A 69,558-nucleotide genomic window follows, 5' to 3' on the forward strand; every position below is an offset into this window, starting at 1 on the left:
TGCAGGGGGGTGTGAGGTTCTCAGAAGAAATGGGGACGCACTGCCTGCGACCTCCACCCCAGCAGCCACTGCCAGAGGGTTTCGAGATGCTCATTCCAGGTGTGTGGAGGAATGTTAGACTCCTAACAGCTATGAAACACTGTAAATGTGGTGTGAACACGGCCGTGTCGCAATGGGAAAGTATCTCTCTTTGGGATAGTTTGCCAAGGAGGAAAGCAGTGTACAGCATTGCCAGAGCTGGCATCCACAAGAAATGTCGCTTTGAGGTATGCCATGAAAACCTGAACTGAGCAGCTAGCCTGTCTGCCTATCAAAGAATAAGCATTTAAGGTGCATTTTGTTTTGATTTATCTTTTTTCTGGATATTCTGTTTGGGTTCTTTTACACAATCGGTGCATCTACAAGGGATTGTATGCTGATGGTCAATAAAGCCGTATTTACATGATTACTGAAATTACTTTTTCAACAGGAAGGCGACCTAACCAATTCATCATTGTGTAAATTTTAATTCAGTGAAAATGTAACCTCTGGAAAACACTGTTCGCATCTATAATTAATAGGTTGTTATGCAGTGTAGTTTACAACTTGATATATTTTCCTCAGACTCTGTGAAGAAGTGTTTCATGTGATCTCTTTCTGAATTCATAACAGATGAAAATGGCCTGGCTGGTTTCGTACAAGGAGGTTCATTTGCAGGGAGATGGAGATCCAGTTTGCTGTTTGCTATCTAACACGATTTAGGCAGAGCAGCGCAGCGCTCTCTTTTTCTCCTGACAGTGATTCCCTCCAAAATGAGGTTCTGGCACTCTGTTTTCATACAAAGTAGACTCAAATGTAATTATGCTGCTATGACAACTTAGTCTTATAGCACTCACAGTCCTTTTTCTTCTCATCTTTGTAGTGCTGCTACGAGTAGAAACTGATTCTGTTTTTTCTTCTTCCAGTATAAATAGAAATGCACATCAATGAAGTCTAAGACTGGTATAAGGTCGCAGTCAGTCCCAGTATATTAAACACTTCTCTCTTAAAAATGGGGGAGTGAAAAGAAGGAAAAAATGTAAGATGCTCGGTCCCCCAGCCCTCACTTAATGCAAGCCATGTTAACCACCCCTATCCACACATCTGCATGGGGAAGGAAATCTCCTCTGTTTGAATCTCCACACTCACACGGGAAGAGAGCAGCCATGGCCACACCTCTCCCCTCCTCACCTTCCCTCAGGAATAAGCCACATCATTTCTTCAGAGCCCCTCCATGCAGTGTTTAGTCCTTGCAAAGGGGTCCTGTGCATGCTGTCACCCAGGCTGCTCCTGTGGCTGGGGTGGCTTACGGCATGAGAGTGACTTACTGCCATGCAGGGAGGTCTGCGTTGAAAGAAGAAAAACCCAAACAAACTTTTCTGGCCACTGCACAGTGCTTCTGAAGGAAGGCAGACCAAGGGGCTGGGCTACGTAAGGGAAGAGCCAGTGAGGGGAAGCCGGCTGGAAGGACCGTGCTGGTCACCCAGGTTGCCGGAGGGATTAGCTGCTCTGGTGGGAGAATGTAACGGGAAATGTTCGATAGCTGAGTGTTTTATAGAGAATGGGCACCCGCTTTCTGTTCCCTACTGCCTGTGCCTAGTCCTTGTATGAGGTCTGAGCCTGCTATCTCCTGCTATGAAAGCAGAACCTCTGTTGCAACAGGTTTTAGCTTCCCCTTAGATCTTCTCGTCCAGCCTTTGAGGCAGGCAGTAGAAAGTGTCTTTCGAGGGTCACTTCAAAAATCGGAGCCTGGTGCAGACACGCTAATGCAGAACGCCTAGGGCCAGCCCTGAGGGAACATGTGGTTTCGTCATCAAGACGTCTCCGTTAATTGCTACCAAAGCCAGAGGTTTTCCATGTGTTTACCTTTGATGAGTTATGTTCAGCAAAACATTCTAAGTGTAGCCGACATAACTTAATTTGCAGTGACACCCAGGGAGCTGTGGAGAGGTGCCAGAGGTGTGATAGAGAGCATTTGAGTTTCATGTGGCTTCCTGAAACTCCCCGGAGCACACTGAAAAGAGTCTAGCCATTTTTTTCTTTTTATTTAAGGCAAAAAATATTCCCTTTCCAGCTGTGAAAGCAACTGCATAGGCCAGAACAGAAGGTGTTTGCGGTAAAAAGACACACAGGCTTAGCCAGACTATTTTGATCTTTTTTTTCCTCCCTGAATTCTCCAGGGAGGAGAGGAGCTGGCATCAGATGGCAGGAGAGAGACCCAGGGCTTCTACTTAATTTCTTCCTTCTGACCCGTGCCCTGGAAGAAGTAGGTACTTCTGTCGCCTGATGTCCTCTCTGTCACTCAGGCTGAGACCTGAGGTCAGAAAAAGGCCGTTCCTAGTCAGTGTGGCTGAGACAGCTGCCAGACCCAGTGAGGGGCAGGAGGGAGTTCGTGGGTCACTGCTTCTGAAACAGGCTCTTGTCTAGAAGTGATGACCCACACCTTACCTGCTCCAGAGCCCATGACGCCCCATGGCCCTCTCCCCGGTGTGCTCCCTCCTCGCCACCATGCAGTCACCTTGCAGTGGAGATGTAATTCCCCAGCTCCTCCTTCCCCGCTGCACCCACCCAACAGCTGCCATTTTCAGAGCTGGGGGTAAACAAGGTGAGCAGACAGGGCCTGACAGAGTCGGAGGAAGGCACCTCTACAGCCGCCTGGGGTGCTGCAATACAGCCTCAAAAACAAGCTAAGGAATAGCAAGCGTTAACGGTGAAGAAGTTATGGGCCTGTGCAAACTGTGTGGATTGCCACCTTGCCTGTGCAAGGCTGTTTCTAGGTTTAACCCTCCGAAGCCCTGGAGCAGAGGTGGAACCTGGTTCCCCAGACAAGAGAACCGTGACAGCTACAGTGGGTCTGGACCTCTTCTGACATGCTCCCCCACCCCGAGTGCTTGATTCTGGGTGATCCTGGGTGCTGCAGCACCTGTGCCTCCTTCCCTGGCTTCACCCTTCAGCAAGGTCTGTCAGCATGGGCATCACCTACATCCGAGGGTGGCCTGGCGCCCTGTATGTCTGGTAACACGAGACACAGAAAAGCTGCTTTCAAAATGGCATCTGGCAACCCTTTCTCTTCCCCTCTGCCCCTGCTTCAGAAACAGAGAACAGACACCACCGCAGGTGTTTTCCCCATGTCACTTCGACGTCTTTGAAGTGGCAGCCTCAGAGAGATGTCTTTTCTGTGAAGAAACACCTCCTTTTCCGCTTGCTCCTTGATATTTCCGTGGACGAACTAAGAAGGTTCTGGCCTCTATTCTAATCATGTAATGCAGATTTCATGTACAGGCTGGTTGCCCTCAAGCTCACTACAGCATATGAGAGATTTCTTGTCTGAAACAGAGACCTAAACCCAGCACTGACTTCAGAAACACTGTTTCTGTCTCAAGCCCCACGTTTGCTTGTGCACGTGTTTCTGGCCAGCCGTGATGCTGACTGATAAGCACCTCCTGGCCGAGACCTCACGGTTTCTCTGGTGAGTGGCTCTTTCGCTGTCTTGCTGTCTAGACTTCTTGTGTCTTGCAGACTAAGCTTGTCTGAGACTCTCACAAAAGCTGAGGGAGATCCCTGTCAAAGTAACGTTGGCTGTGGGACTTGTCTGTAGCTGAGTGAGATGAAACTGGAAGGTGAACTTTCCATGTTTCCATTGACCTAGTGGTAATACGGTTGCCAGCTACAGCCTTCCTGCTGTAGAGGTTCCTGGGGAACCTTTCCTGGGGGGAAGTCTTAATGCATCTCCATGTGCAGGGCAGCTGTTCTCCTCTAGGCAATCACAGTGTTCCCGAGCTGATTTTATATCATGTCTGTATTCCACCCAGCCTCTCTCCCCTCTTGCACATACTGCTCCCTACACCTCCCTATTCCCAAAGGATGTCCTGCTGAACACCAGCCTGCTTTACTTCTCATCCAGTTTGTCCTCAGCTCTGAGGGTGCTTGTCCTGTTGCGCACAAGGTCTCCCAACTCGGGATCTGTGTACGCCTCCACTCTTGGTAGCAGGTCACTGTCTGCTGTACTGCAGCTGCCGGCGGTCCTGCACATCAGCCCCAGGCATTGGCTGCTTCAGCCAGTTCAGAATGGTTCCTTCCCCAGGAGTAAAAATCTTGCTCCTGCTTCTGTCTGAGATCAAAATACCTGAGCACGTTCATTACTAAAAGCAAGCCGTGTTCACAAGAAAAAAGGGGTATGAAAGCTTTATGTTCGCACAGTCTTGATTCTTCCACAGTAAACTGTCATGTACCATCAATCATATCCCTGCAGAGAATGCAAAATAATGCCCAATGCTGTCTCTTGTATTTACTTTGTGAAGATGCTAATGACTGTGGGACCAAAATGAAGTGGGTCTTCCCTGAGGAAATAATACCATTTTGTTCTGAGAGGCAGCTCGTAACAGATGGGATGTATGTGCACTTACTTTCTTGTGTGCGCTTCTCATTTCTTCTTTCCTGTTTTCTTACAGAAGTGCGGTTAAGAGTCACTCATACCAATTGATTGTTGTCGGCAAGACAAATATTCCCTGTTTTGAGGGTTTCATAAGAGAAGAAATGGGAATCACACTCTTCCCTCCTTCTCTGTAGCTCACATCACAGTCTCTCGAGAAGTGGTGGCTTTCTTCCAGGTGATGCTCATACTTAATTGTAACAATAGCAATTTGTGATTGATAAATTAGAAGTCAAGTGATTCAGCATCATAAAAAGAGCTTGGAGCTCATTAGGATTCTTATTTTGTTTCCTTTGTTGGCTTATATAGTAGTTGGACAAACAATGTTTCCTGGTTCTGATTCCATATTAGATTCTATAGCTCTGTATTTCACAGCTACCATAAAAGCAGGTACAGCAGTGATGGGAGCCATATAAGCACCTAGATAGATGATAAAAATATTGTTGCTGAGCCCTTCAGGGTGTGCTTTGTGAGAGAAGACACTTAATCTAAAGAATAAGGGATTGTTAAGTTTTACTATATAGCATATGCAATACTAGAATTTATTAGTCTATTGTTCAATACAGTAACTGATGTGCTGTTTAAGTATTTTTTTTTAAATCTGTGAGACAGAAGTAGTTCCCAAACTTCCTGCCTCAGTTTTCCTGTTTGCAATATGTGAATGCTGGTGACACTAAGTGAAAGTGCAGTAAATTGAACACCAGTATATGTATATAGCACACAGGTGGAACATGATTCACGTGTGTCCTTGAAAAGATTAGGGTTTTCCCCAGATCAATAAAGGATTGATTTCTAGTTTAGCTACAGTAATGTAACTGCGTACGGTGGACACCACTTACAACACACCGCACTTGCTGCATTTGAGAGCGTGCAGGAGAGCTGGTCAGGGTTATATGCACTGTGGCACTCTTCAAGCTGTCTGTAACAAATAGTTAATAAAACAGTGTTGTGTGGATGTCCAAAGTTGTCCCCAACAAAATAACCTGCATGAAGGATTAACACAATCCCTTGTTGTGTTTACACAGGCCCTCAAGCGGGCCAGACTTCATGCACTGCCAGGTGTGGCCGCTGCTGTGGGGAGCTCACTGCTGCGTGTACAGTGCAATGATGAGGGGCAACAAATAGAAAGAAAAGAAACATAAAGGCAAGAAGGTGGTGTTAGCGCTAAGACGATTCAGCAATGCAGCCTGAGAGAGCTGTGCATTCACTGCTTGCCATATATAATAGTAATTAGTAGACAGTATTGCCAACCTTTCTTTTGTGTATGTTATCCGACACATTTTTGTATTTTTGCATTTACATTCAGTTTCTTTGTTAAACTGAGTATGAATTGACAGGTTTAGCCCATAGCTGCTTTCAGCGCGCTGGGAGAGTGCCATTTCTTTACCTTTCTGCCGTTTGAGGGAAAAGCAGTCGTTCTTTACACAAAATCTGCATCAGTGGCAGCTTTTAAAGACTTCCTTCCTTGATGTCTGAATTTAGTTTTAAAAATTTTGAAGTGCCAGCTTTTTCTGCATAAAAGCTGCTTATCCCTCAATTGCAGGAACTTCAAACAGTTTGCTGACAGCATCTAGACAGCCCCAACTGAAATAACTTGAGATGGTTATAGCTTCTCATGGCAAGTGAGGGAGATTAAGAGCAAAATCCTACGGTGATGAACATCGTTACACTGAAGTCCCTCTCTGCTGTTGATCTCTACATATCTTCAGGCATGATCGCCACTTTCCACATTTCCCCGCCTTGCAGTGAGCGTACATTGCCGCTGTGCAGGTCCATCTGCAGGAGCAGCCTGTCCCTCTGTGCTCTCTTGATGTTGGACCTCGGCTCAGCCAAGAGGCAGCCTGTGCTCCACAGTGGTGCTTACATGTGGCTGGTGGTTGTCTCACACTGCTTCATGCTAGTTTGCAAAGCCAAAGTGGCTACTTCACCCATTTCAGTGTCTGACATTAATTTGTCCCTCCTCCATGAGTAGTAGAGGAGCACAGTGCATTTATGCTTTGTTAAATCTGCACAACAGGCAGTGAGATGCATTTTAATTATTTTCATCTGGATATGTGCAGCATAGAGGGACAGCGTATCGATTTTTCTGTTTATTTTCCCATCTCTGAATGAATAAATGTTTTTCACTCAGCAGCTGTAGGCTCATAACCTCAGGCTCACTGATATTTGTCTTTTCAGTTGACTCTTCCTTCCAGCTTTCACTTACCTGTTGCATACCTTGGGGATCTCCCTTTACTCTATATGGTACTCAGAGATATAAAATTAAGATATACATTAATACCAGCCCCCCCCGCCCCGTTTGCTGGGATCTGAAAGGAGAAAGCTACTACAGGAATAGGGGCCCGCAGCAGTTACAAAGCTGACCCCTGTGACTGCAGCGTGTACAAAACGCCTGAGTACCTTGGGGAATACAAACCCTGGTGTCTGTGTAAACGGTCTGCTGCAATACCAGTACTGGGGTCCGTGGCATCTCTGTCTATCCATCTGTGCCCAATTTCTACTGGAATAAGCAGAGGCTACATAGGTCAGTGGATCTGGGCAAGGAATTTTTTACTGAGGGCTTTTGGCGGCAGCTTTTGGATGCAGAGCTCCACATATTAGAAGAGAACAGGGCCTGAACTGACATAACACAATTTCAAGCAGCAGGTGCTGTGATCCTTCTGTGTCTTACCATCCTTTCAGCAGCTCAACTCCGCATGCATGCACAGGCAGCGGGTATCAAACAAGCATTGCGGGCTCATGGCAAGATGTTTGTCTCCTTTTTAACACAGTGCAAGCACTGTATGTCTAAGGAAATGGAAACTCCTTTCTAATAACTGGCTCAGTCTCAAAATGCTGTTTTTAATGGATCCCCATTTTAGTAACGACATTTTCACCTGGCTCACGGGGAAGGCTTCTTTACCACTGCAGGTGGAATCAAGATAGGCAGCTTCACAAATCTCATGAAAGTTTTACTTAGCAGGCAGACCAAGGCTATCACTGAACACGGCAAATATTTTTTGAAAGGAGTAAAAACATATCTTCTGGTTTTTGTGCTCAAGCTGATAGGCTAGACTGAGACTAGCTGATGATCCCTCCCTGGCTCCAAGGCCCCCTGCAAACTCCAGCAGCCTTGCTGCAAGCTGTTGCTTTAAACCTGGAGGAAACGAGCACCTGCAGCCTTTTGGGGCTTATGTTGTAACAGCTGCTGTTTCCTGGGGCTCTCTCTCTTCCAACTTGCAGGTACTCCTTTCCTTTTTTCCCCCCTTGAGGTTACTTTGGACTCCTCCCTTCTTCCCTTTTCATGCTCTCTGTGATTTAAAATAATTGGTCATGAGAAAAGTTGGGTGGAGGACTCCAGCAACTTTCTTCCCAGCATCCCTTTGCATGGCAGTGTGCTGGGAAACCTTTATGAAGCCCTTTAGCCCTGTCAGAAGGTAAAGATTTGCAAAGCACCAAGTCACACCATGCTCCTCTACTTTATCTTCCTCCACCCTATGCATGCCATGGAGTCATTGGTACGAAGGTGGGCCCACGAGGAAAACCTCCTTCCCTTTCCCCCCTCTTTGCCGGCAGCCCCATGTGCAGACGTCCCCAAGCACAGCTGTGCCAGTGCCACCACAGGGGAAATCTCTGCGCTGGCAGAAGATGGTTCAGCAGTGTCTTTCCTTGCCAAGCCCCCAAGCGTGCCAGTCACTGGTGGAAGCTAGATTTTGATTTGCTTTTCCTCTCTTTCTGCCAACTCAACATATGAGATGGCGGTACTTTTTGTGATATTTTAGTAGTTAACAAACATTACGTGCATGCTGTGAGAAAAATCCTACACTGAAATGAGATAGTGTGTAATGTATGCCTTCCTTTACAGCACCTTTTAAATTATTTTTCTTTTTTTAAGAAGCCTGCGGAACTGGAGCATAGCAGAGGAAGACGGGACAAGCTGAGAAGAAACAACAGAGAGGAAAATCTTCAAGTTTGTGGCTATCAGAGCAAAAGGCAAAAAGGTAGGATTGCATCTATGTGGTTGTCAATCTTTCACCCACTCGCACTGGCTGTAAGGTAGCTGTTGGCTCCGTTTGGGCCACTGCCCTTATACTGTCATTGGACCCTCACTTTCTAAAGGTGGAAGGGGACATTAGAAAGCTCCAGAAGATCAGGGAGACGGCAGCCAGATTAAGGCAGACTTTAGCAGGCTTGTACAATCCAAATGGCTTGGCTCCAGGCAAGCAAGTGAGGAGTTGTAGCGCTCTGCACGTGAGTTGGCCCTCACAACCCCTTTCCCCCACCCCAAAGTGTCACTGCCTCTTTGAGACCAGCCCAATTTCACCACCACCTCACATACAAATACATGAAAAAGAGCGAACCCTGGGTTTATTTGCTGAAGCAGCTACCTGCTTAGTGTTTAAAACTGTGGTTTCATTTCCATAATATTATATGGCAGCATCATAACCTTTAACAGCCCATGAATCAAAAGTTGTCAGCTTTTCCCCTTCTGCCATAAGCCTTGTGATTCTTACCGTGTGCTTTAGTCTCTTGTGGTTAGCTGAAGCTTGCTTGCAAATTTTTCCGGTTTAGAAATGTCCATCATTTCCTGTGCTCTTTAACAACAGAGGAATGCCAGCCAAGGCAGGCAGCCTTTCCATGCAGCTCCTCGCTCATATGCACCGAGGGTTCTCTCGGTAAACAGGGTCACTGCCTCTCCCTGTCTTGAAGCAGACTGCAGCGAGACTCTGCTTTATACCTTTCTACTGGCAGGAGTGGGGGATTGGGAGGCTAGAGGGGAAAACTGGCCTGAAAATGTCAAAAACCAAACCAAACCCCAAACAACTGAAGAGAACCCCACAACTTTTTCACCAGCTGTTGAAAAAAAGTCTTATATACTTATGTGGAAATTTTCCTATTATTGTTATTAATTCAGCTTGTAGTTGGCCATGGGAATGTTTCCAAAGAAACCAGTGCTCTGGGAAACCTTTTGTTTCCCAGAAAGGCTGTTATTCAAAAGCAATTAACATAAAAACATTAAAATTGTCTAACTTCAGAGACAGAAGAATGGAGGAAGGAAACGTGAGAGTGTGTGTGTGCACGCAGGAGGGCATACAGCAGTCTGGGGTAATGTAAGAGGCAGAAGGGGGAGACCAGGGGGCTCAGGTCAGCACGTGGATGGGCACGAGTGCCGAGGAGGGTTGGGATGGGGAGACCACACGCATGGGGGATGCAGGAGCAGGGAGGACAGCTGGAGGCTGCTGTGACCTTGGAGGGTAGGACAAGCCAAGGAGAGGTATGGGGCCCGGGGCAGCGGGAGTCCCAGGAGCGAGGGTGGAGATGCCCAAATGTCTCTCCGTTCTTCAGGCCAGGTATGAAATTTGTGTTATGTGTTTTGGCAGCTCTGAGTGCCTGTTGTGATCAGCTGCAGTTGTGGTTTCAAGACCAGGCTTGTGCTCTGGGAGCCTGGGGCAATGCTCCTGAATCGCCTCGCTTCCCACCATCAACGCCGGGTGAGGGCACCGGCAGCTACAGTGTTGGTGGTTTTATTTTACATAGGTACGGTGCAAGTTTTCTCCACCATTTCTCCAGTGGGTTTTGAACCAGCTGGCTGATTTCAGTCTCACGTGAGAGGGCAGAGGGTCGCTAGATATTAAGGTGCTGTCTAGTTGTGTGGAAATGGAGGTCGACCAGAGGGAGTTTCCAGCTCTCACGAGGCAGATCTCTCTGCCTTTCTCAAAAGAGCACAACTATTTTAAAGTCTGAACTGCACAATATGCAGCCTGAGTAAGGCACTTTGTTTTGCAAGGGGGGTGCAACAACTATAAATTTACAGATTATCTCTTTAGGCCTTTCGACCTTTCTGTGTTTCCTCCCCGATTTTTCTCTTACCCTGCTCATGTCCACACGCGTCGCTCTCAGCCAGCCAGAAATGTGGAAGAGAGCTCAGTCCTTCTCAGGGGGGACCTAGGGGACTTGGGAGGCAGCCAGAGGTAATGTTGCAGGCAGGAGACCTGGGGAAAGGAGAAGTGGCAGTAAATACTGTGAAGGCTGAGATCACCGGGGATGGGAGAGATGAACTAGAGTCACTGGGGTGGAAGGGAGGGATGCAGAAGTTGATTAAATATCCCAAACCAGCCAGGTTTCCTGAGATCAGCGATGCTCAGAAGAACCTACCTGTGTCCCAGAAGCACGTTTGAAACAGAAATCCACAAAGACCTTGCCTAAATAAAAGTCTGAAATGCGAAAGTTTGTTCTAAACTAGACAGCGATCTCACACTCTGAAAAAACCCAGAGAAACGGGGCAAGCAGCATTGCATAAAAAGGCAAAAGGCATGCGAACGGCAGGGCCGGCAGAGCTGAAAGCGACTCCAAAAAGGCTCAGGGGGGGCATGGGAGGAGATGTTTGGGACTCCACTGCAAGGACTCCTCTCCTGCCGCAGAAGGAGGCTTTGCAGGTTTTTGGGGCAGTGTTTCTGTGCTGGTGTTTTCCTGCAAGCCTTCCCTTCCATTCAAAGTGCAGCATAAACTTTTAATAGATCATCAGTAGCCAGTACCACAGGGTGCCCCCACTTCCATCCTTCTGTCTTGTTTCAAGATCAAATTTTAATTGAAACAAGATGTGGCAGACAGGATGAGTTTCTATAAATAGGTTCTAAAATGTCATCTTAAGAGGAATGTATGTGACCCAGTTCAAATACCGATACGAAGAAAAAAAGTGTTAAACACATAGCCCCATTAGACACAGGAAGGTCTCCTTGTAAATTGTTTTATTCCTTGGCAGATATTTATTTAGACTGGTTCCAGCAGATGATAACATATTTTCTGCTTTGATGCCCAGTAAATGTATTTTGCTAATAGTTTCCATTCATGTTACACTTAGTATTGTCATTGAATTTGTTGCACAGACAGTGTGCGCTCTTACTAGTTCCTTCTTCTTTCACAATTTTTAAAGAGTTTAACTTATGTAATCTATTACCTGATATGCAGAAGATATTTTGTTTGGGTTTTTAACCAAATCCTCATTTACAATGTGTAATTTTTCATTATATAATATTCTAGGATGACCATAGGATTTATCTGAGAAACCATTTAGAACATTGTAGAGGTTGTGATGGAGGGTTTGAAACGCACGTAGGGTGTTTAAACTTCCAGTTGCATTTATGTAACACAGTATTTAAGTCCTCTGAGCCCCCCCAGAAGATTACCTGTATAAGTAGCAGAGGCAGCCAGGATTCAGCTTTTGTTATTCAATCTCTTTTCAACATATGAAGTGCTCTCAAACAGCTGGTTACGTAAGTCGAGGTTTGGCAAGGTTATGTTTTTCAGTACTTGACTCTCTGCACTGCATATTTTCTCATTTCTTTTTCATTTGCCTTGCTTTCTGAGGGGTTGCATGTATCATCCTTATTGCTGAAGTTCTGCAGCAGCATGTACATTTTTAAGAAAATATATATTAGAAGTGTAAATATGCTTTCACTGTAAAAAAAATATAAAGCTAAGAGTGGCTAAAATAAGGGCCCAATATACATTTTTAAGTATGCTTATGCAAGTTTAAGTAAATGAAACAGACTTTTAAACATTATCTGTACTCACTGAGCTTGACACAGTATTACTATAGATAGTCAGCACTCAGAGCCAACTGCCATTTAAAGACCAGTAACAACAGTACTGTGTTTCTAGGGCTTATATTAAAATGAACCGCTCCTTATCTGTTCCATGAAGTTAAAGAAAACTTTGCCCCATACAGCAGTGCTAGCTGTTTACGTACATGCTGCAGAACTTTTTGAGTATTTTGAAACCTGTGTTATATCTGCGTGAAAGCCAAGTAGTTATATTACATCAAGGTTAAGAAACAACACATTCACCAGTCATAAATGCAGAGTGCAGGCCTTAACATTCAAAATATAGGTGCCTTTTTTTCTTTTTTTAAGTTGACTGGTGGATTTAGACACAACACTTACACTAATGGAAGCTGTGAGTTTAAATATCCTAGGCAGTCTCTAGCATGAGAAGTCACAGAGCTTGTATTACAAAATGAAATATAAAGTTGCCTCAAGCCACAGACAGCAAGCAGTTTGTTTTGATAAGGTTTTTGGGACAGGCTGACAGTTCAGTTCATTGACATTGTTATTGCTTGAGTTTGGGCAATAGTCTTGCTATCTAGTGGATACATCTTAAAACATGTTTTAAAACTTGTTAGCCTGAGTACCAGGGTGTACAAAAGCAGGATAAGGGATTGTGGTGGTGGAGGAGAAAAAGAGAGGTCCTCTGCCTAAAAGCACACGGTATGTCTCCTCTCCCTCGAGCATTAAACACACGTTCTTCAGTAGCAAAACACCGAGGACAGAAACCTCAGGAGAAAACAGCGTGCCTGGCACAGGCCCCCTGTTTGGCTTTCTCACCAGTTTGGAGACTTCTCTCTGGGCACAACATCAAAGGGCCTCAGTTGCTTCCATCTCATCGTGGTTCTTTGTGGTGGCAAAAAGTGGGCGACAGAGGAGGACTTTTAGCTAGGTGAAGCCTGAAGTTCCCAGGAACCTAGAAGATCCACGGGCTCCTGGACCATCTTGTGCCCTTTACACACCTGGAGTGCTGTACTTTGCCAGCCACGCCACGATATAAAGCAGACATGACCCATTCACAGAGCCAGTAAATACGTGAAATAATATGAGGTACGTGCCATGTGAAAGTAAGCATCTCTGTGAACCTTCGAGTTGCATTTAGATTTGAAAGCAGTGAACTGAGCCAAACTGAGACCTGTCCGCACCTTTTCCAATAAAAAACTCAAAGCATACATGCACAAGGCAGGACTTGGAGTAGATGTGCTGAGTAAAACACCATCTAGACAGGTGTATCTGCAAGTGAAGAAAGAACATGGGTATTTTGAAGTCTGAACTGCACATGTACAGCCTTATATAAGGTACTTTCTTTTGCAAGAGGACAGAAGATTGCTGAATTTTCTAAATTTGCCTCTCTCCCTATATCCCCTTTCAATGCCTTTTTGATTTTTTCCAGATAGTCCTGGCCTTTATAAGAATCTGGATAGGGAATAAAAACCATATGGTTTAACATGGGTGACCACTCACACAGCATATTTGAATCCTGAACAAAAATGCTTGGAGATATTGGTACCATTCAGCAGCTCATAGGCAAAAATTGCTTTTATTGAACCTCCTCACTACGTGGTTATAAGAAAAGACTGTAAAAATGTTATCCGTTTGTGCTCAGAAGCAGTATCAAGTACAACAAATTGCTCTTACTGAATACCTCAGTTACTGTACTTGGCAGTGATATTGCTTTGACTCCAGAAGAGCATTGCAAATGACATCTTTAGCAGAGATGCAAACCAATTGTGCAATACTGGGCTTTCTGTTCCTCACACCATAGTCCTGCTCCCAGTCCCAGGTTGACTATGCCCACCAAGAAATATATTCTATTGAGGCAGCAGAAAATTTAAGCAGCTCCTAACTGCAGAAGCCAGCATAGCAGCTGAGTTATTTGGGATGAAAGCACCATGAGACAACTGCGGTTCCAGCAGGATTTGGCTCGGGGATTGCGTGGGAAGCCTTTCCACTGCCAGACCAGTGATGAAAAAGAGAGAGGGAATGAGGGGGACACGAGCTCCAAGTTGTGAATCACCACTCGTGTAGGCCAAGGAGTCCGTGGACAGAAAGGGGAGGGAAGCGACTACTGAAGCCGAGCTCTGCAGCCTCACCTCCCCGCTCCCCACTAGGAAGAACTACGCTTTTTGTTTCCCTCTCTGAGATATGCCTTCTCATACAGCATTCGCCATCATTAATTAGAGCATCTCCCTCCTGCGTCCTAATCAAACAGTGCTGTCACTGCAGAGTCAGTGTTAAGAGCAATGTCTGACATGCTGGACAAGTCAGCCAGTGGATTGCTTGCCTCAGGCCTGGCGGGTAGAGGTCTCCATCTAATTTTATTCAGGATGAAATGATTAACGGCAATGAAGCATGTGTAGACTGTCCAGAAAAGGAAGGAGCCCCTATCGTTGCGGGAGAGCTTGACTCTTGGTTTTTCTTTCTCCATCAAATACATTTAAAACGTTAACTCTTTCTCCCACTGGAGCAAAACACCACCAGGTAAAAGATGGCAGCAAACACATTAAAATGGGTATTATACCAAAAATCAACAAGAGGTGAAAAAAACAGCTGAGGAAGAGGAATTTAAAATCAAAACTGCATGCATTCTGAGATGTCCCTCATCCTAGCAAGTACGTCTTTCAGCCAGCTACTTTGGAAGTGACTTCCTACTGCAGAGGACAGGTACCCATCCAGCTCTGCACCAGACCCAAATGTCCTGCAACTGGAGTCGGCCAGGAGTGGGATTTTGGCCAAGTCTGCAGTGGAAACGCATGTCAGCCACAAAGTGGCTTCCAAGTCTGGGACGTAATTTTCCTCAAATGTGGTACAGAAGTGAGATTTTGCCTCTCCCTGTTGTTGGGGCCTGGGCTGATTTATCAAGAAATGCCAGGGAGCTGCACAGGTACTCACGGAGTGAACTTTAATATAATTTAATTCCAGCGAGGGGCCAGCTTTTCGCCCTGTTTCCTGGTCCCTAGGGAAACAACCGGGCAAAGCAGGACCCTTTGCAGCAGGCTTGACCCCGTGTCGCAATAGATGGAGCCACCTGTGTCTGTGTCACTGTGCCTGCGTCCAAGTCAAACAGCTCGCTTCCTGGAGTCCCCGGCCGGAGGGGAATGTCGCGGTGCGTCACGGCTTGGAGCGGAAAGCGGATAGTGCTGTGGAGAGCACACGCTGTGACCGGCTCGGATGTAGGCACTGCTCCTGTGAGCTAATGGCTGCAGATGGCTCGTTCTGTACTTGATGGCAGGAGAGAGGCACGGAAGTGGGGGGGGGGGACGACACATACACGACACGACAGTTTTTCTCCGGAAACCTATCTGTCTGGCAGATATCAAGCCCAGCATCTGTGTGTCCTGGGAAGTTCAGATAGACATGTTACAGCTCTCATTCAGCCCCTGGGCTCCCCAGCTGCTTGGCTTGGGGTGGGTTTGGCGGACAGTCCTGCGTGAGCCTATTGCAAAAGTTAAAAATTTATTTTCTCAGCTCTTTCCCACCTCCTGCCGATGCACCAAACCTCTGGTTCCTTTCTCAGAAACTAACTAAAGCTTTGCTCCACTGAAGCTTGGCCACCACAGGAAAAAAGGTATAAAAATATAATGGTTAATATAATAAAATGGATTTTCTCTATAGAAATATGTTGCAGATTGGATGACAGTCACGTTTCTTTCCTTTTTCTGTATTTCTCCCTCTTAGCAGTGCACGCACATTTCCTCTGTGGTGGGGTTCCCTCCCATCACTGCAGTTTTAGGCAACCTCCGTCACGCAGCGCTGTGCTGGGGCTGGGGACAGCCGGCAGCAGATGAGCTGTCTGGGGCAGGAGCTGGCCTTTGCATTCCCCCTGTATGGAGAGGGAGGGAAGAGGGATGACATGCCTCTCTACTTGTCTAAAACAGCATATAGGTGGTGACAGATAATGAGAAGGCACACTGAAGAAGTGTCTAAGTCTTTTCATCCAAGATCACCGCTGTGGCACGTGCAAAATAGTGGCTTTAATGAGCTACGCTGGCTCTGGGTGGAAGGGAGAAGGTTTTGCAGTGCTTCTGCCTACCCCCTGTTCACCCAGCCTGGCTCCCTGCAGAATAACTTGTTTTCAAGGTGTGTGAATGGAGATGCCACCTCCTTCCTCCAAAGCTCAGTAGCTGGCTGATTGCTTTTTTAGTGTGAGTATTCAGAAAAGCATTTGTAAACCATGGTGTCTCCAGAGATTTATGGTAAGAAAACAATGTTAATTTGCCCCGTCTAGAAGCAGAAAGATGAAAAAAGAGTAAAATACACTGTGTTCTTTGTTCTAAATACCTGGAATTAGTGTCCTTGTTGGAGACAAGTGCCATAAATGGCTTTAATGTTTTTTTTCTCTCGTTTATGAAGCACTGTACAGCACAATCCACCTATTTTCACTTTTTAATGAGCAGTGACTCTAATTACTGTAGATACTGCATTGGGTGTGCACCCATGCTTTATTGCATTTTCCAAAGGGGACTGTGTCATATCAGCTTCTAGAAAAGTTCAGGATAGCTGCCTGTGTCATGGAAAAATAAGTCTTCATTAACAGAGGATGTAGGAAGCCAAAGTAAATACTAGAAATGTGTAAAGCAGTTAAGATGGTGTAGATTAATACATATGAAAGGATGTGTAAATCTGAGCACTTGACATGACTGATTTTACATTGAAAGGGAAGTCATTGTGTTACTACGTTTTTAGTTGGAGGTCCCTGCTGACGGCATTGGAGCTATTTCAATGTCCCACTCAACTCAAAATCTCAACTATCGTGAAGAGTTGGGCCTGCATTCAGATCTTTCCTGACTTGCAAATATGGAAGGATGAGTAACGAGAGAGGAAGAGTCAAACTTTAAAAAGCATGCCTGTCAGCAAAAAATGCCAGTGTGCACACACGGCACCTCTTGGTCGAACCACGTACCCTGTGTTTAAAAAAAATGCCTCCACATGAAAGGTAGAGGTGATGGTAGCTGGGTAACAGGACCATCTAAGAGGCAGAAGGAGCGCTTTGCAAGCCTTTGAGTCTTGCCTCGGAGCTGCTCTTACCCCTTTTTGTGTTGCTGACACACACAGCTGCAATAAACATATTGCAGACAAAGAAGCAGGTGAAAAGCTGCAGTTATTTAAATCAGTCACTGAGACACATCCAGTTAACTTGGTTATGCAGAAAGCATGAATTATCATATTCTTACCCTGTCATTTAAAGACAAATATTTTACAGCACAAACCCCATCATTATGTGTACATATTAAAAAAAAGGATTTTGTTCTTTTTTTTTTTTTTTTACAGCAATCATAAGACATTTAGACTTGCTAAGAGGTGGGTCCAACTTGTGGTTAAATCCTGCAGACGATAGTCTTGCTGATCTCAGGATTTTCCAAAGATTAAAATGCAGATGTCTGGATTTCTCAAAACCCCACAAAACTTCAAAAACATTAGACCCATTTCACTCTTCCCCCGATATCCGAGATGGCCATAAACCGCTTGAGCGTCCTGGCAAGATTTCCAGTAATAGCCAATCTGTTGAATAGCTCTTAGTGGCTTATTAGCAATTTTAGGTTTTATATTTTACCAAACAAAATCAAAGTTTATCCCTTGGTTTTTGCTTAACTACGATAAATTATTTATAAGGTGCACCCCCATGTGTATGCAGGTGCAATAGTTTTTCTAGTCGTGCTGTTTTTATAACAGAGTATCATTCAAAATGCGCACGTGTGGGGGGTGTTCTGTATAGAGATGTATATAAAGTCTGAGCCAAGAAAAATAATCTCCCAGTAAACCCTGGCACTCCTGTGACGGTGATCACCGTGCCATCCCCAGCGCTGCTTCCTACAGGAGCCTGGGGCCAAGGCGTGGAGGTCGGTACCTGCCCACCGCGCGGCCCTGGATGCGGGCTCGTCTAGATGAGAATTTGTGTTAGCTGAAACAAATGGAAGTCATTACCCAGAGATAAGCCTGAAGTGCTCACGCACTCAAAGTTCCTGGCAAAATCTTTCCAATGCATATATTTACGTTAAGAGTTTGTACATATATTTACACTTAGGGTTTGTAGATAGAGTTACAGTGTGACAAATATCTCTGATCTAGACAAGTTGGCAGGAAAGAGAGAGCATTAAGAACAGAAGAAGTGCCTGTGTGCCTGCTTGAGTGAAATCTGGAAGGTCTCAGTGTGCGCGTGTGTCTTTTCATTTACTTAAGTTTCTCAAGTGGTAACTGCGAGCCTTGGGTAGCCATACACTTCAAGAAACAGAAATACGCTTGCTGGTGGAAAACGCTTTGTATATTAGGATAGCTGGCTGGCTCCATGGCAAGCCATTTTTTATTTTCTGGTGAACTCATTCCATTTTAAGCTTTGCTTCAATGGCCCTTTTGACAGAACGACTGCTGTAGAGGATGCTTCTGGCTTTGGCCCACCCAGGCATTTTGAGTATCCTTTGCAGAAGGCTGCCTTTTTGGCAACATGGGCCATTAGCTTTCCTCTTGTGGTTTCAGCTTCTCTTCTTGCTTTTCCACTTGGGATTTTTCTTCTTCTAGTGCTTCTTTTCTGTTTTCAGTAAGCAGTTTCTGCAGGTCTGCAGGTGAATTCTACTGATTTTATATGAACACCTTCCTTTGATTAACTTGATCATTTATTTTTGAGTCCTCATTTTTAAGATTAATATCACAGGGCTGTGGTGGTTTGAGGGGTTTTGGTTGGTTGGTTGGTTGTTGGGTTTTTTGGAGCAGGGAGGGGAAGTGGGAGGTGGAGGGAATCACATCTCCCAGGGAAGGTGCTGTTACTAATTATGCCGTAGAGATTATTTCTTAGTGGCTCAGATATAATTACTACTTGATCAAACTTGTATGTGCTATTTAGGACAAAATAAACCTTCTCCTTCTGTATGACCCAAAAAACATGCTGTTACTTCAAATACTCATTTTTAGGGGGTCAGGAAACTGCATCTGTAATTCTTACACATCCTACAACCCCTGAACCTCTTCCCACAGAGGCCACCCCTGCAGCCCCCCTCCTACCAAAATTTTGCCACCTATAGTGATACAGAGGTGCAACGGAGGACTTTTAGGACACCTGTTACTGCTGGATTCTGGTTAAGTCTTTTGAGAACTGCTTAGAAATGTATGTTGTAGGACAGGATTTTTAACCATATCCAGTGTCTTTTCCAAGTTTGGAAAAGCTGGAGGTAGAGGGTAGTGCTAAATAGGTCATGAAGGTAATAGAGACGTGGCCCGAAAGGCAGAGAAGTTCTGGGAGAATGATGAGAGGGCCCGTCTGCCCTTGATTTTTTTTTTTCCTCCTCTAATGCTCATGCTTTTACCACTTCAGATCCAGTACTGGGAGCAATACCAGGTACCTTCTGGTGACAAGAAGCGCGTGCTATGTGAGCTGGTCAGATGATATGGGTGTTGAGTCAAAATCCACCAAGTTGGTGAGACTCATTCCCAAGTCTTCAGAGAGGAGCAGACGCCCAAAAGGGATCTGGACTGAGTTTAGACAGTCTATGCCCAAACCTGCAGTCCTCTGTATCCTCACACAGCTGCTGACTGGATCCTGGATGGTTACCCAGACATCTGAAGCTCTGCCTTTGAGAGTGCCCAGAGACATGTCAGCCTCAACAGAGCTGAGCAGCTCGGTGCCAGCCTCCTGCCCACGTTCTGTCCTGCAGCAGCAGATGCAGCGCTCTTCCAGATCACACTCTGCAAAAAGGCTATTGTAGGATATTGCCTTCATTTGAAATACAGCCGGTACAGGGATGCTGCTGCAGTTCTTGCTCTCCTTATCCAGCTGCCCAGGGTGAGGATGCTTCCCCCCGGCCCTTTGATATGGGCTCAGTCTCCTCTTTCACCTAACAGATTCACAGCCCCTCTCCCATTCTCTGGAGAGTGTCCGAGCTATCAGGGCTGTATAACTGTTTTGCAGTGGGTGCAATCCCATGAGTCGCAGAGTTGGAGGGCTTAATCGAGAGACTGTTAAGTGCAGTGAGCAGAGCATGTGTGTGAAAGGTGGAAGAGCAGGATTCCGCTGCTTTTTCCGAAAATCATCCATGTGGCTTATGCGTATTTTTTATAAAAGATATAAACAGACCTGGGGGTGAGAGTCACTGCCCAACGGCTCCGGAGAGGTCTGTGTGTCCCAGTGGCATTGTATACGGAAATGTACAGGAAGAATGGCTTTTGCACTCTCTGTCCCAGTCCGATCCTTCGGAAGGACATCTCAAGGTCTGCAGAGAATTTGGCTTCCAATTAATTATTAGGTAAATTATAAGAATGTGGTGACAGCTGCTGAAATAATAAACTGTTTGGGGGGGGGGGGGGTTCACAGTGGGGTTCGACGTGCTGTTTCCCAAGGGTTCAGGAAGCATGGGGCCAAACCAGGGTACTGACGTGGAGCATCTTGTACTTCACTAAAACAGTGCTAATGATTCTCAATTTACAAAGCTTGTGGGAAGGGCTCATGTAACACTGGAAAGGAGTTGCTGGTACTTATTTCTTAGCTCTCTGATTTTGTACAGCCTGGTACAGGAGATGAAGCATGACAAACAAACAAATTCTTGGTTGTTAGAGGCCAAAAATATTTGGTTGATTGTGCTTTGCCATCAGCTTCAGTAACAAAAGCCCATTTAATATGAGGAGAACAAGGCTTGTGCCTATTAGCTGCTGTCACTTGTGCACGAGACTGATGGCAGCCATTGACTCCACATCACCAGCTATGACATACCTTCCAGAAAGGCACAATTTGAAGTAGTGAGTTATGCTCTATTTATGTTCTTTATTCCAAATATAAAACCACCATAATGCCATATTTGTTATTTCAGAGGATTAAGAATCACCCACAGAGTGTTTTATAAATTTCTCTTCAGCATAGCCTTATGTTGTCAGGGCAATTGCTTCCGTAGTCCCAATTCCAGACCTCTCACCTTAGTCTAAGTCCAGATCTTGTTGAAATTCCTGAGATTTCCTCTTATATTAAGGTTATTATCAGACCGCACACTGCCTCTGTTGTCCCCCATGTGAGAACTGCTATTCAGGCACACTCCTAGAGGCTGGTGGCTTTTTCCAGTTGTTTGAAAGTGGGTGCCTGCATTTTGGTCCTGAGCTGGAAGGCAGACTCCCACCAAGAGACTGCCTGCACGTATTCATCCCCACCATGTTTGCCTAGCCACCTGGTGAAGGATGCAGCTGTAGACACAGGACAGCAGAGGCACACACTGTATAGCCAGCCCTCCACTGTCTCAGTAAGCAGCCATGGCCTGAAGGTTTCACACAATTAACCACTCTAATTGTTTGCGTGGAGTTCAGACCACAGGAGCACTCCTCCGTGTGGGTGGGGTCACTCCTTCACGCCCTTCTGTGAGCGCGCAGGGGTTACCAGCATCCAAGTTATCTAAGCTGGAAGGTGAGAGAGGATTTGGGCCAACAGACAATTACATTAAAAGATCCTTAATTCTGTCCCCTCTATGTCGTCTTGATGCATTAGTTGTGAAGACTAATGACCTGACACACAGTATGTAGGCAATGTGTGTGTGTGTGTTTATGGTGTCCTTTTAGAGGCATCTCCTCCTCCTGGGAGAAGAGAATCAAGAGAAGGTGTCTTGTAAATCTGCTGTCCTTCGGGATATAAATGGGATCACAGCCAAAATTCAAACATTCCCTATTACCCTTGCTTGCCCAGTGCTCAACGCCCACCAAGTATTGACCAAGCAGACCAGGCCTGCATCTCTCCTCATAGGGGTTTATTGCTGTAGATTATCAGATCTATACGGAGGCACTGAATGTGCACGGATACCAATTTATTTTGACAGGATGAGGCAGGAAACGCTTTCTTCCCATGCTTGGGTAGGCAGCTGTCTTCAGAAATTCCAAAACCTGATGCTGAGAACTTGCCTGTGTGTGACCTGTGCTGAAACAGGAGTATCCACACAAGGGGCACCTATTCTCCTTTTACGCAAACTGTGCTTTGGATTCAAGACTCGCAGAGAAAAGGGACATTGTTCACACGTGCTGTGCGTGGTTAGTGGCTTGTAAACAGTTTCTTCACTTGAGAGCAGAGTAATTTTTGCATCCCAGATTTGGGACATCGGAGAAGGCTTCAGATAGTTCAGGAACCAGATGCAGTTTTCTGGGATGCTGTGCTGGGTGTACCGGAGTCAAGTAACAGAGCCATAGCAGTCAGCAAGCAACCGACGGGAGCTCTTGCCCAGAGAACACGCTGGCAAACAGTAACCACAGCCAGCCCCAAAACCAACTTATTGTCTAGTCCACTAGTACTACGATCTTTATGTAGAGATCATTGATTTTAGGCTACGGTGTCAGAGAAGGCAATGTTCTGTACTTAACACATGTGATCTCATAGGTCATAAACCGTGTGCGATTACACAAGCACTACTTACCAGTAGTTTAAACAGTGTTTGTTAGTTGTTGTTATTATCTCTCCCAAGAGATTACTGCTATTGCTGTCTGTAGGCTGTGATTTACAGCAGTGTAATCATCTGAAACGACTGGACTTGTTAAGCTTCTCAGATAATATAAAACCAAGTCAAGCAATACTTACAGATACCAAATGGACTTAAACAGAATGTTTTTCTTACCTGACGATGTATTATTTTATTATGTCCCACCCATCCACTCTCCAACAGGCAAAGTGTTTTTTCATTGGGGGACACTTACTAAAATGAGAAAAAATACAAAGGGATTTCTGTGAATTCTAGTATTAGTGGTATCATCATCTTGGTGTGACTGAAGTGTTCCGTAACAATACAGATACCGCTTGATTATTCTTGTTTAAAAGAGCACTAAGTCAGGGTTTTTCTCCCAGAACCTGCCATCAAGTCTGAAAGTCTTCTTCCCTGAAGTGATTCAGAAAGAAAAACTATGTGCTATTTTGTCTCGAGTATGTAAAGCACGTACATTGTTAGAGATTGTAAGAGGCCTTAAAACCCATTGGTAAGTTTTCTAGTAATAAATCATTGTTGTATTAATTTATTAAAGATTACTTAGCCCTTCAGGAAAGATTGTAATCATGCAGGGAGTTTGAGGTTTTTTCTTCATGGAGCAGACCTACAAAACCTTTTTAACCTTATACTAGTTAATTTTCACTTTGGTATTCTTCACCAGTAAAAAGCCCTCCCCTTTGCTTACCTTCATTTCCTTGTTCTTTGGTGGGGTTTGACACTTACAGGCCTCTGTCAAAGGAGATCAAGGCACATCTATCTCCCTGCATGTGCCTGCTACTCCTGTCCTCCATGGAAGCCCATATATAGCAACTCCACAGGGATCCAGAATGCGATGATGGGAGAAAGCCGGGAAATACAGGAGAGTGAAATGCAGGGGCTCCGAAATGAGCTGGCCCAATGCCTCTCTGAATTGAATTTTGCCGCTTTCCAGGACACGGGGCCAAGGTCGTTCCTAGTACAGACGCAGCAGAGGGAAGGGCTGGGGCAAGAAGTTTCCATGGGTACAGACCTGCTGTACGAACCAGCAGTGAATAATCAAGGCAAGAGCCCTGGAGCTCCAGCATCCTGCTCTCCCATCCACTAAAAAGGATGGGAAGGATGGAGGCAGCAGCTGCAGCTGTTGAGAGCTTCACTCCTCTCATCGCCGCCAGCACACCCCTTCCCTCGGGAGCAGCCGGCCCCGCAGCCCTACAGCCCCACGCGACCCAGCCCCTGCCCCAGCTGCAGCACAGCGTCCTTGGAGCACCAGGGCTTCGGCCATGCTAGGCAGTTCAGCTACGGCAGTTTTGCTGCCCTGGGGCCGACAGCTGCAGAGGCAGTTGCCTGCTTTGTCCAGCCCTTCGAGAGCAAGCAGATTCACCCAAAGCATGGGGTAAATACAAGCTACTGCAGTCTTAAAAAAACCCCAGAAAACCCCGCAGTAAGCTGGAGGTGACCCCCCACCTCCAGTGTTTGCTGGACCAGCAGTGTGTGGGGCAGGTAGCTGCACAGGAAAACAGGAGCTTGGCCTCTGGTGAACATCCTCATTCTTTCTGAGGGATAGGACAGATGAGGCAAGGAAAATATGCTTTCCGCCTGCCAAAAAGACTAAGGGTAAAGCTTTGCCAGTTGGACTATACCTTGCGGGTTGCTGGACAAGCTCACTTCCCATTAATGACAGTGGGATTTCTGTGGGAGCTTAGCAACCGGCGTGCTGTAAGCCGTTACAGGGGTGACGGAGGGGGCTGACAGGGGAACATATTAATGCAAATGCATGTGAGGCTGAAGCCATCCGTGGTCTGTATTAAGTAACAACGCATTCAGGTGATTCTTCACAGATAGTAACGGTTGTACTTGAACAAATTAGTCCTCACCCTGACTGCTGGCTTTCTGCTTTACAGATGTGGCAGTACCATTAGTCAAAATACATTCTCCCCAAGTCTGAAATGGTATTCGTCGCTGCTTCTCTTTTCAAATGCCTTTCTTTTGTCCTCTTTTCAATTTAAATTCAACTTATTTATGTTTATCTAGATAATGTCCCATAAGTACTTTTAAATATAAATGTACTTCTCAATTTTCACTTCTTCTAAAGCTGTCAGTAAAACATACTTTAAAACTACTCAGTGGCATAGATGAGGTCTTCACCCATATTTTCTCTTATGTACAGCGAGGGAGGTATTGCTCAGTTATCTCATAGAAGGCATTGATGAGAGCAGCAGGTCCACATGCTGTTCCCCAAAAGAACCTAGCTGGACTGAACGATGTCGTACATGTTGGCCACTAGATCTTTTCTGGCCTCAGCTTCCTGCTAGAACAAATTTGTTTTGATCGTTCCACATACATAGTAAACTGTTGTTGATCAATGTAATGCGGAATGGTGCTGGTGGCTGACTCATCACTCTTGGCTTGACTACTGCACAGCCTAATGAGTAAAAGTGAGGTACTATCGACTAAGAAAAAAAGGGCCAGTAGCTTAGAAAGGAAGAAACAAGGAAGGAGAGAAAAGGAAATCTAGCAGCCATCGTATGGATAGAAAGCATTGAGAGAAGAGTCACTAATGTTTTTGCGAAATCTAAGCTGTATTTACTTTTCTGATGCCGATTTATTCAGTAAGACATTTAGGTTTTGAAAATGGAATGCATAAACACTGCGCAGTAGAAATTAGCTGAGAAGCAACATCTTAATATACAGTGCAGGACTGCATGGAGCACTTCTGATGGTGAGGGAGCCTGGGTTCCTAAACAGTCATTCCCAAAGAATGTTAAAAATATTTGTGGGAGAGAACAAGCTGGTGAAATATGATTTTCTGAGCTGCTGTCTGCTTATTTAAAGCATAAATGAGCTTACAGCAGTTCTGTGTGTTTTCTTTTCATATCAATGTTAAGCTTATCTTATAAACACATCTTCAGTACGTAAAGTAAGTTAAAAACATCCATTCTAAAACTCGGATGCAAAGAGAATGTGGCTTGGATGGTTACTGGCATGAAGAGAGATATCCTGTCTTATTCTTTTTTGTTCTGTGATACAGTTGTAGCATTATCTGGTATCCAGGGCTTTGAAGGATCTATTGTAAGCATGTCAAAGACTTTTTAAATTACTTTGTTTTTGTAAATATTAGATCACAAAAACTGAGGAATGAGTCCCACAGACTTTCATTAAACAATGTGTCCCATTATTGTTTTTCCTGTTTTGGAGTTGAAATTAAACTAGCATTAATAACACTCTGCATATTTATTCTTTCAATGAGAAAAAAAAATCTGTTCTAATAATTATCATGTCTATAGAAATGTGCATTCAAGGTGCAGCTTAGACACTTAACTAGTCACCACTGCGTGCTGCTTGTGCAGTCAGAGAGAAGAGATGCCTTGCACAAGATCCTGATGTCAATGATGGAGCTTGGGTGAGACAGGACTGCTGTCCTGTGATCAGTGTCTCACCTCCTTAGTGACCTGGGCAGTCCAGGACTAACAAGCTATGGGACAAGCCTTCCACTTGGGAGTTTTGCATGCGGGAAGAGAGCATTCCCACAGCAAGTGGTAACTCGCCTAGCTGCCTTTCTGGCTGACACCCACTCGTTCAGAGAGATAAGGGAGGTAAGTGCCACAGCTACAGGGCAGCTGGTGGAGTATGGGCGTGAAGGCTGCGTGGTTGGTGGCTAGGAATGGCTGAGCCTGAACTTGGAGTCCAGATTAAAACTTGACAAGAGTCTAAGGCTGGGACAAAGATGCAGAAATGGAAAGACAACAAATCAGCAGCTTGTCATAAGAAAGAGGACAAAAAGAAAGAATCGGCAGAAAACTCTCTGCCCCCTTGCCCCTAGACTTAAGTTTCAGGAAATCATGGTCATTCTGATGTTGGCATGTACTTGTCAGCCCCCCCAGCAAAAGTCCAAACTCTCCTTCAGTCTGCTTCCTCTAAAGGGTGACAACATTCAGTTGCTATCGGTTATTCTTCTGGTACCTCACGGTGCAAAGGTCAGTATCCTGACGTAGGAGGTCTCGCCTTGCTGAAGACCATCTGGGTGTCAGAATGCCACTGGACAGTGGAATTCCTGCCTTTTTTAGCATTGTTTTTAAAAAGTCTGGAAAATTAGTACTTTTTTGTACTAATTAGTACTAATATTGTACTGACTAGGAAAGGTAGAAGAATAGTCAGGTTGTGAAATGAAGCACTCAAAAACTACAAAGTGTCACGATTAAGAGTTACCTGGTGATTTGATTTGATCCTGTCATGCATATTCATTAGGATATTTTAAAAACAAGTTTGAGTCCAACTTTATTTATGCTGACAGTTCTTCAATTCAAATATTTGGGTGAAGCTGTTCATTTCTACAGCGCTCAGTACCATAAACAGTCATCACAATAGCAGCACTTGCTAGCTATTTTAGCTTCATTCTATAGATGGGACAAAATTCTTCATAGCCAAGTGGCAAGCATATCTGGCAAGGCAGGTTTAGAAGTTGGGATATCTTGGTACCTTTTCCTTAATTCAAATGACTGTTTCTTCTGAGCCAGAGCAGTACATAAAATATACAGGGTGGAGATGAAATCCTGCCTCTACAGAAATTAATATAACACAGACATTATGGTGCAGATACGTATCCTTAAGCTCTGAGTTACTCTGTTCACCAAACCAAATTGCTTACAAATTGGCAAACTAACAAATATAAGCATTTATCAAAATTAAATCCATATGTTCTTCAAATCCATGTATCATCAACTACTTCCAGATGTAAAAATCCATGGATAGTTTTAAGGAACCTCAGTCCTGCAGTCCGTTTCCATCATGATTCTCAAAATTAGCACTGTTCACAAGCGATATACAACAATATTTGGTCTCTTCAGGAAACAATACTTGTTGCTTTCCTTAGAGCCAGGTATCCTGTAACCACATCTGAAGGGAGCATCCGAATATAGGCAAATTCTTCAATAGTACTAAATCTTAGCTTGCTCTGGGGATCTGTGTAATTTGCCTGAAAAAGAAACAATGGCAGAGACACTATTCAGATAAAATCTTGAAACAGAATACTAAAAAAAGTGTCTAATTACAAGACCACAAAATAGTGAGTTTCTTTTCCCAGTAACAGCACTCCTGTTCTACCATGTGACCAAAAGTTTGTACTTTTTTCTTTCTCCTCGTGTGTCAGAACTTATGAGAAGTTAACAGACCCCTATAAAATCACATTAGAAATGCATTAAACATAACAGAGGGCTGAAATAGTTTCATACAAAACACAGTGCAAAAGACATTCCTCAACTCTCTAAACTCACCCTAGCAACTCTGTGCCTTGTGCAGTCTCTCTCAAGGCAGCTCTCCAAAGAGTCAGGCTGCTGCCAATAAATTACCCACAAAGAGGCTGAATTATGGGTGCTCTGATAGCTTTGGACTGATTTTCTCTTCCTGCATACAACTTAGCTTTTAATTTACTTTAAAGTGGTTGTTAAAGCAAGGGAGTCTCAGCTTACGGTTCTGTGACTGAACTGATAAGAAATTTGAACTCAGTGTTGCGCTTTGCTACAGATGCCTGCTTTCAGGATAGCAGCCTGGCCAGCTAACCCTGGGCTACGCTTGTATCCTCTGCTATATTTGGACCCTGGGTGCCTGGGAGCGGTGCCAGTTTCCTTCCATCCTCTCTCGCCTCTGTTGCTACAGAAACCTTGAGCTCGGATGAGCTCAGGGGCAGCACAGGAGGCTGGGCTGGAAGAAGGCAAGCTTCAGGGTATTGCTTCTCCAACTTCAGCCTCCAGGACAATCACCGCCTGTTCAGCATTGGTTTACCAAGTGCCTGCCAAGGCTCTGAAAGTGTCTTCTGTACCTTTCTTTAACAGGAGGTGGTGGCAGGCTGCAAGGCACAGGCAGTTGAAATCCCGTAAGACATTGCTACTAAAAAAAAAAGGCCAGGAAGAGCAGGAGCATTCCCCCCCATCCGTACTGTTGAAGCGCAGAGCCCTCTACCATTTTTATGTTGGAAAGGATGTGTTGACCATGGTAACAATCCAGTTAATCGCCTGGCCTGATAAGACTTAGCAGAAAATTAAGTGTTTTTTGTAGCTTGTTTCTTTACAAAAAAATGCCACAAAATTAATTAAATGTAGTCAGCTAACAGTCAAGCCACCAATTAATTTTCAAACAAATGGCAAAGTTAGGACATTAGGAGTAAATTTATCCCTGGTGGTAACTTCATGGTTACAGCAGGTATAAATTTATTTTTATTTCACACTTTAAATCTGGCCTCATGTAAGAAAAAGCTAACCAAGTAGACTGCTTTTCAAATGTGCATGACTCTGTAATAAACTAGCCAAGCAATATCTGCAATTTGTATTGCTCACCAATCTAGATTAAAAATATTATGGCAGTTCTGCACCATTCTGATACTTCATATTGGGCTGTACTGTTTGTACACACTAACGTATTGTAACTGCTCATTTATGCCATGATTTCAGTCTGAAAACAAACTTTACCGCTACTTCAGCAATAATTAAAACAGATTAGACAAATGAAGTAAGGTGATTTTGCAAAGAAAAAACTCTGTCATGTTTAGAAACTAAGTCAAAGGCCACAGATACATGCTCTTCAAACACAATAAATTAGTTGTATCAATCTTTTTCTATAGTAACAAGGCTGATCCATTTTCAGAAAAGGAAGAGAAATATGAACATTTGAACGTTTGGGGTTTTTTTTAATCTGCTTTACAATAAATTACTCTGTTTTGCATGTTAAAATATCTAAATACTCATCTTGCAAGTTTGGAAATAATAGTTTTATTTTGCAGTGTCAATATAGTAGCTAATAGCTTTTGAATTGTAGGCTGGCTTCCAAATATAAATTGGCGGCTCTGCTTAGACCATTGGTAAATTTAATTCCATTTGTGTTACACACAGAAAGAGAAGAGGACCAGCAGAATTTAATTGTGGCATTTAATATAACTGCAGGTATACTGATGAAAGTGTTTTAATACACTTCTCTTTTTTTGTACCTGCTAGACCATTTATATCTTCCCTAACTGGGTAATGCTAAGGAATTTATTTTACTTTTTTTTTCCCATGGGGAATCCAGCATTCGCATAGAAAATATATTCTTACACAAATGCTTTCAGATTTTACACAGAAAATACAGGGACATTTTTCTTATACTAGATTTCTAAAATATTCTATTACCCCACATATCTTCCTACTAGGAAATGATCTTGAAAATATATTTAGTGCTTCTTATGAAACATTTCTAGCTTAGCAATTTAAAGGACACGCTGTCTCAGTTCTCTTAATAAAAAAGACTTTTTTAAACACTGTATTTCTATCATAGTCTGGAGAAACCTTGCAGGCCAGGTAAAATAGGAAACTTGACTCACGATGCAATTAGAGGATGGAAAATTAAGGAAAAAAAGAAAGAAAGTGGAAAGACAAAAAAAGGAAACAAAGGCAGCACTGAATGGCTTCACATAGAAAGGAGAGTATTTATACTGAGCTAGAATAGTTAGAGTACATAAATCACTGATGGAAAGGAGGAGCTGGTAAAGAAAAACTGAGGAACTGAGAGGAAGACTTATTTCCTATGGCTAACCTGACCCTTAGCTGGTAGGGACACAGTCTTCACTCACATCTAGAACCTGCATCATCATCTTGCTATAGGTGCAACGACTGACTAGTTTTGAAATGCATCAAAGACCAGTGCTGGAAAGCATTATTTGGTTCCTTGGAGATGGAGCAGTGAAAGGGACTTATGCCCTTATGCCTTCTGCCCCACGTAAGCCCCACACAGGTCAGAGATGCAGCAACTCTAATAACCCCTGGCATGAATGCTACTAATACTTGCAAAGCAACTCTAAGGGGAGAGGATAGGAAACAGATGAACACCATTAAGTGATCCAGTATGGAATTTTTGCTGTTTTGGTGAAATCTACTCATTATTATTTCACACCTCCACCTACCCCCCCTTCCTCCACCCACTGTATCTTTATATAGAGTAGGGGTACTTATGCAAAGTTCCTTATTCAACTGACCCCTGCTCCTTGTCTGAAAACAAGTTGCTATTGTATCAAAGCAATACTCTTATGAGTACAAGACACTTAAGTCTGCCTGGCTGGAAGGAATTGTTTTCCCTGGGTTTGTGAGCAGTCTCTTCCATTTGCTGTCTGCCAGTTCATCTGCGAGGGAGATCTTGCTTTCACATTCCCTCTTGAACACCAAGGGTTACCAGCCTTGATCCGAGCAACCCACTCCATTTGGCACAGGCTGGAAACATGCCACCTCCTAGGTGCCTTATTTAAATGTGTTACTTCTTACTTAAAAAATAAAAAAGTCAAAGAAAACATATGCTACCAAATCAAGAACTCAAATGTTAGGATGTGCAGGATTACAGTTGATGCTATAGCTATTCTTTGATGCCTTGCACTGTGTATCCACTATAAGGCAGTCCTTAATTAAGTGCTCATCCTTTTTTTTTCCCAACGGGGACTTTCACCTAATTCAGTGTACAGAATGCAAGGTGTTGTGTTAACCTGCATCAACATAACAAATGTGTATATTTACAGGCATCTCTATGAGGTCATATCAAGCCTGTGAGGTAGGCTAGTGCCCTATGGATGAGAAACAGATTAAACTGGGGGAAGGGACCCAGAAATTCTGTCTAAGGCTCTTTGACATTACAAAGTTTTCATTATTGTAGTTATTTAGTGTAACCATTACTTAACCCTTTTTATAGTCCAAAATACAACATTCCCATTCATTTCAATTGTAATAAATGCATAGGCTTCTGCAAAATAAATCACTGGGGGCTGAAGGTGAAAAGTGAAAAGATATGCTGTTACTAACACCTGTTTTGTTTTAAGTAAAATTATTCATGTCACATAGGAACAGTGTAAGCAGCAGATACAAAATTTTTGTTGGGCAGAATTCAATGACTTTACTCCTGGTTTGTGCCAACAGAATCTTTGGGGAATTCAGGCGCCAAATTGTAACTACCGAGACTTTTTGGAGCATGGGCAAACTGTATCTAAGTCAAACGTGGTGGGTTTTTTTTCCTTTTCTTTTTCTTTTTTCTTTAACAAAACCATGTAAAAGAGCCCATCTGTGACACACAGGCTATACATCTGCCAAACTCCAAGTTCCAGCTCTGAAGCATGGGGGTATTTGAAATTCTCAAAAGTCCATGCCAAGTGTCTGTCTCAGGCTGATTTGTTTGAGGGAAAGTTTGAGAGCAATGATAACAAGTTTGTTTTTTTTAACCTGAGCCAATCAATATAATTTTGACTAATCTCATTCTTGGAAATTGCTGAGCCATCTTTTTAAAGCTTTCTCTAAAAGATGTAATGAAATAAATCAGCCTCAGGCAAACACTCAGCATGGAAAGTTTCAGTCTGTGTGGTTAAAGCTTGGCAAAGTTAGCAGTCATGGAGACTGTGGGCTACCAGCTTTCACTGTAACAATCTAAAGAATCAGAAATTATGGGGACCAATGCAGACTCTACAGCTCGGAAAGTGGTGTGATAGGAGCCACCTGGTAGGACAAGGTATTTAATCTGTCCTGACATCTATTAACAACCTAAGGATTTTGTGATATAGCAACAGCATTTGGGGTTTGGCCCTAAATCACTGGACAACTATTAAGCACAAGGCTGAATAGGAACCTCAGCAAGTACATCTTTTACAAAAGCATGCACCAGCTTTATTTCATTGTGGAAAGCGAGATGCCGATTTTGAAGAGAAAAATAAAATACTTACCGGAAGTCCTGAAATGTCCGAATATTTCTTGGCAGGCTTAAAGGAAGGAGGAGCATCAATATTAAAATCTAGAGAGAAACAAAGGGATAAATTCAGTGTGCTATATATATTTTAAAATGTAAACCCAAAATGTAAATAGGTAACAATACTTCTTTAAAATGCTGCCTTTATTTTCTGAGGTCTCTATTAACTAGCAACACTAAGGCAAAGAAATATGAAGTAGAATTACCTCTGAAAACATTTAGCCTGTTAGCACTGTAAACAACAGCCTGATTCTGCTCACCTCTCTAATTCGAGTTCAGTAAGCCGAACTGCCCTCCCCAAAAGGAAAAATGCAAGAGCTATTTGAAATGTGTTGATTTCTTCCAAGTCTTAATTCGCTTGCAGTCAGTTACTTGCAAAGAATAGCCATTATCATACGCATGCTGTATATTGAGACCATGAAACATTGCTCAAGATTGCAGCTCTGAAATACTATAATCCAGAAAGTCAAAGTAATCTTTTAAATCAGTTAAATCTTTAAGCATGTACCACTTTAAGCCCAGTCAATGACCTAGAAAATTGTCTGAATGTTTAAATTAAATAATGGAAATTGCTGTTCTTTGGTGCCTTTTAGATAGCAACTCTCATTCATAAACATTTTTAAGGTAGTTGGTATGTTTAAGTAGTTAAATCCCCGATTTTGGGTGTTTACAAAAATATCTTGTACCTGACTCATTTCTTTCCTCCTTCCTGATCTCCCTTGCACCTAATTCAGATGCTACGATCAATTCAAATGCTCCATCCATATCAAATTTCTAACTCATCATCTCATAATTCAAAAGACACTAATGCCACAGACAGCTGGTTTTAAATATGCAACTGAATTTCTTTTCCCACCTTCTTAAAAAAAAAAACGTGTAAATTTACGGTTGCAAACAGAATGTAATAGAAATAGCAACATCAGCAGATTGTCAGTTACAATAGCCAGGAACACAAAGTAGTCTGCATTTTTCTGTAACAGTTGTGTCTAAAACACTTCAAAAAATGGCAAGCTATTTTTGGATAAAGCACCGAGTCTGACAAAACGTACATGCATATGCTCAATTCTGAAATGCCTCCACTTGCTTAAGTAAAATCTGAGGATCACATTCTGCCTCCAGCTATGTTCAACAGTATCCTACTTTATGAGTAGACTTGAAGTATATCTAGATTAAGACCACTGCTGTAACTCTGCTCCTGTAGATGTACACCAGCTAGGACTGCTAATCAGGACTGCTAATAGTGTAGTTTCAGCTGTGCTGAACTAAATAGGGGATGTAGAGGTTTCTCCCAAGAATCTAGGATAAGGAGCTGGACAGGAAGCTTGGGCTGAGGTCTAAGCTACTGCAGGTATGTGGCTTAGCAGAATCTATTTGAAAATAGTTCAAATATAGCTAATCAAGCAGCAGCCACCCGTCAGAAGACATTTGGGCTGGATGCAGAGGAGGAGGCTCCTCAGCAGTGAAGAGGTGACAAAAACCTGATGGGAATAAGGAGTTTCTGACCTGGTTTGAATAAATACATTTCCTTTATTAAACCCTCTCCCCAAATGTATTTGAACTTTGTCACAATACTCGAAATTATTTGCTTCCCCCTACTTTCCACTTAGGGCTGGCGAGCGTGATTGGACTAGTCTTAAATGTACTACTGGTCCCTGTTCAAGCAGGATACTGCATGCATTGATGAAATAATTTAGGTTTGTTTTAAAGAAAGTTATTTGTGTGGATTTTATTATTTATAAATACATGCAAAGCATCTAAGCAGCTTACAGCTAGGATCATTTAGTTGCCATGGCAATGCCCTTTCAGAAGCAAGAATTTGTTTTAGGTTCTTCCAAGTTCTGTTCTTCTTGCCAGCTGCTGCTCCACCAATGCCGGAGTGCTAGAATTAAAAATATGGTGTTTAGAGAAAAAATAAATAAAGAATACTATTTCAGAGCGTGATACTTCTGTTTCATAGTCTTTCTGATACGTCTCATCTTGTCATGAACTATTTGTTATCCTCACTTATTTCATCAGCAGGCTAATATACTGTAAACTTTAATCCTGGCTGCAAGAAAAACAGAGCTTTTTGGACTGTGTCAAAGCTACTATGTTTACCATTAACTGAAGGAACTGAAAATCTGCTTTTTACATGGAAATAGAAAAATCAGTGTGGTTAGGTTTAGCCTGAGATTACAGGATTCTGTATGTACTTCCCATCATATTAGAACTTAGTACTATGAAGTTGTGTCTAAAATTGTGATTACACAGCTAAATTTTCTCTCATTTTTATGGCATATTACAAATGCAGCTCTAGCTCTTTTACAAATTATCTGTGACTGTAGAAAACACAACTGATCTTGCAAAATTTAATGAATACTATGAGAAACTTCCTGGAAATTTTATTTTTCTTTCAAAGGATAGAAGACAGAAGAATAGAAAAAGAACAATAAATAGAATGTTGGCTGCCAAGACAATTTTGCATTTTGAAAGGTACACTAATGGAAGGCTTGCTACAGGTGCTATAATGGTAGTTTCAGTTATCAAATGTGATTGCTAGAGTAATTTATTTATGTCCCTCCAGAGACAGAAGCTGCACAACATACTGTACTACTTCTAAATGATCAAAGGACACAGATTTACAGCTTTACTTCAGAAAAGAAAATGTTCTTACAATTGGGGAGTTGTTGTTATTTCTGTTAATAATTACTACCTGCCATATCAGTCTCATGAAAACTCAGCAAAGTTCTGCAAACACATTTCTGCTGTGATTGGTTTATAAATTAGCCTGTTAAATTGCTGAGAATGATAGGAGGAAGGATTCAATGAGAAAGCTTTTTTCTGCAGACATAAGATATATTCAGAAAAGATACTCATGAGCTGATGATATATCGGGTTTTGGCAATGGATACCCAATATAGAAAGTACAAATGTTTGCTCTGAGGGTAACACCTTAGTAATCTAGAGATCCTTGTAAAACAGAGATTGCTGGAATATGAGATGAAAATAGATGTACTACCACATTACTAATTCAAATTCATTACACGAATTTTCCCCCCAATCACTGCATAATCTTTTTTTTTTTCAGTAATCTGGTTTCTCAAAAGCAACTATTGGGCTTATATGAACTTGCACCTCCTAGGAATGGGGCTGAGTACCACCTCACGTACCTACAATCAAAAGGCAATGACTGCCAAGCGCAAATGAACCAAGCTACCTCTGCACTAGTGAAGTTCAGGGAAAGCTGGAGCTAGGACAGGTGGAGCTTTTCATTGCTCTGCACAGTTGTCAGAAGGTCTTCCCCTTCCCCATTGCCAAGGGATGCAAATTCCATTCAGGAAGTTTAGAAAAAGGTAATTTCTTCCTTCTTCTCTGCTTTTAAGTCTATCCTCTGCAGTGAGCTAATGGTTCAAACTTGGGCATATTTATGAGAGAGACATTATTTGATTTATTTTCTTCCTTTTAAGGCAAATTAGGCTGAAAGGATGCAAAAAGTCATCCAAATTGTTACTACCAGTTCGTACCGACAAAAAACTAGTTAAAACTCAATACATTTCTTCTGAAATTAGTTACTGTATTGGGGAGGGCAATTTCATGTTTTTATTATAACTGCCTGTTATTTCTGCAGCAGTTGCCAAAGGCCCTGTACATTCATTATTATTTCAAGCATCAGGACATAAGTATTGCCTCTTTGGAAATGGTGACGTCCCTCTAAGAACTGAAGGATCAGCACAAGGCCTCATGACTATTTAAATCCTATATGGAAGCTACATGGAATGCTTCTGGGTGCAAATGGAGCTTTTCCAATAAGCCCCATTTCTCAAAGACGCTGGTGCTCACTGGAGGATTAGAGTGAGCAAAGCATACAGTCATTTGAAAGCCCCTCTCGTGACAGAACTCGTCTGCAAAGCAGACATAGAGCAACTTGCAAGTCAGAGATTAATTTTATACCCCCTGCCAAACTTGTGCTTAGTGAGCTGTACGATGCCCGATTACTCAGGTTTTATGCTGTGGGATATTGTATCATCTTATTCATACAGAATTAAATCTGGGATAAGATCCTTCTTTCGAAGTACTGGCTTAGGACCAGCAGTCTGAGAAGTTTGCTTGTCTAGAAGGCATTTTTACAGTGTGCCAATGAGTTGGCCCTGGCACAGCAAGATAAAAAGATATTAAAAACAAACCCAGCAGTGACAGCGTTACTAGCTGTAGTCTTCCTTCACCTTCTCCCCCCCAGTTTAAACCTTAGAGTGTTTTAGCAGCCTGTATTTCATCAGCTGTCAGAGTTTACATGACTTCTGAATGCCGGCAGGCCAGGCTTCTGGGGAGCACAGTGCGTTTGCTTCTAAATCTAGCAATTACTGGAAGAACAGACACCACAGGTCTGTTAAGAGTTTCAGGGACCAGGAGAGGAGCAAAATGCCAGTTGCTAATGACTCTCTGGCTGATTTCTAGTTCAACTGCTTTGCAGCCTGCCTTGGCTAGGAACTGGGAGATGACATTCCTACATTCACAGTGGTATTAATTGTTCCTCTCTAGCTGTGGTAGTTTGTGAGATACCACACCATAAAACTGCTGCACTTACCTTGATCTAGCAGGTTTTCTGACTCTGTTCCAGAATTTAATATAATAGTTCTGCCTCTGGACCAGTGCCATTTTCATGCCATAATATAGTGTGCACTTTGGACCATAGCGTGGCATGGACTTGAGGTGAATTTCTTAAAAATTGTCGACCTTTTATTTGGCTGTTAAGCTGACTTTCTAAATATTTACATTAGCAGTATGGTTAAATAGAATGCTAGTTAATGTTTTATTTGAAGAGTTTAGAATTTCAAATTGTTAAAATAATATACTTACGATGAAGTTTGGATCTTTAAATGGTAACGGCTTGACGGTTGTTTCCACTGATCCTGTGCTGGAGTCTGTGTTCAGAAATTTGTTTTCATTCATGGCCTCTCCACCTGCACTCTGAAGAAAAAATACAATCTTTCTGCTTGTTACTCTGAGCAAGTTTAACCGGAGACGGAGCTGTCTGCTGTATTACCTACCTGTTGCCTTTTCAGCCTTCCTATCTCTTTTGAATCTTTAAAGATGTTGCATGCCAGCAGTGGGGAAGCATGAAACAGAATATTTGTCAAGCAATTTACAACTGACACATAAAGAGGAGGAGGGGAATAGAGTGGCCAAAGCCTACTGAGTAAAAACAGCATCGGGTTTATTTCAGTATTAATGAAAGCCATCTCTATAAAGTGCAAGACAGCATGTGAAACCTGAAATAGCAGAAATGTACATTGGACCTATTTCAGAATGTTCTGTGTTAGAGCATTAACAGGAATATATAAAATTTATAAAAGGGTTTTTTTCAAGGTTCTAAAGAAAAATTGATTAATCAGTTTATTCTCTGTCCTTGGCTTCAATTGTGCCTGAGTGAGGATTGAGAAAAAAAAAAAGTTATTATATATATTATTTTTATATACAAGCCTCACAAAATCTACATGGGTACTAGTTGGTGTTTTCTAGGCTTTTCTTTATGGTTTATTTATTTAGCAGGAAGAGCAGTTGGAGAAGGTGTGTATGTGATTGGAAAGCTAAAAAAGTTGTGTGGCAGTCTAACCAATTTCTGATAGTTCTGCATGGCTAGGTTTATGTTGTTTTTTATTTTGTGAGCACCCTGTAAGTCTCCACACTACCAGAACTAGCCCATGCTACATATATAAATGTTCCTCATGAAATCCTGATCTATACTGAAGCAAATGAGAATTTTGCCATTGAGTTTGGCAGTTCAGTCAATAGGATTTCATACCTTGATTCTTTTTTCTTGAAGAACAAAAAGCTTGGCTAAAAGCTAAATCAATATTTACTGAACGGGTGGTTAAAATGTTTCTTTACTTTACCTTCAGATAGATAGAACAAAAAAAAGTTTTCCTGTGAAAACCTGCACTGCAAAACCTTCTGTGTTGATACAGTACTCTTTTAAGTAGGAGAAAAAAGGATCATTATTATTAGTGAATTATGGGAGTACCTCTAGAAACTGAGCCTATATAACAAAGGCCATGATTCAGCGTATCCTTCTCTATGTGATTACAAGGGAAGTGTTTGTATTCTTAACTACATGCATAAGTAATTACAGGATTAGGAACTAGGCAAGTTGAACTCTTCTTTGGGGAAATACATCAGTTGTTAAAACAGTGCCTGTTTTTAACATAGCAAAGAGAGGTCTTAAATATTCAAAGTATGGTATAAAGAAGCATTCAAGTAAAATAGTCATGTTTCTAGTGTCTTGTTAAAATAAAATATATGAACAGAGAGGATCTATTTTCAAAACAACAGTCAGTCCTCTGTAAGCTCATAGTACAGGGGATACTGCCATAATAACATCAGTGGAAGCAACATTGAAGTCTGTAGCTTAAACTTGCTTCTTCCCTTGCTGAGGACAACATTAAAAGGCAGTGACTGTCAGAGAAACAGAAGAAATGCAGATGGATGTTTAGAAACATGTGAATTATGTGACAGTGAGCAGAGAAAATACCTTCAGCAATCCTGAGTAAAGTGGCTTTATACAATGAGTTGCTAGGTTTCAAACTATATTCTTGCACATGCACGCTTCCAGCACTTCAGATTTCAGCAGCGAACATTAAAGTCAATCTTGAGAAAGAGAAGGCTTGAGATACAAGATTATTTTTGATGAATAAATTATCTCTGATACTGCTCATTATCAGAGTAAATTCTCTAAGTGGAGGAATCAGCACTCACAGTTATTCTTCAAAGCATTCTTGCCTTTTATTTGGTACCATTTGGTCGGTTTTAAATCCAATCCTACAGTTTTTTATTAATTACTTTATCACTTTTGCCCCTTCAGTGATCTTCTCCTAAGTAATCTGTTGTTTATGAAACAGGTTTTGAGTAGCATTTCAACAGTATCTCAAATAGCATCTAATATTTTGAGACGGAGCAAATAAAAACTGTTAAACAGTAACGGGGAAGAAGCTTCCTTATACATATAGTCCTTAATTTCTGCAGCTGGATACACTTATATATTACACTCACTGTCTTCAGTGGGTTTTTCTGTGTGGATTCAGTGCTAATCTTGCTGGCGCACTGGGAAGGAAAGTAAGGAACTGTTCCTGGCAGGACAATTCCTGAATGTAAATTCTACACGTCGTTTCTTTTCCGGACCAACCCCTAAGGGATTTCAGGTATTAGTGCTGCTAAGAGTCAGGATAACTCACGTTACAGGCCAGATGTTAATTTTGTTTGTGCCGGTATCCCTTGCACAGTGGCAGAGGCAGCAGGATCCAGAGCAGCAGCTGCTCCTTTTCTGGGCCACGTGGACACGCAAGTCATCCTCCAGTCCCACTGAGACATAATGCCAGCAGTAGCTTCTGGATCTGTCAGGCACAATTTGAGAGCAGTGGTTTCCTCTCCAAGGCAAAGGGTGCAGGCTGGTGTGCAGGACTGTAAAGCAGCTTGCATACTATAGTGGTATGCAATTGATACCATGATTTCAGAGCCCTGTGATAGACTGGGAAGCAAATAAGACTGAGAACTATGATCCCAGGTAAATGCTGGGAACTGAGATAAAGACATACTGTAGAGGCATGCCAGCTTGCTCACTCAGCATTGCTTGTATGAAAACTCTGATTTTCAGCAGTAGCAGTAGCACTATGGAAGAGATACTCAGGTAATGTGCTTTTCTTTCTGGAAAAACCTTAAAGGGTTGAGAAGAAGCGCTGCTTCCAGAATAACGTGCTACTGCACAGAGGAGTGAACTCTGGCAAGTACAGAGCTTTGAAATGCTCTTTCCATGCAGCCTGCAGAAGTCTCAGCTGATATCCTCAGCAGTTTTACAGCCACAGACTGAAAGTGTCGCAACAATCTACAAATCTGTCCAGCCTATGTTTTAAAATGCCAGGATTTAAAGCACAAGAAACATCACTTAATGTTTCAGGTTTGTTTTTTGAAAGTTTTTTTAAAGGCGGGGGGGAGACGCCAAATGAATTTTAACCAATATGGATCTACCTTTGTACTGCAAAACCCATGTTTCCTGAAAGCGAATAATACAGTGATAATACAAAACATAATTTACAGCCTGAAAGAAGATTCCTCAGTGAACAATAACTGTATAGTAAAGCTAATCTTTAACTTTTAACATTAGTTGAACAAATCTCTCCCAAATGTGCTTGTTTGCTTGGTCACTTAGTTTGGAAGGTAGTTCATTCTTCACTGTCATGTGTTGGGGCGAACAAACAGGAATGAATTGAAATCCCCTTTGTAGTCCTATGAAGCAATGGCGGTCTCGTAAGCACAGTGAGGAAGCGCCTGTCACCAGGGAACATGTACTGCTCAATGTGTGCTGTAACCCCCAGTCACGTGTGGGGCAACTTCCCCTTCCTGCCAAATTCACAAGCAGTCCCCAGCACATTTTCGCTACCCGGCCAGTCTCTTAGCTAACTCCCTCACCCCCAGCGTCCCAGGATAATTGCAAATGCTTTGCAGTAGGGCTAGAAAGAAAGTGTAACCATGGGCTGAAACTCTCGAGAGCTTCTTTAAAGCTTTTTAACTGATCTTGTAATGTAAACATCCTTTATGGGGAGCTCAATATACACTTCAAGGAGAGAGACGGTGAAGCAGCTTTTAATGTCCACTTTGTAACTAAATTGTGTCTTTTAGACGGTGGTTTATGTAACTAGGGCTACAGGGAATTTGTGCTACAATAGTCACTAAGCAGTATATGTTTTTCTCCATAGGCTGTTGAAGATTATAAAAACAAAGACTTTGGAGTGGCTTTACGTTTACAGGGTACATCTGCACTGGCAAATGAAGGTGTGATTTCAGTACAGCTGAACATGCTTATGCTAGTTTTACCCCAAATAACAACAAAAACACTACAGTAAAGAGTGCAGCTAAGCCATCAGTAACTATGTTCATCCTTTCCCATCAACTCTTCCTCTGGCTGCCAACCTCCACAGAAGTCCATGCTGCCACCACTTCTCATGTTAGCTCCCTCTGTTCTCCTCCTCCTCCTCCCAGTATCCTGCTTAGCCAGGCACAGAGCAACCTTGACTGGAGTTGCATGTTTTAGAAGTTGTAGACAGCGGGTCAAAGGCTTCTTATAGGACCACTTGTGCAATTTTATTCCCTCTATAAAGTTGTGTTTATGTGCTTTAGCTGAATTTTAACTACAACCACAGTGTGACAGGTTGGCAACCTCTATCCCTCCTGGGATAGATGGGAGCAATAGTGAGTAGTGCTGCTTCTTTTTTGCATTTCTTTTCACAAGACCATCTATCGAGTATTCAGTGCATCCCAGGTGGGTGGGACACTGTCCTCCCTGTTACGTACTCGGACTGGGTGACAGTCGCCGAGGGAGGAAGCTGGCTGAGGACTTCACTGGTTAAGAGACAGCAAAAATTCGAGCGGGAGTGAAGACCTGCAGCAAACACTTGGGAGTCCTAAGAGGTTTGTTGTAAGAGCAGCCAAGTCTGGGGAAGAGACCTGAGCTAAGCTTTGCTACCTTAACACTGGTTTCTTTTGAATAAAGCCAAACCCCAGGAATGAGCCTAGTTTGGACCCTACTGTATATGCTGTCTGTAGTGGGAGAAAACACACACTGGGAGGCTGCCTATTCACATACTACTTTCAATCTTAGGTTTTGGTAGATCTATTAATTTTTTCAATATATTCTATTCCAAATTCCCTACCGCAGATGTATTGGTTTTCACATGATTTCCAAAGATTGCTCCATCTGTCTGGTTTTATTTACGGAGAGGACAAGCAAAACTCGTAGACCATGGAAGCTGAATTCTTTGTTTTGGCTATTTCTAGGTGGAATCAGCATTGTGGGGTTTGGGATGGGTGTCTGTGATGGGACTAAATACCAGGTGGAATTAGCTTATTATGAAAGTGCTTGTCTGAATCATCATTCCTTTTTTTTTTTTTTTTCCTCAGCAAGGATTAAAACTGCATAACAGAATAACTGATATATGCTGAAGTATCATTTCTCACTTATTTACTTTTGGATTATATTCTATAATATTTTTTCATTATTTTAGACTAACAGGATTTTATGAAGTATAAAAAATATAAAAAAATATGAAACATAAAAGTCAAAGGCGTAAATTTGTGCATTTCTGGCATCCTATCACTGCATACCATGCATGTCATGGCTTAGGAAAAAAATGGATTTGCACATCACTGAAGGCACACTATGATCGTCAGTGGCCATTTTGGCTAGATGTTACAGTTTTACATGGTAAAACAGAATTTAAAACTAGAAGGTAAACTGAACAACGTGTTGGTAAAGCAAAACTTAAATGCATAAATAAATTCTGTAAGAACTGGAAAGGGAGTTTCTAGTTTAAGGGAGCAAAAACAATACTGTAAACACTGATTTTCTCTGTCTGTTTTGTTTTCCGCAAATCATTCGTTAGTCAGTTTTAACATTATATTGAGTACAGCAATAGTAGATGAAGGTGATTACATATGTAGTTTTTTGGTTTGGTTTTGCTCCTGCGTTCAGTATTTCTGATACTCTGGCTTTGTCTTTCTTACAGTGATCACTAAGGGGTTGTATGTCACTATTGAAAAATAAGTAATAAGAGGGGTCTGGTTCTAAATCAAGCCCTCACACTTGGTGATAACTTTGCCCCAAGCACCCAGTTTGGCTGGTTTGTTTGGCTGGCATCCAGTTGGGCTGAGGAACCCACTTGTCTCCAACCTTTGTATGTGAAGTTCAATAAATAGTTTAAATTATTTTTACTTACTTTTGGCAGCTGATTTTCATCATCACAATAATACTACAATGACGTTCTTAATTTCATTGACACAGTTGTTTTAACTCAGCCTCTATAATGGTATATGTCTAATTATCCCTGTAGTAGGTTACTTCTAAAGCAGCAGTATCCAACTTGTAGCAACTTACGCAGCTTTTAACTGTGTGTAAGTTCTGTGACATCCTGACGAAGCTGTGGCATGCAGCCAGGGAATAAAATGGTAATTTATAAAATAGGTGGATAATACCTGTATTTTCACTAGCAGCCAATTACAGTGAGTGAGAATGCCATGTGGAAACAGAGCACGAATGTCACTAGATGACAGCAGCAATGATACGAGCAGACTTTTCAAAATTGGGAGTAGACTTTGAATGTCAGCTATTTAACAGAGTCCCTGCTAATACTGCTCATACTGGAACATATATTAAGCTGTTTGATTAATGTATTAGCTCTCACTGTATAACAAGCCTGGCACAGGCTCTTGCACATTCTGAATATTTAATTCATTTAACTTTGCATGATGGCATGACAGGAGCCATTAAAACTTGAACACGTACACTCCGGCAGACAAAAATGCAGCTCTTCACATTGCTGGGAACAATTCACAGAGAAAGGTGTCAGAATGAGACATGCTTAAGCTCAAGTTAAAATGATGGGTAAAAATTTCTCATCACCAATGTTATTAGCATAGAGTATTTCTGAGAGCAAACCGAAGACTCAATAACAATGTAGGACTGAAGAAATGGCACTCTCTTGAACAAGATGAACTCTCTCCATGTCTGTGACAGAAAGGTTTGCTGGAAAGACTTACTCAGTAACGTGTGTAAACATGTCTTCCCCATCTGGTTGCATTTTACTGGTTCTTGGATTCAGCAAGAAAAACTTTTTCCCTCTTCCTTTCCACTCACTAAAATGAAGCCCAATACAATTTCCTCAGCCTTTTCTCTCTCAGCACTCTGGTACATGGTAGCATTTTAGGAACGTTCTCCCCTCACAGAAGGTCCTGCCTTATTTTGAAGTAGGACAAAAAATATTTCAGCTTGAAAATGTTCAAATGCCAGGAAGGAAAAAACCTAATCTTGCATATTCACAGCAAATTTTGTTCCACAGGGTACTGAAAAACTCAATTTACTAAACAAAAAAACTGAGTAGTAGCTAGCTGAAAACAGGTATTAAGTACAGTGCAGATCAATGTCCTTGATTTCAAGCAGCTAGTAGGGTGGGCAAGACAGTCATGCATATAGTGTAAATTGGGAGTAAATCCATTTAAGTCAATGGGCTTCATCATTGCCAACTCATCTCAAAAGACAAGGTTCCTGGTACAGGTTTCTGCTTCCATTGACATCAAAAGTAAATCTCCCAAACGCCCGACAACAAACATATTTTTGTTTAAATTATGACATTGTCCTCAGATGCTGCTGCTGCTTTCACTTATAAAGCAAGCTGAGGGAGGGTTGTTAAAAACAAACATAACAACACAAAGCTTGAAATTAGATTGTTGAATTATTATCATAATAGTTTATAATTCCAAGTACATGTCACTAAATGTACTTCAGCTTCTTCTAAGCATTCTCCAGAGGACTTCTGAGTCACGTGTCAAACTACTTCTCTGTGTGAGACTTAGAAAATCTGCCCTTCCTAAAGCAGTTCTTTCCCTCTAACTTGCTGAGTATTTCCGCTGAGCATCAAGAGTTAATCAACTATGCAAATTAACTCCAAACATATGACTAAAATTTAGAAATAATCTTGCCTGTTGGGTGTAGGGGGGGAGAGGTGTTTGAAGCAGGACATGGAAAACGTTTCAATTGCAATCTAAATAAATAAAGATAATACATAAAGACACATATGCTGTCCAGAAAGCAATCTGTACATTATGCTTTCGAATTTTTACACTGCTGTTTTGAGGTGAGTTAAAACATCTTACATTCCAACTGCCTTAGAAAGGCTGAATAAAATTTTACTCATGCACTAAAAGATTGGACTGTCACAAAGTGATGGATGGCTTTTCTATGTTCTCTGTAGGGCATTTCAATACCATAGACTCCAAGTGCTCTTGATTAAAAGGCGACATTCTCATTTAGGGTCCCGTCACTGCCTGAGCTTCAAACCATTATCATTCACCTGCACTGGTGCTTCCAGTGACAAAATACTTACCAAAATGTATAAAATACTAATTACTTTAGTCACTTTGATAGAGGTATAAAACACCCTAAAGCAAAGCTCTATTACGCTGTGTGAGGGTTTGAATTCAAAATTAAAAATGCAGCCAAAGGGAGAATAAGATTTTAATTACATTCCCTACCTCTCAAACATTTCTTGAAAACCTAGGGGAAAAAGACCTAGCAATTTCATGACACAAGAACTCTCTTCTTACTGGTTCTGTTCACTTAAGGAAAAAAAAAAAATCCAGAAAAACTCAAATTTACTTTGTTCTCTTCAAAATTATTAAACTGTCAAACACAGAAAGAGACTAACAAGCTTCAATAAAAAGCTTTGATTTCTTCTCAGGAGATTTCAGATGCCAAACATGTTTTTCCATTTAAAAACTTTCAAACACCATGATAGACAAAGTTTTATAACTTACAGATATTTCAAGGAAAAAAAATTACTATTTTCTATGGGTAAAAGCCCCACATAAAATGTAATTGGGATGCAACTGTGAATAGCTTCACACTATTGCAGAAAAGCTTGGTTTAATTTGCATTTGCCACAAAGCTCCCTTCGGCTTAAATAATTGCAAAGGATCTCTCACTTTTAGATTTCATTTGGTGGACTGGGACTATTCCTTGTTTATAACGTTTGACAGTTTTCTTTATTAAGAAAATCGTAACTTGGACAAATTCATGAGTTGAATGGCATGCTGAAGCAGCTCTGGAGCTAAAAATTTCAGTATATATGGAATGAAAAAGCACGTGTTAGTTCGTCCTTTCACCAAGGGTAAAACTGAGCCTAGCTAACAGAATATTTTGATTCCCCAAGAGAAAAAAAGTCTTCTAAATTGATGGGCCTTAAGACTGAAAATGGATGGAAGCATACTAGCAAAAAAGACTAGAGTAAATGACAATTGAATTTTTATAAAAACTGCCAGTATGTTCCTTTCTCTATCAGAAAAATTCAGTTCAGTCAAGGACTTTGGCTAAACTGCTTCTTAAAGTTTAAAATACATCATTTGATATAGAACAGGTAAGGTCTAAGTATTTCTGGAGAAAAGACTGGAGGATTACAATATGCTCATGTGCTATTAACATTGTAATGCTGCTCAGGGAGCACATCAAAATCCCTCTGTTGAGTAACAGGCTTCAGCCAAGGCAGGAGAAGGATCCAAGTCCATTCATCTGCACGTGACTGAACCAGGGACAAGCAAAGCAGAAAGATATCGGCTCCTATGGCTGATGGGAAAGCAATTCCATTCTGCAAAAAATACTCAGCTTCCTGATTCTCATTTATTCTGTAAAACTTTAGCCATTTTGACAGGAAACGTTTGAGTAATGTCGTGGAAGGCGGCAAAGCTGAGCTACATGAGCATGCGGACCACATCCGAACGAGACGTAAACAGCACGTGGCAATAACGGGATAAGATTGTGAGGCTATAATAGCACAGGAATATATATGTTATAGACACTGTTAATATGTTTTGGAGGGCTTTAAGGACTTCGTTTAGCTGCTTAAAAGTAGCCATTCATGATAAAGCACAACTTGTAGCTTCCTTAATGCTTTTGTTTAACATTGACCTATTCCCTGATTGGAGGAATAAGAAGATTCAGAAAGCCCCAGAGCCAGTTTGAGCCAGGAAAAGGAGACATAGTGACAACTAGCCTAAAAAAAACCAGGAAAGAGAAAGAACCTGCCTAGAGATGAGAAAAAGGACCCAATGAGAGAGAAGACGACCCCAGACCTGAATATTACTATCGGACCAGACAATGGTGTGAGGGATGGGAATTTAGATTATAAGGGTATAATTGCCCAGGGATTTTAGTGTTTGGGGTCCCTCTCCCAAGGCACCCAGCTCAAGCTGTCTATATTTGTGCACCATAGATAGAATAAATTAGGCTTTTTATTTTGAAGGCCTCGATTAGCGATTCGGCTTCGGGGAACCTACGGTCAAGCCTGAGGGAAGAAGAAGCGGCGCCCAAGGGTGAGTGTGTGTGTGTGTGAGGACTCAAAAGGGACACCCGTCAGCTCACTGGAGTCGCCTGCTGTGAAGGGACTCCAGTCCAAGCAGTTAAAGTCTCGGGTGGTGTGTGTGTGACTCCCTGACTGGTGTGTGAATGCTCGGGTAGCAGCTTCTCCCTTAACAGTAACAAACAAAACCAAACCGTTCTTCAAGGAAACGTAGTTAATTAGTTTCGAGTAAAGACAGGGTGTATCTTTCTTCCAGAGCTCCTATTCTATCTATATTTCTTAGGAAAAATAGACCTGAATCAGAATAGTCAAATTTTACATTCAGATATTATGGACTAAGTGGTAAGCTGATACAGAAAACAAAACTTTACTTTTGCATTTTCCCTGGTTTTTGCACATTTTAGCACTTCCTTCTGTCTGTCTTAATTGTCACTTTAAGTAGATAAAAATTCTATTTCTATTATGTTTCTGCTAACTACACCTACTGCTGCCATGATGCATTAGTAAATACTAGCAGTTGTACTGCAAAGGCTTAGCACTGCAGTCTAAAGTTACTCAGAAGAAGGTTTTTCCATTTGTGTACAGGTAATTAAGACTGTCATATCCAAACAATGTCAGATGAATGTTAGGTACACTGACGTATGGAACATTCCATTTCTAAAGCAATTGAGAATAAAAATAGTCTTTCTACAAACCTTCAAAAAGTTATCAAAGGTATAACATATCAGAGAGCAGTAATTGTATCAGATACTCCAAAGGTCTTTAAAAGAGGACAAGAAAAGAAACTATACCTTAGTTTTTAAAAATCTTCAGACTACAAGTGTCATCTTTATTGTTTGTCTCACATTATGGGACAAAAAAAATCTGGCTGTACATGCCCTGAATACTACATCCACTTTCCTTCATCTAGCAAACTCAACACCAACCATTCCTGGTTTGAATAACACGCCAGGTCTGCTGTACTCAGCAAAACTGTAGGTGCATTATCCTATGGATACCTACATTTAACTGGATAATGAAAAAAACTGATGACTGAACCAAAATAAACATACAGCAAATTCTAATTTAGATGAAAATAAGGTAATACAAGGATCTATTGTAGACTATTTTGAGGTTGCTCAGGAGGAAAAGGGAGGAGACAGTTGTATAGTGATGCTAATTTCAAGGCAAATTTCTGAAATATTTCTGCAGAAACATTTGTACAAGTAGGTGGCTGTTTACTCAACTATGTAAGTTCTGTGGCCATACACTTCACCCTGATACTGTATATTGAAGTTGAGGAACTGCAGCACATCTGAAAAGCGCCAGACAGTTCAGTGTTTGCATATAAACTTGTATCCCGCCTGCCTTTTTTGCTGGACTTGAAACAGAACAGAACTATTAAAAGACTTGACTTTCCACTACATTAGAATTAGTGAAGTTTTGGTATCACATCCACGATTGTAGGTGAGAGCGAAACATAGTATTTAATATTTTGTGATGGGTTTAACAGGATATTTTAAGACATCTTCCACAATGAATTATTTAGCAAATAAAAAAATACCTTTTGGACAGATGGAAAGGAGGAGGATAAAAAGGGCAATTCTGTGGCTGCAACAAAAGGCAATTCTGGCTGCAACAAATAGGTTTAATAAAAATTAAGGAGAAAATGGAACTTCTGACTTGAGAAAATTTAAGGTTGTTAATGTGAGACTCAAACTAGCATTGCTAGTTGTAGACTATGTAAAAAAAGATAATCAACTTAAAGAATAAGGACTTTCCAGCTAACTACTTTGGTTGGAGGCGCCTGAACACACTGTGCAAATGTCAAGGAAAAAAGGCCTTCTCCTATTCCAGTTTGTTGATTTTAAGAGTTAATTTTGCTGTAAGAACATTGTGCTGTTCCTCCCAGGGAAAAGCAGTTCTACTGAAACATAACCATTTTTACATTGTAGGGAGAATTAATACCGTCTAAATGTAGTCATTGAATTTTGGGCTTCATTAATAGACTATGGGGAAAAGTACCCAGCTGAGGTACCCTGACCTGCCTATGGAAGGAGCATACAACTGCTCCTCTAGGGAGAGGATGCACCCATCTTAATCACATAAATCAGACGTCTGAAATGAGACATGGTAACACTGAATCATTGAGGCTGGAAGGGGTCTCGGGAGGTCACTAGCCCACCTCCTGCTCAAAGCAGGGTCAAAACTGACCTTGGACCAGGCTGCTTAGGGCTTTGTCCCAGCAGGTCTTGAACACCTCCAAGGACAGAGATTCCACAGCTCTCTGGGCAACTCTCCATCTCCCTAGTTAGAAATCAATACCCTATAAAATAGAAAATAGTGGTTTTATTAACAAAAAGCTCTTTTGGTCATGAGCAGTCATATAACTCACGTTAATTACTGCCCTAATTTCTACATGCTCCATTTCAGCAGTATTTTGCTGTAGTCCTGACGGTTTCAGGGCATAAATGTAACAAAGTTTCTAGGCAGAGGGGTCATCTTTTATTAAATGTACCTGTTTATCTGGAAAATTAAGACAAGCTTCTGGATGGACTGCATACCAATACATAACTGACTCAATAGAAAGACTGTTTCTATGGCACATAACTTTCACGCAGTTTCCTACAGGGTTTTAACTCCCTCCTCCTCTCTCCTAGATGATGAGTATTTTCATAATACTCTCTCCCTTCTCTGATTAACATCCCCTGTACTGCTGGGATGCCACTAACCTTTTCTTCAAAGATGGTCTACTTGATACATACCTAACCAAAGTCTAAGCAGTTGTTCTATATTTAGCTTGGGAAGTTGCTGTTTCATTTTCAGATTTGAAAAAAAAACTTGTATGCTTGAAAGCTTATTTGATTTTTCCAGCTGTACCACCTAAGTGACACTATCCATACCTGTAAACCTTCTCTAATTTATGCAGAAACCATCATAGGCTTCTCAGCCTTTTCTGCCCTTCTTCTTGTTCTTTCACTAACTCAGAAAAGCATAGATCTGAGGAAGCAGTAAGTAAGGCTGTCATGATAAACACGTTGCATCCTTATGAACACAGGGGTAAGTAGTGCTACAAGCATGCCAACTCTCTAAGGGCAGAAAAGTAAAAAAACCTAACTTGCTTAAAACTGTGTAGAAGGTTTCACCTCTAGGCCTGTGGATGTTTGCAAAATGAGGTATCTTTTTAAATTATGTCAGATTTTATATAATTCACATATTAGGCAGGTTGTGCATGGAAGCACATGGAAGTGCGATATTTTGTCTGTTTAATGAAAATTAAGGCCATATGATATATAACAATTCATTTTTCTCTGTTTAATAAATGATAAAAGGACAGATATGATACTAGAAGTCTCTCTTCATGTGGTAAATCCTAGCAATGGCCTGCAATGCTTTACAGAAGGATTTTTCTTTTAATTCCCCAAAATGCTCCTTATCCACAGCAGCGTCTTGTAATCAGCAAGGACAATTTTTCTTCCTGAGTCAGCCAGCACTTGCATCCTGGGGCAGGATGATTAAAAACCATCTAACTACAGATATTCACCCCTCCCAGAATGATAAACTCTGCTACAGTTTAATTACGTATTACTCACAAAATAGTTTCCTTCTATCCATTTCAAATTTGTTTCTTGAATTAACAGTGATGCATTTTTATTACAACATAAATGCATGTTATTAGATGGCATGACTATGTAGCTTTTTGGCTAGAGTTTTGGAAGGAAAAGATTTCTGATCCCTGTTTGCACAACTGTGTATGTTGCATTAAAATTATCATTAGACAAAACACGTAACAGAAATAAATACCTAAAACACATAAGCAGACCATTCTGACAACTGTGTTCAATACCAGACTACAGAGTCGTTCCCTTTGGAACAGACAGAACCTCCATCCTCGGCTGTAGAGGAGACAACACTTCCACGCTCCCCTCCCACCACACCAGACTGGCTTCCAGCCTGGTGGTTAGGGTGTGCGTGGGGAAAAAAGAGGGTTTGAATCCCCTCAGGCAGTGGCAGGAACAGGACTAACTTCAAGTGGAGGACACAGCAAGCACTTGTAAGGACACATGATATAAAAAGCAAGTATCAGTGCCGTAAGTGCGACTTCTGTTCTACTTTTGAAAGAAAGGATTTAATATCTGCTTTCAGAAAGGCAGATGTTCATGGTTCTGAATCCCAAGTAGAAAGAGTTGCCTAAATCTTCAGGGAGAAGTAGAATTAGGACTAGTCCATAGTATTTCCTGCTAGCTTATTTTGGTGGCATCTCACAGAGCTTGCTGGAGTTTTTAGAATCAGTTAAGGTACTTAGAGACAGACAGACAAGCAGTATGACAGCTGAAGCTGTCACTCTCCAGACCTTCCCACAGGCAGGGACACTGGATCTACTAATGAATCAGATGTTGAACTGTGCCAGTTTTCATTCAGTTTGTTACGGTAAACTAATGAAATCTGCAGTTAAGAGTATCTAAGCTCATGAGATAGCTCGCTTGTAGTGGAAAAGTGGTTTTCCTTGCCACGTGGTCCTGTTTCTTCCTTGCGCTTCCTCCAACACCTGTTAGACCTCCCTGTGAATCAGTCCAGTTCACCAACGCAGCAGGAGACAATGCAGCTTCCTGGGAGAGGGGGAAGGTTTGGTAAGTTAGTCTTCTGACTGATGACCTCTATCAGTGGCTGAGCAGGTCTGGTGAGTACCAAAGCTGGTGTGACGCAGGCAGCAGGAGCATGCAGCTGAGACTTGTGGAGGTGGGTAAGCATGAAGAAGATAGGAGGAGACTGGGACTCTTTCCTTTTTGATCATGAGAAGCTAATAGATTGCCTAATTGAGCCTCTTGAAGTTGCAGGTGTGCTTTGCAGTGAGACAAGACATGCTGTTCATGGATATGAATTCTGCTGGGAGGGCCAGGTATATTTCACAACACGGAGTGTCACAACTTTTATGGCTTTCTGCAGGTCTAAATAAATAGCCAATGTCTCCATTCTGTTTTCTTGGAATGCCTAAGAAATGTGTTCAAAACCCTCCCAGGCTACCAAATTAATATTTCTATTAGCCTTTCTAATCCAAAATTAATACATTTCTATAACTACTAATGCCTTGCTAAAGCAAGAACTGAAGTTATTACCCAACACAAGCATTACATTTTACAAAAATGTGAAAAACAGTCTGACGCCTCTTCAAATCTGCAATATCTAGACAGTTAAGTTACTGCAAATTTTCTTTTGTTAATCTGAACCTTTTAATGCACTAACTGGATTCTGAGATCGTTTTTTAGGAGCACTACCTCTCAGACAAAATGTCATGCTAAAGTACACGCATGCACTGTTTTAGATTGCTCTTTCTCCTTCAAAAAATAACCCGTCCTATTTTATCTCCTTATGACAGAAGCAGTGAACCATCTTTATTATCTGTCCTCAGTTTCCTGCGTGTTTATTATGAATCCTGAAATTAAGTGTGATCATAGTAAGACTCTCCATTTTCTGTTAGCTAAAGGAAAAACTAAAATTCTCTACTAGGATAAGGGGAGAAGGGTAAAAAAACCATGACACCAGCATACTGACGCCCATAGTAAAAGTCAATACACATATGCTTTTGCTTTTCTACAACATAACACATCTGTGTTTACTCTAAATCTAAAATCTAATCACATTTGGTTGGGGGGTTGGTAATTCTCTGAGACTGGCATAGTCTGGTTTCAAAATTCACATATTTTTATGATTACAGATCATCTAAAGCCTTCAATATGTGATAAATGTCAAGCAAAGTCAATTCTTCCCTCTCAGTTTTGACAGTTCCCCTTTTAATCTAGATTGCTCTGTAAAAGCAATTCCCTTCTTTTTAATAAAGCTAAACTTAAAACACACATAACTTTTGCCAGATTTCCCTACAAAATCTGCTAATTGTCTTTTAATTATCATTTTTCCCCATCAGGGACTGCAGGGATTCTGGTTCTTTAACAGATTTGACTTCAAATGTGCAAGCGACAAAAACTGGTACCTCAGGATAATCCTGGCTCTCATTAGTGGACTGCCTGAAAATAAGCTGGTTTTTGGGAAGAGTACAAAAACCCCATGGGAGAAGAGATGCTTAATATTTCAGCTGTTCACTGTCTGCTTTGTTGCAGAAAGTATCTTTGTGGTCATGTGTCTGAAAGGATTGGGAGATGTAAGCAGTGACCCTCTGAGTGCTTCATACAGGCAACTGCAAGTTTGGGGGATTTTCAGTGCTCTGTGGTCTGCTGACATGCAGTGTGATACAGAGTATGTTACCTATCTGGGGGATAGCCATCCCAATTTAAACACTACCTGCTAAAACTCTTGTTAAGACATGGCAATTTGTTTCAGACTGGCTGCTGGTTTTGTAAGAGCCCTTGGGTAGGGTTGTGAATAAGTGTGCAAGTGGCTGAACTTGAAGAGCTCACCTCAGCAGTTCTTATCAGTAACTAGCCATCGACCGCACCGTATCACGATATCTATACTTTATCCAATGAAAGTGTCATTTAAATCAATTTAATTAGGTTTGAATTAACATCCCCTGGGAGCACATTACGTCTTTTAAAGAGACCGTTCCAGGCAAGCAGTAGCTTCAGACTGGCACTGCTTCATTGGTTAAATTCATATATTTTCAGTTACTGTCATAACCTTAAGGGCCAAGAGATGCTTAAAAAAAAAAAAGGTGTAGTCTAGAGCAGAATGATGTGATAGCTTTTTAATAAACTGGCAAATACATATGTACTTACATCTCCCTACTATCATGCTGTATCAGGGTCCTGCTGTCTCTTTCAGGGCAGGTGGATTGGGGAGAAACACAACTTGTTTATTAAATTTCCAACTACAAAGGAAAATCATGCTTTTCTGTTACAGAAAGTCTTATATGGAATAGTGTTATAATAATTACAATACGTTCAGTGTTATACTGATTGGAGTAAACAAGGTCTGCATTCATAAGTAGGTCATTTTTAATTTCAGATCAGAAAGTTATTATATTGTGATGCACGAGAGGAGGTACTTGTCCCAGAACATGGTGAGAGCAGCAGTTCAGCTCAGTAGTTGTAGTGGTACTCACCGATTCTGTAGTTAAACTCCTTCTCCCTAACCTCATTTTTCAGGAAATTACAGCCAGATCAAATGGACTCTTTAAAAGAAAGTTATTTTAAAATTGATTTGATGGTTTCCTACTTACAGTGATAGGCTTGGTAAAATAGCATAACAGGAGAAAAGATTAAATTTACTGATGGTTTGGAGTCCAATTCCATGCTATTTATGTACTAGGGTAAGCTCTCTGTCTTTAGTGCACAGCTTCTGAGTACATAACAGTAACCATGTTAATATGTATGTATTTAAGTCTTCTTGTTGAACTTACAGCTGTCTTATCAGAACTCTAATCTGATGATCTTCAGTTTACAATATAAGACATCATTGTTCAGTTACATTTAAAATAAGATGGAGTTCTAAGCGTATCTTAGAGTTGCTCCTTTTATTTTCATGCTGTGCATGAGAGGAGCTTATTTAAGATGACAGTAACTTTAAACCATTTTTACTTTATTTTCTAATATTGTTGTATAGCTTCTGTTTTTAAGCATAGAACAAGAAATACAGAAAGTGTTAAGTATACATATGAAAGCTAGTTACATAAAATGAAGGTTGCCAGTAGTACTGCTGCAATATTCACAATTAGAGATAAAATCAGTATCTTTAATAGTTGAACTCTTAAATACCATTGCAGAAGAGGAAGTTCAGTCTTTATTTTCTAAATGGTACCAAGACCTGCTGTTGCTACAACGATGGAGAGGAAGAAAGCAAAAAGCATTCTCTGTGTATTTCTGTAGTTTACAGGGCAGTTTACATCAATTCAAAACGTAAGAAAGACGGAACATGATGTCATTCTCTAAGTAAGGTGTTTACTATACTTCATTACGTAAATCTGAAGTTGTTTCACAAATAATGTAGGCAAATAAATATTTACCATAAAATTTAGCATATTTTCTCTCTTTAATTGTCCTCTGACAAAATCAGAGACTTTTTTTTTTCCAAATCATTCTCTTATCTCACTGCAAATTTTATCTTTAAAGCTTGCTAGCTGTCATGGGCAAGCATTTTGTTTCATCCATTACATCTTGATATAGAACATCATACTCCTTTAAAAGCTTCCTGTTGCTGTATAATCTATAACAATAATGGTGTGAACATGAAGGTGGAGGAACTGGTGACATTTTAAGATCAGTGTCAAAGCTTCTATCCCAGGTTAAGTGATAGTAATTCAAAAGACCTGGAGACACGTCTGCACAAGAGCCAGCGATGGAGCTGAACCAGCCCAGCAGCTATTGGGAATCATTAGGCAAGGACATCTAACTGGACGGTGCTGCGTAAACCACTGAACAGCATTGGTTTTGACACACGAATGTTACCATTCAATATACATACTAATCCTCAACATTAAAAATCTGCTGCTGCAGCAAAGACTGAGGTATTTTTCAGTGGCATGACTGCATGGGAGGAATAATTGTGTAATGCTAATGAAAGTGATGTAATCAATTTGCAATCATGCTTTCCTGTAAACTCGCTTTTAATTTTACATTTGGTAAATACAGGCATTATATCAAAAAAACATGTGTCTCCTTCTGTAGACATGACTGACAAGCCCTGCATGCAATGTGCTTCCAAAACAAACATGACTCAATACCTCTGGGTCGGTAACTCATACAAACGATGAAGAATGTTTTTTGGTAATGTTCCTAAAGTGTATCTTAGAGAAAGTAGCAATTCATATGTTGGAGAAACATAATCAAAATTGGGTTTATAAAAATCTGTATGCTGTGTGATAATTGTGCCTTCTTGTAGGAGACACACAGTTACTCAAACTAGTTGATTACATCGCTATACTTAAGCAAATTTGTTATATAAAAAAATAAACACATTTTTGAAATCTACAGTTTTACCAGACCAACGTGTCTTTCAGCGCGAGCACTGCGATAGCTACTTGTGACATAAAGCACGCGGAAGAAAAACAAACTATGTGATTTGCAGAACTTACAAAAACCCCTTTTTGTTTAATTTCACAGTGATGGAATCACAGATGTGGGTAAGTTCACAGTTGGCACAATGTGAAGAATATTTTCATGTAGGCCAGGCACGAGGTTCTCAGCAGAAGTTACCAGTCAATATAATGACGAGTCCCCAGATCCTAAGTTGACCCCTGCAAGTAGTTACAAACCTCTTGGTAAGGATCCTCTTACCTATAGTTTGCTAGTTAACCAAGGAAATAAGTCACTATTTCTCTATCTGTTTCACAATGTCAGTTTACTTAAAATAGAAACCATTTCATGCCGAGCTATGGCACCATGTATTTGGCTTCTGAAAGGCTGAAAATAGGCTGTAAAAGGCTGTTAAAAAATATCTAAGTGGTTAAGCGAACGGTCAGAGGAGTAACAAGTGCTTCCTCCAAACCTGTGCTGAAAGTGGTGTGTATTAAAGGTGTGTACCTATCAGACTGCCAGATGAATGTTACTTGTTTGGAGTTAAAAAATTAAAATAAAATAAAATAAAAATCCCACAATGATTGGATACTCACTATATAAAATATACTCAGAAAAAGTATTTAAAATTCATGGATGACCTAGTCCCTGATTGGCTGAGTCACTTAAAGATTGGATAAGTTATAAAATGGAGTGTTAAGTGCTTGTTGACTGGCTATATTCTGAATAGCTCAGCAGACTAGAATTATTGAGTGTTTCATTGTGTCACAGGTTTCCTTATCCAGAAAAAGCACATTACTCAGCAATTAACTAAGGACTTTATAAGAACTTCTGGAGATTAAGATTAAATAAAGTACTGCAGAAGAAAGTGCCCAGTGATCAATGTTTCTAACTCAAAAAATGCAAAGCCCCCATTTCATTTCTGTTTGAACTGGCTCGCTCCAGAGCTAGTCAGCAACATTGAATGTGATTGCTACTAGATCAACGAGCTGTTTCTTGTCCCCTTCCTGAGGTTACACATTTTCTGAGACTCATTTTTTTCTTTTCCTTATGGGATTGATCTGCACTGCTGAAGTCAGTGAATGCGTACGCTGACTTGGACATAATGTTGAGAAATTACTCCTTTCTCCACTGAAATCACTTGTGAGAAGAATTGCAAAAACTCTTTATCACACACTATCGAAACCCAGTTTGAGTAAGAAATCATGGATTGTCTCATAATACTGGAAGCTGTCCACAGGCTTAAGTTTGGTGTGAACTTCAGACAACAGTTTTAGAGGCTGAAGGGTTTGGGGAAGTTTTTTAAATATAAAAGATTTCATACGCATTTAAATTATATATAAGTATATAATGTTTTATATCTGCATACACATACACACACACACGTGCACACATGCACAGAGCAGTCCTCTCCATGCTGGAAAATCCAGACCATTATCTCTAGCAGACCTTGAAAAAGTTGTCAAACGTGATCATGCCAGGCAGTAATTTTTCACAGTTGCACTGCAGTTTGTTAGCTACATTAAGCACTGTGGTTCATACTCCCTCTCCTAGGGATAAGCCCACCAGGAAAGGAAAAGAAACTATGTAACTGCCACAGGGTGAAAACAAGTGTTACAAGAGCATCATTCAGAATGAGGAAGGGTTTGTCTGTGCTCTGGCATGTGCACAATGGCTTTTAATTGTCTGGAGAGAAGATCTGCTGAAAAATGCAGAAACGTTCCCCTGATCTGATGGCTCATGCGAAAATAAGCAACCTAACTGGCAGTAAGGCGTACTTTGTAGTTATGCTACTGTTACAGTTCATGAAATATTACTGAAAAGAATCATTTTGGGGGGGAAGACAACCATTTTTTCCAACGCTTTTTTGACCACTTTAGCTACCGAAATCTTTCTAAAAGAAGTAATCCAAGACATACTGCATCTAAAGTCTATACAGGTGTCATATACACACTGACTCTGAACCTCTACTGGGGCTTAGTTTTGGAGCATGAAATGCTACCTCATGATCAAGGGGCAGATGTCATCAGCTGGGGATGGGTCCGTAGAGCTGCATGGTGGTGTCACACGATGCAGAAATGGAGGCTGCACTACCCACTGTGACTGGGGGTAGCAAGTTTGGAGAAACTCACATTAAGAGCCCTTCTCCCTCTCCTGACCCTGTTCCCCAAAACTCAGGCTCTGAGGTTACATCTTCATTTCACATTTGACTCTTAGGTCCATTTAGCTCAACTGAGAGAAGGCCATAATGCAAAATCGTATTTGAGCTGCACACAACAGAACAAGCAGCTGTTAAATTGTGCTCGTTTGAGCACTAGTCCCTCCTCCATGACAGATCAGCTACCTCAAATTAAAATCATCATCATGCACAATCAGAGGTTTGTGCATGTAGGTGTACATACAGAGCTCAGGTATGACATAACGTCAGGTACAAAGCAAGCTACTGAAGGCAAGCATGGAAAAAAATGAACAACTGCAAGACCATTTGATCAGAAAGTGTCAACACATACAACGCCGACAGTTAAGTGATTTTAAACACAGCTTTAACTGAATCTCGTTAAGCTTTGCTTCCTAGTTACACACCTGACTGGAGAAGGCATGAGAACTATCCTACCGGTTTAGCTGTTTACACGGAGGGGGGACAACCTCCACGCTACAGGGGGATGAAAGAAGAGGCCTGAAACTCGGCGTTCAAACGCCTGGAAAGAAACCGCCAGCCCGAGGGCCACCGGAGCCCCCCGGCTCTGCGGCAGGCACCCGGCGGCCAGCCCTTCCCTGGGGCTCGGCAGCTTCCAGCCCGGCCAGCGGTGGGACTGGCGAGGAGGAGGAAGGAGGGCCCCGGGAAGGCAGGCGGGAGGCAGCGGCGGGGCCGCCGGGAGTACAGAGAGAGGCGACGGACCCCGCCGGGGGACACACGACGCCCGGGGGGAAGGTGACTGACAGACCGCCTCACTCGCGGGAACGCCCCAACCGCCCTCCGCAAGCGCACGCGCGGCCCTCGCTCCCCTCCCGCGAGCATGCGCGGGGGGGGGGGGGGGGGGGGGAAGGGAGGTCATCGTCGCGCATGCGCCCTGGCCGCCGCGGTCCCATTACCTGCGAGCCGCCGGGCGCCGTAGCTTTCTTTTTCTTGGCGGGGCCGCTGCCGGTGCCCGGGCTTGCCGGGCGCTTCTTGCTACGGGATGGGGCGCCGGCAGGAGAAGAGGCCGCCGCGGGGATCAGACTCGCCATTTCTCCCCCCCTCCCCCCCCCCCTTCCCAGCCCCTCCGCGCCCGGGCTGAGCACGTCGGCGGGGCGGAACCGGGAGAGCGCGCTCCCCCTCCCCCCACCCCCACCGGGCGCGAGGCAGCGCCGCGCACGCGCAGCGGCGGCGCGGGCGCTGGCCGGCGGCGCTCCTGCGGGCGGGCATGCGCAGTAGCAGCGGCGCGACCCTCCCTTCCCCCCCGCCCCCGGCGGGCTCTGTCAGGGAGGCCGCTAGCGAGGGGGGTGCCAGGGGAGGGAGCGGTCACGGTGGTTTGGCCTCCTCCGGTGCCTTAGCAGCTGGTGCGAGCCTCGTAGGAAGCAACCTGTCTCCTCATTGCTTCCCCTCCCCGGGCCTGCGGTAGCCCGGGCCCCATCTCGCAGGCCTGGCTGTGGCGGCAGAGCCGGCCCCCGCAGGAGCTCACCTCGGCTGGCTGCGCGGCCCCGGGCTTGGCCTGGCGCCCGTGTGCGTGGGAGGTGACAAAATGTGGCAAGCTTTGGGTTTGCTAACCGTAGGAGGTAGTAAGTGTGCAAGGCGGGAAAGGGTGCCGTCATGGAGTCCCGTATATCACAGAGGCTTTTGAGTCCTGCAGCGTGCAGTCACTGGGGAAGTGTAAAATAAAAAGCTCTGTAAGACTCGACTGAATGCAAGCTGTAGCTTGGGAGATGGGGGACCTAGCCCATGCACAGTGTGAGCACTGGAGTACAGTGCTCGGTTTGCACGCAATTGCTGTCTTAAGCCTGCCCAAAGTGAGGTAAAGTTTATGCAAAATGCATTCAGACCACAAGAAAGGTCTGTGAGTCTCAAATATGTCAGCTTTTTCCAGTTGCCTTGATAAAACAGACAGCTGGTTTTGATTGCTCCCTTCAGGTCTAAGATCATGAGCCTACCGATAAGTGTTCTATGTGATCGTCCACACTTAAACTGTATAATCTTTTGAAATGCACGTTGCAAGTAATAACAGTTGTCATTAAAGATTTCAAAATGTGACTACAGATAGCTGACAGTGAATGTCTTTCTGGGCAATTCACACTGTTATAGATTTGGTTGCTTCCTCCCTGTTTTGACATGGCTAGTGACCTGGTCCAGCAATTTTTCCTCTTGTTGGAATCTGGAGTAATTTTGCACTGGAGCAACGTACTAGAATAGATTTGTGGTGATTCGGACTGTGCTCCGAAATATTTTCACAGTCCTCTTTCTTACTGTCTGTGCTGTTTCATACCCTACCGTAGAGAACTGGTTGGTGGTAATATGGGGTTGCAGACAGTTCTCAAGCTGCCTGATGGCTGATAAAACTGTTTTTGGCTGCTTTATGCCTGCGTGCACCTGCATTCAACATACTGGTCAACTTATTACCATATTTGTTTGAGCTACCTCTATGCAATGCCTGACTACTAGGTGTCTAGCTGCAGCTGTATGAGATCCTGCCCCAGCGCATGCCTTGGGGAGAGGCAGAGGTCCAAGCAGTTGATATTCAGGCATAAAAATTAGGTCACGTTTATAGACGGTGCTGTAATGAGGACTGAGCTTGGTCACAGCAGGGATGCCAGGCAGTGCTGCGTAAAACAAAAGCTTTGAAGGTGGCCTGAAAGAGAGTTGAAGACAAAAGCCTGGACTTCCAGGCTGTGTTCCAGGCACCTGTGTGTGTAGCAGAAAAGCGGGACAAGATTTGCTTTCCAGGGGCGTTAGCAAGGCCTTGTGCAAACATCCAAGCCCCATCTCCTTCCCAACTGTAGTTGCTGTCCTTCTGTCTGAGCGTGCAGGCTGCCAGCAGCACGGCAGAGCAGACTGGTAAACATGATTGCCTTTGCCCTTAGTGATTGTTTTAGGCTGATGTGTGCTATGCAGTATGTGTTTCTTCTCGCTTCAGATGACAGCCTCCCGTCGCATGCTCAAGATGGTGACCTCAGTTTGAAATCAGCAGTGGGAATTGCAGGGGAGTTGTGTCCCCTGACAAAGCCAAATCTGCTTTGCTGTGTGCGCAAAGCGTTGATCTTGTCTTAGTCAGCCTTTTTTCGTTCCCAGGGCTGGGTCCCATCTCTTTCCCACGCACATGCTGTGTGCTCAGCTCCCAGGCATGCCCAATGAAAAAGAAAGCATACCTTACCATCGGAATGTTTTTACTGAGAGGAGCATCTTTAATGCTGGTGCAGAGTAGACATTGCATGTGAATCATGCAGAGAATTAACGTGCTGCATCAGTGAAAGTTTTAAAACGGCACTTAGCCAGCCATTTTCTTATCTGTACTCATTTTTATCAATCAGTTTACTAAAAACAAAATCACAAGGCCCATGTGTATTGCAGCAATATTAAGTACAATGCAATTTTACACGGTACCAAATGCTTTACAGTCCCAGAAGGCCTACAACTCATTGGAAAATTGCAATAATGGCAATGTAAACTGTGAGAAGGTCTGCAGGGGATGAATAATAGAATTAGGGATGTGGGAAGGGCTGTGGAGTTGCAAGGCTGCCTTCTCCCCACTCCTTGAGTGGCTGTCCACACCCAGCCCTGCTGAAAATTAAGAGGTGGTGTTCTGGTGAATAAGCACAATATGTATCTTGCTAGGTTCCTGTTACACAATTAAATGGGCAGTTGCTTTGTGATATAGGCGAGGACTCACCTGAAGAAGTGCAAATTGCAATCGCTAGTCTGGCTTGGTGTGACGTGGCTCTTCCTGCTGTTCATTTTGAACCTGGCTCGAGGTGAACACCATTTCCCCCACTAGTACTGCAAAGTCTATTTTTTTTTATGTGCTGCCTCGCTAATAAGAAAATTAAATACAGCTCAGCAATAACCCTGCACGCTCTTTGATGTGAGCAGTCACCCACCCGCCTGTTAGTAGTAGTCTCAGTGAACTGGAAAGGCTCCTTGTACTTTTCTCAATAATATGTGAGGAGAAATGCAGGAGTCTCCTGAATTTAGGGAAGAAGATCTCAGGCTCCTATCCCAGGTTTGTGAGGTAGGGTTTTGGTTTTGTTGTTTGGGGTTTTTTCCCACCCTTTTACTGGATGAAAATTGACCACTATTGATACTTTTCTTATCATGCAGAGGGGATTACTCCAGTGTGAAGCTGTTCAGGCATATGAAGGGTGGTGCGTGCCTCATGACTAGGATAATTTAAGATTAATTTTATTTTTTTTTCCTTAATGAAGGAAGAAAGTGATGAGAGAAGAAAATGTTTGGAAAACCAGCAGAAGGATCTTTAGCATGAGTTAGGATAAAGCAGACTAGAGAGAGCGAGGCCCCCGGCAGCCATGCCCTGCCCCCCTGCACAGACTGCATCCATGAGCTGCGGGCATCATCGTCGGGCTCTGCTGTGCAGGTGGCTCTGCTGTGGGCTGCAAGGCGTGACATCAGCCGCCGGGACAGCAAGGACTGACCTGAAATAGAGGAGGATGGCCTACCATTATGAACGTCAGTAATGTGTATCTGGAGGTGCAGGGACAGCTGATGGAGAAGATCCATAGGCAGAAACAGTTGGGGCAGCATAGGCTTCGTCAGAGCTGTGGCCTGCCCCAGCCCCAGGGGCGGCTTCCTAGCGAGTAGAGGGTTGTGCCAGCTCCCTTCCTACCAGTGAACTGGCCCAGCGGAGTGGCTGGTTGTGGTGGGACGCCCTCCGACTGCCACGTTCAGGCTGTGTGGGAGCAAATGCCTTGCATGCTTTCGGACCAAATGCATTGGTACTCTTCTGCTCCATCAAAAGGAAAAGGCCAGTCTCCACAACTGTGAATTTATTCTGTTCCAAGCTTTGAAATTAAATCTCTCTCAGTACCTAATTTACATCCCACCTGGCTGTTTAGCTTTCAACATTCCTACTATTCTTACTTCTGTACTACCAGAAAAATGGGTGGGTTAAAAATGAAATTGTCTGTGGCTTCACTCATTGGCCATATTGCAGTTTATAAGATTATTAGGTATCTAAAATGGTGCGAGAGAATATACATAATCCCTCTGTATACCACTGAATTAAAATGAAGGTTTTAAAATTCTTACATAACCTCTTTCTGCATTTTTTTTCGTATCTACAAAGTGGGGATAACTTTTTACTAGATGGTAGGTTGAACTCAGTGTAGGAAGTTGTGACAGTTGAGAAAAAACTCCTAGTGATGGTTACATAGTAATTTGTACCATTACAATTTCCTGGCAACAGTATCAGACAACTTTTCTGTTAATTTTTCTATCTTCAGCAGCATTATACAGATGCAATTTCTGCTATAATTTGTAAGTTTTTAACTCTTTAAAAAGACTTAAGTTTTATTAAAAAAAAAAAAACCAAAAAACCCCACAACTTTTTTTTCCTTTTAGTTGTGTTTGTGTCTACTGGGTGTCATTTGCATTTTTATGGAGGCTCTGGAAAAAGAAAGGATTTAAGTTCTTAGCTTCACCGCTCTATCAGGTAAAAAGCAATGGATTCCTGCAGGGTAGCTTGTGAGGTCTGGTGGCATTTTGTACATTATTCTTTAAAAGTACTTGGAGGCTTTGATGACTTTTCAGAGCCTGCAGTGTGAACTCTTGTGCTTTGCATTTGTTCCCTGCAATTTGCAGCTGCAGGCACTGCGCTAGCTTTGTTTAAATATAATGCTGAATGTCTTTAAAATAGGTATTTGAACTTTGGATTAAGGAGACTACTTTTGTAATATTAAAGGCCTTTTTACTGCATACATCAAATATCTAACTTGCAATGCAATCTTCCTGTTAGAAGTTTTGAAAAAGCCATTTCTATATTCTTAGTAACACAAAAAGAGAAGCATGTTCTTTAGAAATGCTTTTTGTGCCATTTTCCTAGTAGCCTCTCCTTCTCAAATTGTATTTTAAAATGTGATAAATTCGACACATCAGAAATGAGCAGTAAGAGAAGAGTCAAAATGCTGTTCTGTTTGCAGTTTAGTTGTACTTCATTTGAATTTTTTGTTATTAACTCAGTAAAGTTATGTTGGCAGCACACTTGCCATTTATCAGTGTTGTTACCTGAAGTGTGGACTTCTGACCAAAAATTGTATGCATGCTGTGTCTGGCAAGTTTAACCAAAATACTGTGTAGGCAAGAGAAAGCTAACCCAAGAGGTTATGTTAAATACAGATTTGACTATGGTAAAATAGAGTTCTACACTGGAAAAAAAATTGACATTTAGTATTTGACTTTGATTTTAAACATTATTCTGTTTGCGTACACTGTGAAAGGAAGAAACTGGCCACTGTGCAGTTCATGGAACCCTGTATTCTGTATATCCTGGGTAATTATTTATTATGCAATATTTAACATTTACCCACTGTCTCAAAAGATGTATTAATTAGTTTATCATATTAGATTTAATCTTACCTTTTTGAAAGTGAAAATGGGTGAAGAATTTCCCTATTTAGGTTGCCTTCAGATTTTGATGAAAGTTTTCTGCAGTTATTCATGTGAACAAGTTCTTGATTTCCAAAATGCTCAGCTGAGAAAGATAAAAATGTCATGATACTCATTGGCATAATCTTTAATGCAGTAACCACCTTGAAAATGCTGTAGGTTTGTAGAGTGAAAAAAATGTGGATTAGCTGAGTAAGTAATCTGATTTACGAATGTAAGATCTTGGTGGGATGGCAAATAGTTAGCGAGCAATCTGGAGACTGAGCATGGTCATATAATTAATTTATTAATAATTCTAAATAAAGAATAAATTCACAGAAATAAAAATGTCCCATTGAATTCATTAACAGAACAGGGGTTGAAGTCACTGAATAAATTGCTCACAGGGATTAGCTCATGCATCTCTGCTTGTTAGAACAAGTCTTCTAGTGCTATAGCACTTTTAGTTCTATAGTAATTTTGTATTTGCCTGTAGATTAAGGCTGTGGTATTTTTATTGCAATTATTAGGATATAAATTTGAGTAAGTTAATATTGCCGACAGTACCTCTAAGTGTTAGTGGGCTATCTGTGAATGTTATCTGCTTTGCTCACTATTATTTTCCCAATGAAAAAAAAAAATCTCAAAAGATGAAGATGCAAAGTGCAACCAATATGTGTCATCTGCTTGATAACATCTTGACTTTGGTGGTTATTTGTCAGTCTGACTTTTTTTTTTTTTTCTAAATGCAAACTAGGAATTCAAGTGCTAGATAAACCACTCTGGTGGGTGCTGAACTAGTCAGACTCCACCCAGTGTCTTAGCCAAGGTCTCTGCTCTGCTGAGTTGCTACTGTGCAAACCAGATGATGGGACAGACAAAAAACCCCCTAAATTTGCAGATGGTAGCAAGCCAAGAGGAGACTGTAGTTGGAGCATAAGATTAGAATTTAGAGAAAGGTTTTTTTCTTTGTTTTTTTTGTTGTTGGTTTGTTGGTTTTGTTTTTTTTTTTAAATATATATACAAATAAACCAGCACAGGCAAGCACAAATTCATACTTTATTTCTACAGCCAATGATTTTTAAGAGTCTCGTCTGTTATCCTGGGAAATCCCTAGAGTCAATGTGAGGTGACCAAGAGAAGCAAATTGATACTGCTTAGCATCACTGTAATTTTTGTGGCATTCCTAAAAAAGATCGTCTCTTTTTGGGTAAAAAGTGTTCTACAAGACAGAAAAAACTGAAAATAATTGGAACTGCATAAATCATGGGCTGGGGTAAAAAATGAGTGGATAACAGTTGAAGTAGAAGGCATCGCAGAGCCTGGGTGAATTATGAGCTGGATATGAATCAGCGGTATTGCAGTGCCTTGAAACATACACGTCACACAGGCGGGAAGCCTGCAAGGCACACGCTGTAATCCTTTCCCTTGTGAGAGCGTTGGTCAGGCTCAATTTGAATGCTATGTCTAGCTTTGGGCATTACACTTCTAGAGTCTCTCCAAACGTTTCCTGTCTTTCTTGAAGAGAGTCAGAGGATGCTCTGAGGTCTAGGAATCGTCATCTGTGAAGAGTGATTGAGAATTTGGGTTACGTGTGTGGCATAAGGAGGAGAAGGGGGCTGGAGGGGATTTCTGCAGAAAGGGAAGGACTGTTCTCTGTGCCCGTTGTAGATGAGCTCAATTTACTGAGCAGTATAGGCCATTCTTTATACACTAACCATACTCCACACGGTGTTTTTTGTGCTAGTAATGGCCCTACTAGAAGCATCTGTTACTTTCTGTGACGCACTCAAGCAGGTAATATGTAGAGGAATTTTGGTATGGCGGGGGTTGGTGTTTGGTTTTTTTCTTTAATGATTATTTGACTACAATTTGAGAGGGCTTGGGTTTTCTTTCTAGGTTTTGGTAGATGAGTCCAGGGATATGAAAGGCCACTGCAAGGGGGGAGGGACCATCTCTCTCCATGTCTGTAACAATGAAGAAATAAAGAGATTAACTTTGCAGCAAGGAAGATTCGGGTTACATTACAAAGAGCTTTTTTCAGAGAAGGCCAGCTTTGCACTAGAATAGCTTGCTTTTGAAGGTTTTGAAAAACAGGTTAGACATCTGCCACAAAAGATCATGCACAACTGATTCTACCAAGAGATAGGAGAGTAGATTAGAAGACCTCTCAAGAATTTTTCCAGTTCCGTTTTCTGTGATTCTGTCAATTCCATCGTTATTGGTAAAAGGCATGTGCTTTCACACAGAGAAGTGAGAATGTGAGGCTGGCCGTACGGGGTCAGACTGTTTAACCCAGTACACCATCCTCAGCGGGAGCTGAAAGCAGATGTGCAGGGAAGACTGTGCAAAGAGGGCAACTACACAGGATGATAATTGTTCTGTAGATGGTTTCTGTGTATTTAGTAGCTCTCGGTAGATTCCAGTTCTATGAATTTGTCCGGTGCCCCTTGAACAAGTCTGACCTGTTGGTGTTCATGGTACCCACAACCAGAAGTTCTTGCAGCTGAATCATGTGTGTGAAGACCCACCTCTTCCTCTTGGTTTTGAACCTGACTCCTTTCTAGCTTCATTTGGTGCTTTTTGGCTCTGTTTTTTTGGAGAGACATTAAAGACCCACCCTCTCCATTGCCACTAAAGACTTTATGGACCTTTACCTTATTCAGTCTTAAACATTTGTGTTTCTAGACTCAAGAGTTCTAGCTTACTTAGCTATTTCTTATATGGAAGATGATGCTTGGATTCTCCTTGTTGCCCTGTTTGGAACGTTTTCAGCTCTACATCCTTTCAGATGGAGAGAACAAACTGCTTGCAGTATTTAAGATGCAGGCAGTCTATAGGTAGCAAAGAGATGTTCTCTGTTTTATTCTCAATTCCTTTTTGAATAAGTGATTTTCTTTTTTTGAGTGTTGTTAAGCAGTAAGCTTATGTTTCCATAATCTGTCTGTCCTAACCTCAAGGTCTCTCTTCCTGAGTAATACTGGTCGACTCATTGTATATTTGAAATTTGGACAGCTTTATTCTCCCGTGTATCTTTTTACATCTATCTATACTGAATTTACTGTGCTGGTTTATTGCCTAATTACTAAGTCACATAAGGTCTGTATGTAGTTCTTCATTATGAGCCCTCACCTTCACTACCCTAAATAATGAAGTAGCATCAGCAACTTTTGCCACCTTGCTACACCCTTTTCTAGCTTGCTTATAAATACGAGCAGCACAAATGCCAGGACAGATCTCTGTGAGGACTATTTACTTCCCTAACTCTTTTAGGCAATTATATTCTATTTTTTGACAAGTTCTCTATCTGTGCAAGAACCGTCATTATTTTTTGGTAGCTGCTTAGGTTCCTTAAGCCTTCTGGAAATCCAGATAGATTGTATCAACTGGATTTCCACTGTCCACGTGCTTGTGGGCATAAAAATGTGACAGTAGTAGCAAACAATGTGATTTTCTCTTACATGAGAAACTGTTCTTTTCACCAAATAAAAATTTGTTAGTTTAATCACAGTATTACATTCCTAGTTCTGATACATAGACTTGCTGTGCTTTTTAATGCTCAGAATACAATGATTTCATCATCTGTGTCTTCATTTTTGGAATACTGGCATTATAAATGGATGCATTTTACTGCTTGAAAGATTTTGATGAAGAACATTGTTAACTGTGTGCTGTTGAGTATGTCATGTTATACAGTAAAAAATTTGCAAATGCATTTGAATCTTTTCAATAGGCATGATTAGTATTTAAACAAACTAGATTTTTTTTCAGCACTGTTTAGTGTTGTGTTATTGCTGAGATTATCGACAAAAAATAGGTGTGTCAGCCTGTTGTGTCTTTTTTATTTCCTAATTTGTAGTTGAATATGGCTCAGCAAACTTGAATGAGAGGAAAAAGAAAAAGTAGCTTTACGTCAGGGTTATGCTCTCCTGGTCATGCCCATTGCTCTCAGTTTGGCAAAAGGGCTGAGTTCACTTGCTTGCATTAGGTGGATATATACAGCCCTTTGCAAACGAGTAATTTTGCTAATTATTTCATTGTATGAGCAAGCTAAGATCTCTGCTCCTTTAATGGAGAGGAGCCCATCATTAAAAATGTAATGCATGTTTTCAAGTAATTAAAAATGGTGCATCTGAGTACTTTTCAAGGTTTTTTCCCTTCCCCCAATTCCTTCCTTCCTCCAACACACTTCTGGCATGGGGGTGCGTTGTTTCCTGTAGCAAATATTAAGGGCTGATATGAACAGAAGATATTGTCTTGATCACCTTTCATCTTTTATGACTGAAACCAAATGTTTTCTGCATGGTTTTGATTTTTAAAAACCCCTACAAATATCATTTAAATTCCTCTCTTGAAAGGTTCCAAGGAATCTGTCTTCTCCAGCTAAGGATCTGACAATGCATATAATTATACCTAATAATTTCACCACTGTCAGATTAGATTGATTTTTAGTCACTTCTGTGCAGATTAGATTCAACTCAGGTGCTCAAAGTGAAAGAAGGTGCGTTAATCTGCAGTGACGTACTGTCTCTCCCAATTAGCAAGTTCTAAGAGATGTTAGATAATGCAAGTTTGATGGTGTGAAGCATTTTTGTTCTGCCATGGATTTAGCAAAGTTAAGGAGGTTTAGGCCTTCAAAGGCAACCATCAGCAACTTAAGTGTTGGGCCTACAAAAAAAACCCATGAAAAATTAATGGAAATAAAGAATATTCCTGACAGATTTAAAGACTGGGGACAAATGATTGAGATCTTGAGGGAGACTTTTTTTAAAAATTGTATTTCTGTAATGTAAGCCTGTAGTGTACACATCTTTGTGCAATCAAAATCTGTCTTTCAAAATTTTGTTTAGTGTATCAACATTTATAATGTGGGTAAGTTTGCATGTAGTGGTTTCTCTAATGCTGCATAACCTTGTTATCTGGCATGTATGTGTTTCTGTGTAGTGTTGAAGGTCACACACTAATTTCTTCAAACTGCATGTGGT

The 69,558-nt window shown here is 41.9% G+C and overlaps 1 protein-coding gene across 2 annotated transcripts; it reads right to left on the reverse strand.

Annotated features, from left to right (window-relative positions):
* Positions 1–26,707: 26,707 nt before the first annotated feature.
* INO80C (INO80 complex subunit C) lies at positions 26,708–59,149 on the reverse strand. Of its 2 annotated transcripts, none has more exons than XM_050891965.1 (5): positions 59,098–59,149; positions 37,023–37,133; positions 33,954–34,065; positions 32,164–32,231; positions 26,708–27,417 (listed from the first exon to the last, which is right to left on the reverse strand). In XM_050891965.1, the coding sequence occupies exons 2-5, from the start codon at positions 37,113–37,115 to the stop codon at positions 27,286–27,288; spliced, it is 405 nt and encodes a 134-aa protein (XP_050747922.1). In that variant the 5' UTR covers positions 37,116–37,133; positions 59,098–59,149; the 3' UTR covers positions 26,708–27,285. The 2 variants fall into 2 exon arrangements, with proteins under 2 accessions (XP_050747922.1, XP_050747923.1); XM_050891966.1 differs by lacking the exon at positions 59,098–59,149 and adding an exon at positions 49,253–49,364.
* Between the last annotated feature and the right edge of the window lie 10,409 nt (positions 59,150–69,558).

Source organism: Gymnogyps californianus, chromosome 2 (genome assembly GCF_018139145.2).
Source record: "Gymnogyps californianus isolate 813 chromosome 2, ASM1813914v2, whole genome shotgun sequence".
NCBI classification, from domain to species: Eukaryota; Metazoa; Chordata; class Aves; order Accipitriformes; family Cathartidae; genus Gymnogyps; species Gymnogyps californianus.

Coding starts and splice junctions, on each gene's coding strand:
- INO80C (XM_050891965.1), bottom strand. CDS start 37,115: ATGAATGAAAACAAATTTCTGAACACAGACTCCAGCACAGGATCAGTG. Junction 34,066..37,022: donor TTAAAGATCCAAACTTCATC/GTAAGTATATTA, acceptor TTTTAATTCTAG/CACTCCGGCATTGGTGGAGC. Junction 27,418..32,163: donor CGGACATTTCAGGACTTCCG/GTAAGTATTTTA, acceptor TTTCTTTTTCAG/GCAAATTACACAGATCCCCA.